The 72,089-nt window shown below is 37.4% G+C and overlaps 1 protein-coding gene across 1 annotated transcript; it reads right to left on the reverse strand.

Moving 5' to 3' along the window:
• Positions 1-7,149: 7,149 nt before the first annotated feature.
• Positions 7,150-38,576, reverse strand: LOC140142885 (RNA cytosine-C(5)-methyltransferase NSUN2-like). Its single transcript, XM_072164906.1, is given in 20 exon segments — positions 7,150-7,513; positions 7,551-7,694; positions 9,227-9,266; positions 13,031-13,169; positions 15,075-15,152; positions 17,369-17,504; positions 17,949-18,041; positions 18,936-19,071; positions 20,155-20,208; positions 20,211-20,263; positions 20,709-20,836; positions 23,654-23,727; positions 24,259-24,389; positions 25,618-25,692; positions 26,264-26,459; positions 27,139-27,401; positions 28,172-28,276; positions 28,972-29,066; positions 35,103-35,168; positions 38,437-38,576. Coding segments are annotated over 20 exon segments (2,499 nt in total). The 5' UTR covers positions 38,566-38,576.
• Between the last annotated feature and the right edge of the window lie 33,513 nt (positions 38,577-72,089).

Here is a 72,089-nt window from a genome sequence, read left to right on the forward strand (position 1 = left end):
TATCAAAATGATGAAATAATTATTTAGTAATAACTGTCAGGAAGGTTTTCTGTCCATTTTTAGCCAAATAAAGTGGTAAAATAAAAGAAACCCCATTGGCTTTTTCAAGTTGGCCGTTTAACATGGAGCTCTATGTGAGATTTAATGTCACAAAAATTATGACATTAATTCAAACTTGCTCCGGTGTCCTACCCCGGTGTCCTACAAACACTACTGGTAACAAAAGTTATGTATTTTATAGGGGCAAGGAATCCAGTTACTACACTGGAATTTCAGTGACTCAAGACAAGCGCTACATTATTTATGATATGAAAAGAGGTACGCTAGAATGTCCCTCATTTTTTATCATATAATTATAATGAACCACTTGTCTTGAATCACTGAAATTCAGTGAAGTAAGTGTATTCCTTGCCCCTATAGTATAATACACATAACTTTTGTTACCAGTGTGTAGTTATTTTTTGAGAAAAATGCAAAATTAGTCACAAAATTTATCAGGGGGTGTAGTTACACTTTAAGGAAGAAAAAAAACTGAACTCCAATTGCCACTGTTAACAAGGAAACTGAATGAAATTTATGAAAATTGTGGAATTCCATTTCCATCAAACCAATTGGGACAATTCAAAGAATTGGGACAATTTTACACAAACTTAATATTTTGTGGAATATATAATGAGAGCTGGTGAAACCTTAATTCTCCCAGTCAGTATGCCACTACCTGTTAGGGGCTGTGCAATAATTATGAGCCCTGGGGAGGGTAAAATTGGGGGGGGAAGCCGAGGGGGGGCAAGCAATTTTGGCACACATTCATGCGGCGCCTTTTTAATAAAACGCTCTAAAAAGGCTTAGGAAAACAGTACGGAAACGCTTAAATATGCAAATTTTCCTGCTCGCTGCGCTCGCAACATACATCTAGACCATTTAAGGTTTGCAAATTGGGATCCAAAAAATTTGGCATGTTCAAAGGGGGGGGCAAAGATTTTTTAAAATTTTTTGGCGGGCCGAGAGGGGGGCAAGCAATTTTGGCAAGCCAATTAGAAATTTTACCCCGGGGCTCATAATTATTGCACAGCCCCTTAGGCACTTTTAGGGCATAAATCTACACTTTCATTCACCATTATACTTAATTCATAGACAGTAGAGAGATGATCATTATTTGACCTAATTACTACAACTTCCCCATAACTGCAATGAATGGTGGCACAAGCCACTGTGGCTTTGAAATTGGATTAAGAACTTCCTCTCTATTGACCCAAAGGCTGACAGTAAAATTATTTACATGATTTGTCTCCTTTACTTTGTTCTTTATCTTCATATACCGTACTTTCTTTTCTCTTCATACATGCCAGCAGTGATGTAGCCAGGGGGAGCCGGGGGATTGCCCCCAGAAATTTTTCAGGGATAAAATAGGGACGGCAAAGAGTAGTTTCATAATATCCCTAGAATTATGGAAACTTTTGGGCCTCATAACTGCTTAATTATTGGTCTAAAGTATATAAACGTATACATATTTTGAATGGCAAAGACTTAATGAATTCATCTGTGAGGTCAAATTTGGGCAACAATTTGTTTGAGAAAATCCCCCCAAATTGGGTTGTTTTTTTGCCCAAATGTTTGACCTATGAGGCCTAAAAGCTTATAATTCCAGGGTTAAGACCACCCTTAAAATAATTAAAAGTGGGACAAAAAATTGACAAATGGGGACGAAAATTTGGCTTTTCCCCAACACTAAAATCCTGGCTATGCCACTGCATGCCATCATGTTTACACTGTATATTTAGTGGCCACTTTTCCGACCTTTCACTCTTCTACCGATTCCAGCCACAATCGCAAAATTAAAAGCACACAAAATATTCAATAACGCATTGCACCTATGGGTAAAATTAAGCAACTGTGAGTAAAATTAACAAATTACTTTAGTTCCTTTTGCTTGAGTTGTAAAAATAAACGTAAAAAATCCAGCAAGCTTTTTAGGCAGACCGCAGCATTTTGATTGAGCCTGGTCTCATGATCTCAACAGGTTCTAGTCTACTTCATAGCTCCTTTTGGAAATTCATACTTCAATATCAACTCATCTCTTAAAAGTTCAGAACATGAACCGCTCCCATCCGAAAACTGCAATGCCCGAGAAAAGGTGACTGGGGATGTGTTGTTTTATGGAAGGGCATAGCTGGGGTGTTTATCAATAAGGGACTGCTTTGCAGTCTAATTAGGACCCAAATTACACATCTTCCCATGGAGACGTGACCATAGACAGGTGTCAGCTTTAAACTTTTCACAGGTGACACTAAATAAAGGAAACTGCACTAATTAGGTCAAATCAGGGTAGTGAGAGTAGGTAATACACTATGGACCACAATGGCCTCATCCCAATGGCATAGTCAAATAACCTCAATTACATAATCATAGTGCAAAATTTGACCTCAAGTTGCAGAGTATGAATTTTTGTACCCACATTTTCAAAGGTCATTCAATGAATGTACAAATGTATTGGGGTTTAAGAACTGTGCTCCTGATAGATGAGCATGTTGTGGATCCTAGTGATATTAATAAAGCAAGATTGAAAAGAAGCAGTGATTAAAGGTTGAAAATAAGGGGTCATTTGGTAATAAATACAGGAAAAAAGGTATTATTTAGGGCATGTGAGTGTCATTTCACCTACTAGCTAGACTTGATGTCAAAAATTCAACCCAATGTACATTTTTAATAACAAAAACAAACATACAGGGTGTATCAATATGGTTGGTACCGACGACTTCTCATTTTTGCTGAATTTTTTTACTATTTCTTTTGCCAGTTTGGTGTTAATTGTTTAAATATTTGGAAATATATTAGTTTTATCTTTTCTAAGAATTTTAGATCATAAAGATATCACATTCTGTTCAGAAGTTACATGATTTTAAAGGAAAGTAGGTGTTTTTACACTTTTCATTGTAACGCTGGATCAGTAGCGCACCATTTTCAAAGCTCTATTTAACTGCAAATACAGAGAAAGATATGCTGAAAATCATGGAATTGTTTAATATTTCCCTTGCCTATTTCTTCATTCATAATATAAATAAATGTTCTAGGCGCGAAACTCCGAGTAATAAATCATGCTGTTATAACATAAATTACACTGTTTTATGTATTTTAAATGTTCTAATCAATATTTATTGGTTGAGAGTAATATCATGGACTTGAATAATTTAGGTGGGGTGAAAGAAGTTTGTATATCAACACCTTCCAGGGCGGTAATTTTAAATTGTAGTATTGAGATTACAAAGTAGATTTTGTGGCAGAATGGCTATAGACTGCAGACAGTGTAAGTTAGTTTATACCTGGTAAAAGTTATTGGAATGGCTCCACAGTATTCCACACTTCAATGTGCATTCATGATCTACATGTATGTTGACACAAAGCTATGGAGAAGTGCAGAGAAAATTTAGTAGACAGTTTCCAAGAGCAAGGCGTATCCCATGCTAACATGCTATAACTTGCAATGTTTCAAAATTTGATATGGGCAGTTACAGAATGGATCTATCCCAGGTGTTAAGTTTATTCAAGATAGGGCTTCACCTCACACTGCAGGTATTTTCATCTCAGGCCAGAGTCGTAAGGCAGGGACTTCAGGAACTATCTTTCTAAAGGCATGTGTAAAGCAATTTTATGTCATGTAGACTGAGGTGAGATATTGAAGAGCATGTATGCAATAAATAGTTCAAGCAGTGAACCTATTCATCTTGTGTTGTGTAAGTAAAACCACAATTACGTTGATCTTAGTAAAAATGACAATAACTCCCAGATGCATCAACCTATCAACTTCAGATTATTAGATCAATAAGTTAACATATGCCCCTTTCTATTTATAGTACAAAAACTATATTAATTAGCAATTTTATATTTTTTATATATTTTTGAAAATGTCACATAGCCTGGTACCAATCATTTTGATACACCCTGTATGCCCCATTTTCTACATGAAACAGGTCAATCCTAATCCTTACTTCAACTTTTAACTGGGAATAAAAGTTTGAAATTCATTTTGCAATCAGTTTTTAGTAAATAAAGGACAAAAAAATAGCCTTATTTTGTATGGTTTTTTTGTTGTTGTTACAATGCACTGAATTCACAGACTTTGCACAAGCAAAGCATTCAAAACCAGGATAAAGTATCACTCTTCATCTAACTTTTTTGTGTTTAACCCCATGAGAACTACCTGCCGATTGGCCACAAAGAAGTTTTCATTATCAATTAGACCAATCAGCAACATTGTTAGAATAATGTCACTATGCAAAAAATGTGGGTGAATTATTTGCAAAGCTCCATTCTGATTGGTGATTAAAGTGAAGATATCATGTAATTGATCAATCAGAAGCAATGTTAGATCGGCAGGTAGAGCTCATCAGGGGGTTAAAGGAGAATATAAATTTAAAGCACCTTCACCAAAGATTGCATCAACTAAAATTAGTAAGTACAGTACAAGTCTTTATAGGGTGACTGTTCTAGGAAACAAACAAAAGAACAAATAATAAAGTCATAAAAATACATTTTGCTTTTACCCCCTTGATGGCACACAGAATGTTCACTTTATTCCCAGTTAGTTACATCTGGTGAAACAAAATAGGGCCTAATATTTTTTTTTTAAATACCCATGTTTTACATTTGAATACCTGAGTGGAAGAAGGGCCCAACTCCAATTTTTTACAAAAATGAGTTAGACCCAGCATTTTATTGCCAGCAGACTGATCTTCCTTGTGTGTGAAAGATGAGCCAAAATCCACTCTCTAAATAGTCTTTCACGTACACTTAATCATGGTTTTCATGGAAGAAATGCCCAACTCCATGGAGTTGGGCCCTTATTCCACAAATATAGGGTTAAAGAGGAATTTTGGTCATCCATGAAATCTGCTTTTCACTACAATAAATTTTCTTGCTAACATATTACATGAGTTCTACTTGTGCACTTAATGGTCATTACGTAATTTCTGTAGCTATTTATAACACAGAACTGGCACTTGCAGTCTATTAGTGGAAGAAGGGCCCAACTCCAACTCGTATTAAGACCTGTACCGCTGCCATGGAAACATCAAATATAATTTCGAATGTATGTACTATTGTATGTTCATGTATTAAAGGCCCCCTGAAGATGAAAATGTTCTGTCTATAAAACTTTTCCAAATATTAAGGTTTTTCTTAATATCTCAAAAACAGTTTTGATGGAGTTGGGCCCTTCTTCCACTCAGGTATTCATTTGTCTGGCATTGGTGAGAGAGAGTAGATGTTTGCACTCAATGCTGAATGATTGTCCGCTATGACAAAAATATTTGTAAAATATTGTACTGAGCAACAACAAACATTGACAGGTATGTTTTAAGGGAACAAACCCAAAGTTTGATGATGTCCTGTAAATGAAAGAACTTGTGTGTGTGTTTGTGGGGAAGGGGGGACAAAAAGTCCAATTATGTTTATAAAAATATAAACTAAATCTTTATGATTGGAATTTTCAACATTTCACACTCAGCAGGTAGGGGTTAACTTGAGTCTCTTAATGAAAGTACTTTTGTTTATAGGACATCAAACTTTTGGTTTGTTCCCTAAATTATGGTAATTAGTCCAATTTTGGGCTATCTTGATCGATTGATTTCTTTTTTAAAATATCAATACTAGTAACTTTCCCCTTAATTTCTGAAAAGTCTGGGATCACAGGCCCCAAGTTTGAAACCTTTTTTTACTATTTGTAGAATTTGTTATATTGATTAATTAAAAAAAGGCCTTTGAAACCAAACAATAGTGTTTTGGTGTTGAAACTTAAAGGAGTATTTCGTGATCCTAGCATCCTCTTTTTATGACATTTGTCAGTACATATCCACGAAAAAAGCATATTCCCAAAATTTCAGTTGATTCCGATATTGCGTTTGCGAGTTATGCATGATTATGTGTATTACACTTAGAGAATAAACGATAGGAATTTTTATTTTGCCTATCCTCTACCGTGTGATAGAGCGACAGGCAGGTCCAATATTTTGAGTAGTGGATGCCAAGCATTCCTATCGCTTATTCTCATTCTTAGTCAGTTAAATATTATTTTAATAACTGTAAACAATTTTTTTAAAGCAAAAACTAAGTTACCGTCATAAAAACTCCCCTCATTATAAAATGAATGAAACTTGTTTACAACTTCACGTATTCTGTTGCGCGACTGCTAGCGTCGCGATTCCGCACTAGTTCACGCATACATCGCGATACATACGCGCACCTCTACAAGCGTGTAAGGCATTATCAAGACGCATGATGACGTGGGGTCATCTACGGCCTGATAAACGGCACCCGAATTCTTGCGATTGTCCAATCAAAAATGTGTATACGAACTAGACCACTCCCACTGATTAAGAATGCTCCATAGACAATACGTTGTAATTTCGTTCTGGTGCACCAGAACGAAATTCAAATTTCACGATATCTTGGCTGAACGAATTAATCTGCAAGAGATATTTTGTACATAAACATTATGTAGCCAGAGGTTTCCAGTGATATAAAAATCTCAACTTTTTTGAGAAAAGTGGGGGATGAGGCTGTGGATCACGAAATGCCCCTTTAACCATAATACTCCTGTGTATTCAGGTTTGGTGATATAAGAAAAAATGCAGTTTTAAAAGCTGCACTTTGGTCAATTCAAATTTCACAAAGCATGTAGAATGTAATCGAGAGTAGGTGAAAAAATCGGACCATCCACCTCTGCAGTACAAAATGCTTTGTGTCAGAGAACATATCTTACCCTTCCCTTCCTTTGCAACATGATACATCGCCTCAGTTCATCAAATAACACTTCTCTTACTTTGTGCAGGTTCCAATTTTTTTCAAGTTGGGAATAGACTGGCTAAACATAGATCGATATAGTCATGAAACAAACATAATTTGCAAGCTCTGGATGGTTTACTTAGGTACAGGCCTTGGTCACTATTGCCCATGTTGTACTGGATAGCAACTCATCAGTACAGAAAATGAACACAGAAATGCATTATGGGAAGTGTAAGGTATCTTATCTGGTAATGAGTTGCCCATGAGGATACCGCTAGTAGAGTATCGCCTATCTTAACAGAGCCTTGTTTGACACTACCTTTGCTCAAACATAATGTTTTGTTTCAATACATGTACCAAAAATATGCATCATTTTGTGTCCATTTCTTTCACAGCTTCACTAGTCTCTGAGCAGGTCACAGTTTGTTTGCTTTCAGTCCTGACTACACCCTCTGCCATTGCCCCATCACCCTGTTGTGTTGAAGAGACTGCCTCTTCTAGCTTCTCATCCTGAACGTCTGCTTTCTGTTCAGGGTTATCAGTTGCCATGGAAACCACAGACTGAGTCTGATTGGTGGTTTCATTCTCAGTACTATCGCATTCTATTTTGTCTCCCGACAATACCCCGTCTCCTGGTATATCAGCACCAGTGCTTGCCTCCGCCTTTGCTTCCCCACTTCCATCTGTTTCCTTTACTTCCTTCTCCCCTGTGCTAGCTTCACTCCCTCCTGCACTAGCAGCAGCATTGTTACCACCATTCCTGGAGCTGCCTGGTTTCTCGGCGAGATGGTCGATCAGCGACACCGCACATGCATAAGATGTGGTGGCGGTCTCCTTTGGAAACGAATGAACGCACAGATGTTTTACCCTTCCATCCGCAGATGATGATAGCGACATCTTCTGAGTTTTGGTCACTGCAAAAGATTAAAAAATAAGGACAATTAATTTTAATAGAGCAAAGCGAGTCATTTGTTGTTAACAGTTTTGAATTATATAGTTTTACAGGCCCATTCAGTAATCCCCGCAAAAGTGTACAAAAATTAAAATTGTGTATAAATTGCTTCAAAGTGAAGGAAAAGTTATTAAAATTTATGGCTATATGCACTTTGTCAACAATTTATACACAATTTCTACAGTATTTTTCTGGAATAGGGAGTAAACATTTTCTGTAAACAGTTTTGTGTTTGACGGGAAGAGGCTGTTCTTTCAGGATACATGTACATTAAAAACATAAACATAATGCTTGAATGAAACAATTAAAATTGTGTATCTCTCGTTTATTGAACACAATTATTTAGAAGTCAGTCTGACCGGTCATTACACTATAATCGGAATCCAGCAATCTATTTCTAATCTATTGAGGATCAAAGTTCACATTTTGTTGACATAAGACCATTTTTATTGACTCGATACTTCATTGCACAATGGACTGTTCCAGTTGAAATCCATACAAACCCTTTGGAAGACATGACCTTAATCTCCTACACAGGGAGTGTAGATTTCAAATGGAAGTAACTCTATTGAAATTCACATTCCCTATGTAGCAGATTAAGGCCATGTCTCCCATAGGGGGTGTATGGATTTCAACTGGAATAGCCAAATTGGTTACAAATCTTTAATGGTAGAGTGAGGGTTATCACACATGTAACTTCAGAGCCCAATTGGGCGAAATTTGAAGATTTTCACCAGAATTTTTGACCATTTCCTGTCTGACAGAAACTACTGGTTTACATAAATATTGAGCGACTCCTTGACACTGGCTACTGGGATTACACTTCTTTCCAGCCCATAGAAAACAATGGTTGAGGTAAATAAATTGGGTGACTTTTTGAAGATTTTACCCTCAATTTGGGCTGACAATAATTAGCAACACTGGCCAGACTCATTTATTGATATTGATGTATGTATGCTGGCATGCAGGATCTGAAAAGTAATTTTGGTGGCCAGTGATGTCAATGTCCCATAGGGAACAACACAATAAATATATTGTACTAAAAAGTGAAAAGGGGTGTTTTTGGCAACTGTGCAAGTATCTCCCATGAGTCCCATCACACTTTTAGGGGTTGAAAAACTCAGATTTTCAAGAAATGTGCCATTCTTTTCTGACAACATTAAAATAAAATAATATTACAAAGTTTGTCACATGACCAATCAGATGCCTGATTAAGTTTGGAGCTACCAGACGCAACTGTCGCATTAAAGTTTCAGGATTCGATTTAACTTTACCTTATAAATATTACAAAGTATTCAGGGCAATTTCAATGTCAACATATTTGTAAACCGAGTCCAAAAATGGCATAATATATCAATTGCGGTGTTAAAATATGTTTTGAGGGAAAATATTTTGAATAGGCTCCATGTTCCTTCATCAAGACATAACTGGACATGCATGCTCATAAAAGCTTAAACAATAATTAAATAGTACTCATAAATTAATAGTGCTCACCTTTGCTTGGGGTCATAGATAAATATGAGGCTTCCCTGGGCTGTCAGAGAGAGAATAGACCATTCAATAGATTATTAGCTATGTCAATAATAGTATCACAGTGCAAATAATGCTCAAGTTTTTCTTATCACTAACCTTTTGCTTACAACAATTGGTTTTACTCTTTACATGTGGATTGAAGGTGTAGTACCACACTGCCATATCTCTAATAGCTCCCCTGGGTAAAGTTGTGTATAAATGCAATCATGCTTATGAATAACATTGCCCAGGGCAGCTATTAAATGGATATGGCAGTTGTGCACTGAGCCCTTGATACATGGTATTCTGATCCACTCAGACCAAAATTTGAAATTTAAACCCATTACTAACTTGCTCATTACCTAAAGCTTATTGATGTAGTCAGTCTCCGGTATATACAGTTGCAAAAGGATAAAATTCTATCCATTAGGCCCAAAAAGAAAAAAAAAAAAGATTGTTTGCTTGTCCTAGTCTCCACAACTTTTTCAGAATTGGGTCGGTCGGTCATTCGGGATTTTATTTTTTTTTAAAGTTCATAGCCAAAACATTACTGCATGCCTTTAATTATCTTAAAAATAACCCAAATAGTTGTGAATTGGGGGTATATACATACCACTTCATTCATGATTTTAAAACAGTTTAGAAGTGTGTAGAAACTGTAAAAAACTTTTTCCAGATTTGTCAGATTAGGGTCGGTCGGTGGAGGACAAGCCAACAATCATTTTTTTTTTGGCCTTACTAACTTGCTCATTACCTAAGCTTATTGATGTAGAAATCTCCAGTCTCCGGTATACACAGTTGCAAAAAGATAAATTCTACCTATTATCTTTTTTTTGTTCCTTATATGAAGAGTTTGAAGATATTCCTAAGAGTAGCAGTAAGTTAACCTTGCCAATGTAATAACATTGGACCACTAGAATAGTTGGAACAATTTTTAGTTATCTTTAAAAAATATTTCCAAATATTGTGCGAAGAAGAAAATAATAAATATAAAAGAAAATTATTTTTGCGAAGAAGAAAATAATAAATATAAAAGAAAATTATTTTTGTTCCAAAAGGAGTTAAATCCAATGGCAGCCATTTTAAAACTTTGCATTGGAGAATTTTTAGGGAACAATATGATGTTGAAAATAGAAAATAAGCTAGAGTTACAAACATAATTATCCATTCCAATCATTAAATGTCACTTAAACTTAACAATGTTAAAATATACCAGAAAAATGTGACACAAGGCAGCTATTGGATTTAGCGCCTTTTGGAAACAGACTTTTCATATATTTCAGTTTCATCATTGTCAACTTTGGTCTGATTGGATCAGATTGTGTCACATTATGAGACTAAAAAACCTATGTTGGTACATCTGAAACAATTTTTTCATACTGCTGTTAGAATAAAATTCACAATGCTTAAGGGATGGGGTATGAACGTTTGGACAGTATTTATTGTGGGACATTAGAGCACATCAGACATATCGAATTGCATTCTGAATACAAAGAATGTCCTTCTGATATCAAATAATTTTGATTTTTTGAAATTCGCAATGTAATACACATTTTATATCATTCAGAATGCAATTCGATATGTCTGATGCACTCTCATGTCCAACAAAAAATACTGTCAAAACGCTCATTCCAGATCCCTTAAATTTTAGCAAATTTTATGGCAAATATCAGCAAACTTATCAAATGCACTATATACATGTTAACTGATGCAAAAAATTAATTTGTCACCATTCAAATGGATTATTCACTCTATGTACAATTCTAGTATTATACTCTGCTCATTGACAACATACACTGGTCCAATACTAGGAATGTTTGTACTCATATGCATGACCATTTCATGCAAATTTCAATAATGAAATGAAGAAAACTTATGGGGAAAAAAGGAATTTGTAGAAGTATCATGTTTTTAACCGATTTTGACCTCAGCATTATAAGGGTTATAAGCCCTCGACATGATACACTGGTTAAAACTGGTCACCTCTGTAACCATTTCAAGCTTAAAACACATGCTTCTAACTTGCTCTTTGGTGGAAATTATTCTCCATTCCAGAAAGAAATAGCACTAACTTTTAAGGCATTAAAAATATTATCAATTTCTGCCAAATGAAACATAGTTTAATCCTAATCAATCATTTTGTATTAACTGGAAATAAAAGAAAAAGGTTCAATATATTACTAATTTCTTCAAACCCGCCCCCCCCAAAAAAAAACCCCATGGATATCGTCCTGTTTTCTGACAATCGAGCCAGAAAAATCAAAGACTTGGAACAAGTATAAGCATTCAGAATCTTGAGTACATGCCAAAATTTTCAGTTTTTTGTGCTATTTTAATTCAATGATTGTTTATAAGAAGGGAACATGTCTTTTCCAAAAAATAGAATGCATGAAGTGAAATTTGACTTCGGACAAATCTTTAGTCGTAATTGTCACAGCATGTAAAAAACACCCTAAAAATATGTTTTGGCCTGTAATTCACAAATTTGACCAAATAATGATTTTAAACTTTAATTCATTGCCAGTTAGTTCTAAATGAATTATTAGGACTGAGCTATGTTTCATTTGGCAGAAGTTGATAATATTTTTTAATCTAAAAAAAATTAGTGCTGTATTGTATTTTTCTGAAACAGGCTAGCCTATCTGCTGATCCTGTAACAATCTAAGTGTAATCTTACTCGCCATTCATGTAGATTACACAAGGCCACTTATCACCTATGCGTGACAACCACTTTTATCTAGGGCGCCCTCAATTTAAGGCTTACTAATTCTCGCTATTCACAATAAGGGCGCCGCCAGCGGTTTGCGATGTAGTCGTGATGTATCATGGGAAAAGGTCGACATCCAAGTCCGCGCAATACGAATATTACCATGCTATTACATAGGAACATGTGACAATATTTTTTAGTTTGTCAAAATAAAGGTGTTACACGCGAATCGATACTCAATAATACTTAATAATGTGATTTGAAATGTGCACAATTAATTTTTTCTCTATCGATTTGCGTGTAATACCGTTATATTGACAAACTAAAAATATAGTCACATGTTCCTATGTAATAGCATGGTAATATTCGTATTGCGCGGACTTGGATGTCGACCTTTTCCCATGATACATCACGATTACATCGCAAACCACTGGCGGCGCCCTTATTGTGAATCGCGAGAATTGTACATAAGCTGTACGTACCGATTTATTCCCTGAGATTTATTGGAACTTATTTTTTACGAATGAGCTTATAGTGCCATGAGTGCGTAGTAAAGATTGTTTGCTTGTCCATGGCAACTTTTTCAGAATTGGTTTGGTCGGTCGAGATTTTTTTTTTAGCATTTGTTTTAAAGCTCATAGCCAAAACACGACTATATGCCTTTAATTAGCTAAATAGGACAAATATTGTGAATTGGGATATTTCTGTACTGTATACCACTTCATTCATGTTTTTAAAACAGTTTAGAAGTGTGTAGAAGCTGTAAAAAAACTTTTTAAGGATGTCAAAAATGTTGAAAGAAAAAAATTCCAAAATTAGGGTCGGTATTATACAGTAAAATAAAAAAAAGTTTTTTCTAGATTTTCCAGATTAGGGTCAGTCGGTGGAGGACAAGCAAATAATCTTTTTTTTTTGCCTTAGTGTAAAACCTACAAATGTAGGGTTACATGTTATTGTACATAGATTGCAGACAGCATTTGTAATATCAGTAAGCATTAAATTGAGGGTACCCTAGTTAAAAGTGGTCATTATAAACTGCTGTGTACATTGTACCATAGCAGAAGCATATTGCAACTTACTTATATCTCTGATCTGCTGTTGTGTTTCATTGGTAAACTTATGATAAAATGGGTTCTCTTGGGTAAGTAAAGTGATCACATCGTCTTTGCTGATGGTAAGTTTACGCTCTGATAGTAGTGGAAAGATACACAGTATACCCTGCCAAATGCAAATAACATGAAAAGATAAGTCCAAATACAGACAATACAAAGTAAATGTACATGCATTATGCATACATATTTTAAAATTGGTAATTTTTGAGGATAAATCATTTTGGCACATAACAAAGACTAATAACGTAACGTGAATAAGGTATCAAATTCATGTAAAATTGGTGTAAAAGGGTATGTTTTTGGAGCTCTTACGTACTTAGGGTAGTTTTGCCAAGTTTGGGATTTTGTGCTTTCTCCTTCATTCTTGAAAAGTGAAAGAAAAATCTGCGCTCTTTTCTCCCTACTTCAATACTACACCCCAAAAGCCAGCCTTCAGCTGTCCGCGATGACAGATCCCTACTGGCCCAGCTAGCATACTAAACACGAGGTCCCGGACAAGGTCACAACCTGGCCAGAACATACAACCAATCAGCATGCGTTATGCCTTTTTCTTAACTGTGGAGTCAATATGAGGAAAACTATAAGAGACTTTCCAATTGGCTGAACCTCTTTAAACTCATCAATATTCATGATAGTCTTGATAAGCTTCCTGCCCAATGCAACCACGAACTTTGTAAACAAGCTGTGTGAACGAACTTTTGACATGTGTTACATTTTACCGGGGTATTTACAAACACGCCGATTGAATAATTTGGAACTATTTGCTGGCTTTCCATTAATATAAATCAATGAGTTTCAGGATTGGTTGGATTTACCAGTAAATCCAGCATGATAATTAATGCTCTAGGATGTTTTTAAATGGAGACGAAATTAGGAAATGGACCAAGCGAGACTGGCCACTGGCGTGTTTGTCTTCCAACTTCATAATATGGTTTACAATCAATCGCCTTTGGTCGTCATTTTGCGTTGGACTTGCAGTTCAAAATCATTCTCTTGGAAATGTGGAGAATTGAGTACATCCCAATCCCAAAAGATAAATTCTAATATTTCAATCCAAAGGGTTGGACCTGTGATCCAAAAAGGGGAAATTATTGGCACAAAAATCTTGAGAATATTGGACATACTGCATGACCTGTGAGGTAAGCTTTAACATGTTTCTTGAACCAGACTCTGGCTATGCAGAGCCGCTTGCACATCGACAAAAAAGCTCTTGAAGGCAGCAACTTCTTATTTAGGGTTAAAAGTACCTGTTTCTGTGTGTTTACTTGTTTAGGGGTAATAATTGCATAAATTACTTGTTTAGGGTTGGGTGAAAGACAACTATTTGTTTATGGTAGCAAATCGTGCTACTTATACTTGTTTAGGGGTGAAAATTTCAGTCTCAGAAATACTTGTTTAGGGTGCTTTTTGAGAGTCCACGGACGCGCCTGATACCCCCCCTTCACCACTACAGTGGCCCCCCGGGGACTCTAACCACTTGGATGAGATTGAGATGCAGAACACATGCTGATTCTGCCAAATTGGAGCCCCATAAGACATAAGTTAGGGCATGTACCCTCCCTTGCCCCCCATGACACTGAATTTATTATAGTCTTCTAGTGCTCTCGATCACACAATCCATGCTAGGAAAACAATAGTAATTATCTACTGTATTAGTGCTGTAACCATATGATTTAGGCTGTCATTTTCCCTAGAACAGGAATGCACTGAAACAAAACAGTGTTAACATAAAACAGGCCAAATCCTGTCACCTTTTCCTCAAAAATGAACTTGTTGTTGCAACTATCATTTTACTATTTCATGTTCATTAAGTGATAAATCAAGTTCTTCTAGATAATTAAGACAACCACTCGAAAAACAATAATGTGTGTGAATATACCCATTCATCCAGTGGCGGCACCAGCATTATTATTATTTTTTTTTTTTGGGGGGCAGCATTGGGGGCAAAGTGAATTTCAGGGAGGCATCCCCCCATAGCACAGCCACTGCCTTCATCATATACTATACTCACATCCTGTGCTAATCTGAAGTCACAATCCACTCCTTTAGCATCGCTACGACACCATGCCTTCACTCCAGAATTGATAACCTGTCAATGAGATACATCAATTAATTGTTATGTTGGTTGATATGTAGACTGCAGAAGAAACTCTTCCTCTGTTAAAGTGTGTAAGGCTCATTGTGTTGCAGGTCGACAATTAAAGTGAAAAGAAGAATATATTACAACAATGAAGTGACAGAAACCAAACTGCAGCAACAGCCACCACCTTATGAACAGAAGCAGACATTCTTCAATGAGATGGCAGAAAAAATGGCTGAAAAGCGCCCTCTACTATGCAGGACATCATCCACTCCTTGCATCTTGTTTCAAGGGGTTGAGAGTTCATCAGTTACATGTAATAGTGCAGATGACGAAACCAAGAGCTTAAATGTCCACAGCAAGTGTTTTTCTCTGAGTGAGTCACATATGTTTAAATTGTGACCCCATACAACTACGAATATGCAGACTCTGATGCATATGTGCTAAAGGATAATATAGGCACTGGGCTACCTGTAGCCGTCATGCAAGCAGGATTATAGTGGTTGGTCCTTTAGGCCTCGTTGCCATAGGGATTATATCAGTACTATGTATGCAAATGATGGTCAGGAACTGTCATTTTCTATGTGAAAAGGCCTGTGTAACTGCATTAGATTATGGTCAGGTTTTTGAAGAAGCACTACGACAGGGTCCCATACTATACTTCAGAAGGAATCCTATAATTGGAAGCATCATGGTGAATTGCTTCCTCATATTTACTCAGCTTGGGTTTTGCTGTGTCTATTACCATTTCATGGCAGATAATATACACAAGATATATTTTCATTTTTATGGCGAGAAAGTTCCCATGTACCCAGATGTTTATCCTGATATACTCTTCCCATTTATGATGCATGCTGTATTGCTGCATTAGAGACCTGGATGATCTGGCACCATTCTCTACTATTGCTGATATACTTACTGTTATTGGTCTTGTTATTACATTTGAATACATGTTTTCACATTTAGATACTACTGTTGACCCCAAATATCTACCACTATTTGGCAGTGGGAAGGGTCTCTTTTCCTCTTCGGTACTTTTATTCATTCATTTAAAGGAATTGGTGTGATTTTACCACTTGAGCACAAGATGAAGAACCAAGGAGATTTTGGTTTGGTGTTGTATGTGGGTATGTTCATAGTATGTACTCTCTATGTTTGCATGGGGATGGTAAGATATCTATGTTTTGGTAACGCTCTGAAGGGCACTACCATGCTAAATCTTCCAAAGCCAGGGTCATATATATGCTTGTGAAAGTGTTGCTTGTACTCACCATATACATCTCATATGGTCTTCAGTTTTACAATGTATGTGCCAGTAGAGACTCTGTGGTCTCACATCAAGAAGAGAATAACGTCTGAGAATCACCACTTTGTAACAGGGCAGAATGTTGATGGGGGATCTATACTTTTTTGTAGGGTATTCTTATTTGGGAAATACAGATAAACTGTTGAGTCATTCCGATTGATTTTTGTTAGGATAAAGAAATTTGTTTATGAATGGGGAGACGGCAATAAAAACCAGATGCGAGAGAAATCTTTCTCTCACTCTCAGTCTCTCTCAATCACGCTATCACCGTGAACACAACATGGGTTCGCTCTATGGTTTTTGATGTTTATGTACATGTATCTGTACCAGTATGAAGAGTAATAAATATAACTTCACCAAATAGACATTGTTTCCAGACCAATTTATTACCAGTTAGCCTACTGTTTCAACCACGTTATAAATGGTGGTACACAGCCTTGTTATAAGTTACTTGAAGAATAAATATTCAGATTGGCTATAGTATTAGTTACAATGTCGTTAGCCATCTTAATTCCTCAGCTTTCCCTCTTCCTCTCATTGATTGGAGCATTCAGTGGCACTGCCTTTAATAGCCATAAGATATCACCTACTTCTATAAAGGACACTCATATTGGACAATATGGTTACGGATGCTAAGAAATTTCACCTTCATCATTGTAGGATTACTTGGATTTGTCGTCGGGACTGTGATTTCTGTACAAGAAATCGTTACTGCTTTTTGTAATTAATGTATTGAAGAATGGAATTTGAAAGAATGATTAATGGTTGGAATCTGTCATACCCCTGTGGAAGATTGAAGAAAAGCCTTCCATTGATGGAGTAAGTTTGTCAAATGGAATTTGTTGGGGTTCAATTATTTTGAAACCCATACTCCCCTGTTAATGGCTTTACGTACCGTATATCTCCAATTGTAACCTACCTTAAGTGACTCTTCATTTGTCTGCAGTATCTGTTTCATAGCATCATTGACAAGGTATACATTCCTCTTTTTGCCCACATAGCATCGAGTTAAAAGCTGGGTCACTGGGAATGTTTCATCAACACCATAGAATTTCCTGTTTGGGGTCAAATTAAATCATTCATCATTATGTTTGACAGCATAATTGACCAGGTATAGATTCCTCTAGCTTTTTGCCCACATAGCAGCAAGTAAATTGGTACTTCATTAATATGTGCAGTAACAAAAAACAAATAATATTTGCCAATAATAACCTGTGATGTTGTTGAGATGCCTCCGATGATATCACACATGTTGATGTCATCATACAAGATATTGGGGCCATACTTGAGCAACAATCAACATCCACTGAAGACACCGGTGGAGCCAGAGTTCTCTGGTGAATGCTAACAATTTGTAGCATAGATGTTTAATATAAATAAAGAACTTTTTATTCAGTAATTTACTGCTATGTAGGAATATACATCAAGTACCGTTCAGGGATACATGGGGTGTTTACTGGTTTGGGGGCAAAGATCATGTACATAACTTATGTACATACCTGATGGGTGGCCAGACTTGCTCATCTTCCAGGAAGAAAACAAATGGATCCTCCTTGAACCCTCTGTTATAACGAGCCTTCTTACTTGGTGGTCTGAAAGGTCAAGATGAATATTGTATGGTAAGATTTTTTACTTACAATATTATTAGAAATAAAAAGAAAATAAAATTAAAAAAAAAATCCATACATTTAGTAAAAATGTACAATTTATTCAATTTGTCAACTGAGTTTTGCAAAGGCAACAGAGATACAATTTTGGTTTTGATTCTTTGGTGGGACAATGTTTTATGCTATTTTTTTAAATCAAATGGTGTTATTGCTACACAAGTAATAATTATGTATATGGTCAAATTTTCCTGGGAAATGTAAAAGGTCATGTTTTTACAACTCAAAAGAATGTCTAGCGCCTTCAGGTTTGTGGGAGATGATCACAAATTACCCAGTGGACACCTTGCCTCACCTCTTCCCCCGATGCTAGTTGGCATATTTTAGATTTCCAGGCAAATTTTTGCCCATTTTTATCAAATGCTCCCCAATTTTAAGTTGCACTGCCCCTTTTCTTCCCTCTGAAATTATCTTAGCTACACAACGTTAACTGCATTCAATCAGGCTAGCGGTACTCTGTACAAATTGCCAATACTGATTCCGAGGACAAGACCTGTGTAACAGTCGCGATCCCCTGCTTTGTACGCGTTGACCAGGTCACGGTCTGTCTACGTGACAAACAGTGCAGGTCAGTCAGGGCCGGACAACAGTTGCAGTATATGCACTGCCCTCTTCATAATAAAGGTCTGACAATGATCTTTTTGTACCACCGATATGCAGCTGTCAATCATCATGCAGGTCTCGAGCTCACACTGTCCTCACTTTTGCGATCAAAGTAGCGCCTCTCTTTATTCACATGCTTCAATAATTATTTTAGCAATAACTAACACACTTGACATGTAATAGTGATTGCCAATCTTCTCCATAACCTTAGATACCTACTCTCCCATGTGTTTGTCTCCAGTGCTACTGGATGGTTCCTCCTCTGCTTCCACTGAGCCCTCTGCTGCATTTTGGTCCTTGGCAGTTTCTTTGCTGTCACCTGACACATCTGCTCCTGCTTCACTAGATTCCACTTCTGCAATAAATACCAGGAGAGTTACTAAATATTTAGATGTTATTAAATGCGTATCACTTGTTGGAAGTGAAATTGTACAAAATAATGCATGCGTACTGAGATGTTGATGATGCGACTAATGCATGAGTCCTGAAGGGGAGAGTGCATTAGACCCATCAACATCTCAGTACAAGTGTATTATATTGTACAATTTCTTGAGCAACAAGTAATACGCATATATTAATCCATTTTATACACAAGAAAGGAAAACTGTGATTTTTACTGTTTTTATAACAAAATTTTTCCTGAAAATGTTGGAAAATAGAAACAAATGTAATGTATCAACCAGCCCGAAAAATGAATCAATCCTACGCAACAGGAACCTGTGCGAAAAAGCAGCGCACGTACACAGATTGCCATTATACACAATCAATGCATTCCACATACTTTTCTAACCACTTTTCTGATTGGCTGCTTTGATATAGGAGTGTATGACAGTTTTATAATCATTATTAGGATAAATGTCCAGCTAAAGATATATTTATCTCAAGTATGGGTCAATTCTTCATTATTTTGTGAATTCCATGCGCTACAATGTCAAAATTGTGGCTACATCATAGATATCTCGGGCATCTCTGAGCATTACCATATGAAAGCAATTCAGGTGTTCCTTCAAAGCTTAGTCGTGTGCTGCCACCTAGCGGTGGTTCCGGGAACGTGGCGTCCAGTGTCCAAGTGTACATATAGCCCTACTAAATCTGGTTGCACAGTTATGGGCTTAATATAATATATTTTAGTTTAAGTTCATTTGGTTTCCTAGAGAGATAGTGACGTCAGTGTATGCTCCAGTGTGCCCTGACTCAAAGAACCGGCATGATTGCATGTATACACACCCAAATTCCAACAAAATACTGACATCACTCTCTTAAGGAAGACAAATGGATAGTGCCCCATCCCCTGGTTTTGTAAAATATATTTGAATTTGCACTTTTCAGCTGTACATCATACAAGTATGACTACCTTTTTGCTGCGTAAAATTCAGGTTGTAAAAGCCCTTATTACATGCACCGATTGCACCCTTTAGATGAATCATCAGCAGCTTACCATTTTGTGTTATTTTCTTAGCTTCTTTGCTCCATGGTAGATGTTGGGTTTTTTCAGGACTGCTACAAAGAATCCACCAGTGTCTTGATGATGAGGCAGTAAACGAACACTGCAATATAAAAGCATATATCTTGTAACCAATAAATTTCAACCATCTTCAGTGATCATTAATACATTAAACTACCAATCAGGACTTGTTATATTTTTTAACAGAGTAGTAACAAAATACAGAGACAGACCAATGGCGTGGCCAGGTTTTTGTAAGGGGGGTACAAACTTGTAAATATATCAGCAAAAAATATATTTAAAAAAAAGCGCAGTTATTTATAGTGCGAGGCACTACGCTTTTCCAGTTGAAATCCGTACACCCCTAAGAAATACATGACCTTAATCTTCTACATAGGGAGAGAGAGTGTGAATTTCAAATGGGGTTACCTGAATGGGGAACTCCATTTGAAATCTACACCCCTGCGTGGGAGATTAAGGTCATGTCTTCCATAGGGGATGTATGGATTTTAACTGGAATAGCCCAGTAATGATTATAACATTCTTACCATCTTGTGAGTTGCATGTCTTTGGCTTCATCCGCTGTAGGCGGAAACATACTCCTTACAATTTTACTTCGCTTGCCTTCTGGTATTGACTCATAGTCTGTGAACACTTCTGCCTTCTCTGTGATCACCTGCTCAAATAAAACATTCAATAATGTCATTATATTGCTTTTTATGATTGACAGGAAAAATGATATTTTCTTGGGATGGGTATATCCTCTCATTCTCATGTATATTAATCTTACATCATAACTATTAGCTCTCATTAAAAAGGATTACTCAGTGTGTAAGGTGCATGGCCTGGAGGAGGGCACTCAGGTATAATATACATGTGCATGACCAAAAAAAAACCAAAAAAAAAAACCATGTGAAAAAGAGTGTTTTATTAGTGTTAGGGTCAGAAAATGTGAAACACTCGAAAGTAAAAACGATGGCCACGAGCAAGCCGATGTGCGCCGCCATCTTGAATTTCATTTGGAAAACAAACGCAAAACGGAACATGAAAAGTCAAAGGAAAGACAAATTAAGAAGTTAAACAGCCTCAAAGACAAAAATGAAGATCTAGCGAAGAAAAGAAATGCCGTACCGGATATTGACTTGTCGGGAACACAGCTGAAAAAATGGGTTGTAAACAACACAGAAAGGAAGCTTACGGACTCGCAGAATTCACTGCTGGCAAAAGGTTTAAATTTCGCGGTGTCGGTGGACAGGATTCCCAACGAGGATTTCATTGTCGCGGCCGAAAAAGTGAGCTGGAAATTACCACCCGGAGAAGCACAAAACCTACGTGCGGAAGTCGCAGGAGTTTTAAAATCAGCGAAAATCCCGAAATCGAACATTAGCAAAGAGGAAAGAGTAGCACTCAAACAGTTGAAAAAGGACAAGTCAATCATAATAATGGGTGCAGACAAGGGTAGAAGCACGGTTGTTACATCTACCGACGGTTATGAAGAAAAGGTAAACAACTTGCTTAGTGATGAAAAAACTTACGAGAAACTTAAAGGAGACCCCACTTCAAAGTACAAGCGGAAGTTGTTGGGTACCTTACAGAGACTAAAGAACGAAAACAAGATTGACAATAACCAATATAAGTTGCTCTACCCCACTGCTGAAAATACACCACGCATATACTGCACAACAAAGATTCACAAAGAGGGATACCCGGTCAGACCAATTGTGGATTACACTGGATCCATCGCGTATCAGACATCTAAAGCGTTAGCGGAGATTCTGTCCCCCATGGTAGGAAAGACAGCCCATCATGTCACTAACTCGCGGGAATTAGCGGAAGAACTAGCTACCGTCAGAATTGACGACGAGGACATTTTTAATTCACATGATGTCGTGTCACTGTTCACGAATACACCTATCAATAAAACGCTGGAGATAGTGAGAGATTATCTGGACAAGGACACCACGCTGAAACAAAGAACATTACTTAACACCGAGGACATTATTGAATTACTTGAATTTGTCTTGACGACGACATATTTTTGCTTCAGGGGAGAAATTTACAAGCAGAAATGTGGAGCGGCCATGGGAAGCCCAGTGAGCGCGATTATCGCGAACATTTTCATGGAATGGCTGGAACAAAAAGCCATAGCCAATGCACCCATCGCTTGTCGTCCGAAATTATGGAAAAGATATGTCGACGATATCCTCGAGATTATACCAAAGGGCACTACGCAAGAACTGACAGATCACCTCAACAAAGCGGATCCAACCAACAACATTAAGTTCACGCATACGAGGAAGAAGAAGCAGAAGGAAAATACCTTTCCTCGATACGCTGATCAATCGGAAAGAAGACGGTTCGGTAAAGACAACAGTGTACAGAAAGAAAACGCACACCGACCAGTATTTAAACTGTGCTTGGAAACATCCCTTACACCAAAAATTGGGTGTAGTCAGAACATTGCTTGATCGGAAAGACGCGATTGTAACGGAAGAGGAGGATAAACAACAGGAGGAGGAACACATCAAACATGCGCTAAATCAATGTGGATATCCTAACTGGACGATTGAAAAAGTAAAACATCAGATCAGAGATAAAACCAAGGCGAAGAAGAAAGTAAAGGACAAGAACACAGAAAGAAGTAAGGGCATGGTAGTGATACCATATGTCCAAGGTGTATCTGAAAGACTGCAACGTGTGTTTAAAAAGCATAACATCCAGACAGCGATGAGACCACACAATACGCTGAAACAAAACCTTGTACACCCCAAAGACAAAATAGAAGCCACCAAAACTTGCGATTGTGTTTACGAAATACCATGCAAAAGTTGCAAGAAGTCGTACATTGGGGAAACCGGCAGACCTTTCGGGTAAGACTGAAAGAACACTTAAAAGAATCGGAAAAGATAACAGAGAGGAAATTCACACGCGCTGTTCGAAAGGAGTCGGTCGATGAAATTAACAAGTCCGCCATCACAGACCATGTTTCGCAACAAAACCATGTCATTGATTGGGATGGAGCCAAAGTAATCGACAAAGACTCGTGTAAGCAAACCAGATGGATTAGAGAAGCAATGTGGATCAGAAAACGGGGCCAACGTTATCAACGCGATGAAGGGACATACTCACTCAATCATGTATATGACCAGCTATTACAAAGAACTACACCCTCTGGAGATGAGAGTAGGAGTGTTGCTGGTTCATCACATTACTGATGAAGTCTTCCGTGGGAAGATGAAATCTAAAAACGTGAGTAATCAAGTGGATTTGTAAAGCATAATTTACCAATTATTGATATCTAACAATCCTGATGAACTTATTCAAAGAGATGTGAAATAACAGTTTTTAAAATTGACTGCAACACATTCAGGGTACTTTTTTTTGTATTGAATACCCAACTTCTTTTTAGCATCTTCAAATTTTTAATGCTGGGAGTTGAACCCGGGACCTCATTTACCCTAACCATTGTGCCACAGTCTCCCTTGCTACTCACCTTCCATGTTGTCATTCCTGGATGTCTCTTCAAACCCGGTAGTTCATTGGAAACATCTACCAACTCTACAGCACCTAAAAAGAAAGTGTGATCACAGTTAGAATTCCAGAGAGATTCTGGGAATAAATTCTAGTAAAAAGATTTGCGTGAATCAAAGCTAATTAATTCTGCAAAAATCTAATGAAGTCTACATAACTTTCATTTTGTCCAACCTCACCAAACATGGTTGAAATTATGATTTTATGATTTTTTTTGACAAAATTGTGCATTTTCAAACTATTTTTGGTGAATAGTCAAAATTCAAAAATAATAAAAAAAGTTTCCTGGACATTTATATAATAGTTTTTGAAAATTAATAGAAAAAAAAATTAGTTTTTGTTTGTTGTCCAAAAAATTGGTTTCATGAATGTATTTTCGATTTTTTCCAAATTTAGCATTTTTGCCAAAATTTGACATCACATATATGGATTGCCATTCTAAATATGTATACTTTTATATATTTTAGACCAACAATTTAGCACTTATGAGGCCCAAAAGTTACGAGCCACAACTGGCTGTTGGTATAATATAAGATTCTCACAATTTTCTTTGATACAATCTCTTACCCTGACACTGCTTCAATACGCTGGCAATAACAGCCTCATTCTCCAATGGGTTGAAGGAACATGTGGAATAGACTAGACGACCTCCGACCTCAAGCAATTCAACGCCACGCTTCAGGATGCGCTGTTGAAGACTGAATGGATGAATGAATTAAAAACAACTTAAAATAGAAAATATTCCCATTGCAAAGTTAAGTCAGAGAATTTATCTTACGCTTCCCATAATGCATTTCTCCCATTTCAATTTTCTGTACTGATTTGCTATCTAGTACATGGGTCGACAGTGATGAAATGTACCTCAATGAACGGATCACATGCAGATCTTCCAAAATATATTTATTTCTTGACTATTGACCCATGTTTAGTGGTTTTAGCCAGTCTATTCTCAAAATGAAAACAAATTAAGGAAACCTGTACAAATGTTATAGAGAGTTCCCGTGTTTTCAAGCGGAACGGACTACAATAGTGTTTATAACGTGATTCGCACCGTCGTATTCCTCATTCCTTTGATTTGGTCAATGACCCTATTGGTGCTACATTCTACAAAATAACATTTGCTAATTATTTCATGAAAGTGTTGGTATTCTGCAAATTGTAACGGAGTTTAGGTTTCCCTCCAAGATGGCGGGTAACCCAAAACACGGGAACTCTCTATTGGAGTGTCATTTGGTGAAAACAGGTGATGTATCATGTTGCAAAGGATTCTGGGAAGGGTAAGATATCTTCTACGAGTACACCTGCTACATTTAACTAATGGCTAACATTGAACATAACAAAAGTTTCCCTTGGTGCACTCTGTGTCTTGTAATTAGTACAAAATGAGTTTGCATAATTAAAACACTTGAAAAAGAAAAATGAGGACAAACAATGACACTGTGTTGATGTTACACCAAAAAAATAAATTTGTCATCATATTTTCATTCCGAATGGCGCAATTAATCTGCAGATCGGTTATTTTCTTCGAAGTACCCAGTACATATATTGCATGCTCCGATGTTAGAGTTTTTGCATATTGATGATTGGCGTTATACTCGCAGTGAGTTAAGTCAAATCGGTGAAATTTAAGTTATTTTTACTAAGTCAGTCTGGTAAAAACAATAATAAAAATATTGAATGGATCTTCAAGTTATTTTCTTGTGATACAAAAATATAACATTGTTGGGCAATAAAAACCTATATACTTGTGGCCCTTGAACATGTTTAAAACAAAACTGCCAAGAGGTTATATACCAGAAGTATTGCTTTAAACATGTTCAGGAGCCAATAACACTATAGAAGGTTTTTCCTGCCCAACGATGCACTTGCTACAAAAATTTATCCTTGTATCACACTCAAAGCCATTCACTATTATATAATTCTTACGTATGCAGGTGTAGTCCACTGTAGACGGTCCATTTCTTCCATATAACAACATTCTTCCTCATTGTCCCATCTCCACTGTGAAAAGTAATAGAACCAATATATTAATTCAAATGATTGTCATATACTAGCCTTGGTTTGAGGCGTTAGGGCGGTGGGATAGTATTGGGTTGTTTTTTGGGGTTTTTTTTTTTTGCTTCTCGATTCATTTTTATTCCGATCTTTGTAAGTCTTGTCTACCTAACTCAGCTGTAAATATATCAAATTACTAGCTGTATTGCAGGCAGCCCTGCTGAATTGATTTTCATAGTTTAGAAAAGCAGGGATATGAGAAATAAGTAACCATTTTTCTAGGCTAATTTTGGTATACATGGATATGCCCTCTTTTTTCAGAAAATAGCTTAATTTTGCCTCACTGTAGCAAACATTTTGGAAATTTTCCCAAAATTTTGGAAATAGTTGTAAGAACTAAGACAATTTACATTCAATTTGGCTGAAAATTTTGATTTTTGGTATATCAATGAGTACAAATTTCTTGAAAAATTGTTATATTGATGATTCTCAGCAGCACACCCCTACCCAAGCTAAACTCTACAATCCATGATCCAATGGGGCCGTTTTTTGCTGGTGTCTTATGACCATAACTTACCTACACGGCACATCACATAACACCCTGTCATATTTGATTGACTGTGGTTTCTTGTCGCTGTCTAAAACTTTGATATTTGGAAAGAATGATGCATCATGGTTGACAATCATACAGCATGGACTATTAAGTCTCTTAGCCTGGTGCACCATGATGTAACAGCGCTTATTGTCTGCATCGTTGGCAATCACAAATCCCTCTGTAAAGGCATAAGTTAAGTAAAAGTAAAAGTAAGTAAAAATGGAAATGTTCATGATTACGCCCTTTCTACCGTGATTAAATTACTTTTTTGTATTGATAAAGAGGGTCATAAAAGGTCTTTGCCAATTGGTAGTGCCCAAATGGGCAGCTCAGATAGTATAGTTTGGCATTTTATATTATATAAAAACAAGTGTTATTTATTTATTCATGTCTTCATCACAAGGCTTTTCCCATTTTTATATAAACATAAAGAAACATACATTAAGTAGAATGATTAGACTTGTCTTCGTATAAGAAAACATTGGCTCTTATTTCCAAAAATTCCAAATATTTCCAAAAAATTGCTGGAATTTTCAAAATTAGTTCAGATGCAACTAAACAATTAGGATTGGGCTATTTTGGCAAAACAGGATAATATTTTTTACATCGCAAAAAATTAGGGCTGTATTTTTCTAGAATTGGGAGTAAATCAGTGTACTGCTGCTGCTCTTATGGTTATGATACAATGGGCTATTCCAGTTGAAATCCATACACCCTATGGAAAACGTAACCTTAATTACGCACACAGGGAGAGGTAACCCCATTTGAAATTCACCCTCCCTGTGAGACAGATTAAAACCATATCTTCAATACAAGGTGTATGGACTTTAACTGGAATAGCCATATCCAGAACTAACCTGGCCAGCCCTGGGTCATATCTGCATGTAGCATCTCAATCAGCTGTGCCGTCTTAGATCCGGGAGCGGCACACATATCTAGGACCTTATGGTGGGATTGTACATCCATCAGTAGCGGTGGTATCATGCTCACCGCCTCCTGGCGACTTATATTACCACTCTCAGTTTCCGTAACCAGGAAGTTGTGCAGCTTCTCCAAGGCGGGTATCTTGCGGATGTTTTGACGGGTGAGGTTGAAGACCCATGCTAGCTCGTCTGGGTACCTGAAATGATGTGGGTTATAAATGTTTCTTGTTAAGGAAATGAAAATTACCACCTATGGGGTTGGCACTCACTGAAAATGGGTGATAAGATGTGTGGCCTTGATTCATTGACCCCCATTTTTTTCAACTCCCTCACACTGTTTTGCCACTGAATGACTCTTTTATTTAACAGATCTGATTGGAATTTTAGTTAAAAGCTCTCATATAAAGACCATCGATTTTGATCTCTAAAATGACAGAATTTGTTAATTTTGGGGTCATAATTTTGCTAAATATATACTCGTTTTTGATATATATTTTTTATTTGTATTTTGGCTCTCATGTTATGAACCCACGATTGTCAAGGTCTCGCTGAATAACCGCCATTTTTATACCCATTATATAAATACTAAACAATCGCAAGGTATTTAACTGCCGTAACTTATCGGAAAAGCGGTTGCCGACATCTGATCAATTAAAGTCATATGGCACCAATTGACTTGATGGCAACCCATTACCTACAACTGAACTGGCAGCGATTAAGCAAATGCTACGAGCATTTAATCACTAGCGATTTTGAATTACACACTGCAAGTGCTAGTATGATAACAGGCACTAGGTTGTGTTGCCACTCATAAACTACCTGCTATGATCTGATTACTAACTGGTTTGGTTCAGTAAATCACTTGGAAACTTACCATGTTAAACTTATAGGCTGTGGTCTTTTAACAGGGATGCCATCAAGTGTTTAGTTCATTTTTCACTGAAGTAATGATCCATGAGAAACTTACCATGTTATAGGCTGTGGTCGTTCTACAGGGACGCCATCAATGGTTTGGTTCAGTAATTCACTAAAGTAATGACCCTTGAGAAACTTCAAAAGGTGTTTGGCATGACTACGGAGCAAGAACAAACAAACATGAAAACAACCAAGTAAATTAAGTAATCAGAAAGATTACAAACAGCAAGATCACTACAACTTTTAAGTCCTGTACAGTCCAACCTCTCTTATCCAGCCATGGTGGGACCGTGCATTGGCCGGACAAGTGAAAATTCGGATAATTGAATTATATGCAAGTTTGCATTGAATGTCTGAAGTCAACATTGAGACAGCAAAACTTACTCAAAATGGGGTAATAACACTGAATGATTGTATTTGAGTGCAGTACATCACACAGTTATGGCCCACTACATTTTTCACTGCATGAAATCATATGTCTGGATCCGCATTAAAGAGGTCCAGATATGGGAGGCACATACATGTATTCAATTTTGTACAAAGAAAAATTATAGTGAGCAGGTGTGTATTCATACAAGCATAATGTTGGATAGTAATAATGTCATTAGATTTAAGGTTAACGAGAGTCTGAATTTTCTCCCAAATTGTTCTCACATTCACAAAGAAATTGGCATTATGGGTTAACCCACATAGACACATTTTTAACAAAAAATCCAAACAAAAGTTTCAGCCCTAAAATTTTTGTCAACAATTATAAGCCGGACAAAGCTATGGCCTGATCCCACGCAGAGTGACAACCTACATTGTAAACAAACAATCAAGAAACCCACAAATAATTGTGAGCAAACATACCTTCTGAAGCCAGTGATTCTAAATGTTGCCGGTAGATTGGTCTTCAGTGTTTCTAGAAATTGATCCCATTGGTCTTCCGGAACAATTCCTTGCTCCTGTAAATAGCATATCAAAAGATTAAAATTCTAGGATATCAGTCTCCTTTAAATCACATGAAAATGTTGGTACAGTGTCTGTCAGACAATTGACAAAGGACCACAGAATCAAGCTCATAATAATCTCTGTTTGTAAGACAAATGGACTATTCCAAAATCCACACTACCCCTGTGGAAGATTTTGGAAATATCTTCAACAGGGGGAGTGTGAATTTTAAATGTAATAGCCCAATTTGACAAAAGACCACAACATAAAACTAAAATCTTTCATTGCAATCTATACACCAATTCGGTGCTCTCCTACACGATGGATAATATGGTCATTTTCACAGTAAAGGGTGTAACTTTTGATTTTTTGGGTCAAAATTTCAAACCACTTAAATATGTTTCTGTTTACTGAAATCATGCATAGAAGAAACTTAAATTCCAGTAAAATAATGTTTCAAGGCTTAAACCTTTTGATTTCTAATAAAAAAATTGACATTTCCATAACATTTTGGTTAAAATCTAAGAAAAATGTATTTTACATAACCTCAGAAAATTATGACATGAAAGCTGGAATACATGTGAAATCCCATTCCAAAGTAAGTCAACAGATATAAGTTAAATTTTATACCATGTTTTGTTATGTTTGTAATTGCAGTTTTGAAAATTTTTAACATCAAGTGTCATTAATATTGGAAATTTCCAAACCTTAAACATACTTTTAAGTTTTAATTGGGTTCCTAAAATAATTTGAATGTCTAACTTCATGTACAAATACTACTTGATGAAAGGAACCTCCCAGCCAAGTTTCACAGAAATTTGAGTTATTTTTAGAATTGGCAATTCAAGCGATTTGTGTTTCGGAGGCTTCAGTTAACAACACAGGTGATCATAAAAGTAAAATATTTGGCTAACCACTACAAGTTGACATAAAAAATAGGTAAAAAATATCACAATTACAATTTTCATGCTTTGCTTCTAAGTATTGAATTTCAGTTGTGACAAAAATTAAATTATCACAGCAAGTCATTTTTTTTGTTTCGGAGGCTTCATGTTAACAATTGTTAAACATTGCAGAAGTAGTTTTTTTGAAAACAACAGTGTTGGGATCATCTAAGCTGTTATTTTCTTGTGTATATTGAATCAATGATTCTATGCGGCAGATATTGTAGATTTATCACATGTTAATTTTTTCACCCATTTGTTAAGTATGGTGTTTTTTGCATGTGAAGCCTCCGAAACAGGCTTTTTGGATATCAGTATATTTTTCAAACATTAACCATAATGTCAATTTTTTTTTGAATTTATGACATTCTGCACATATCAAGTAATAATTACAATGCAGATATCAGTATGAAACACACCAATTTAGATATGCATAGATGATAATTAATCTTATTGTTGTTTCGGAGGCTTCATTTGTTTCGGAGGCTTCAATTGTTAACGGAAAGTTTGTATTGGGTCCCATTTTCAAACGGTGATATATATCTCCACGATTTAAAAACATGTGACTTGAGGATCTACTTTGCTACATTTTGATAAATAGATTTGATGAGCTCTTTTATTTATATTTGCACAAGCTTGCTGAACAGTTTGTTTCGAGGCTTCAAAAAGTTAACGGAAAAACGGCTCTTTGAAGTCAAGATTTTATAAAAATTTTAAAAGCTTGCAAATCGACTAATTTTGTTACCCATTTCAAGTTAAGATAACAACTGTTATGAATCAAGAAGAAGTGAAGAAATAACCAAGAATTATGAACCAAAGCTACACCCACAAAGTTTGTTAACAATTGTTAACGGAAAATGAAGCCTCCGAAACGACAAATATCGAAGTCCGGTTCTCAAAAATACAGGGCTGTTCACAATTAAATCTAATGCGGCAGTGTTTACTGAACATATGACTGTACTTTCAGGATAAGAAAAATTATCCATGAACTAACTGAAGAAAAAACAGGGTTTTACAAAAATGTTACTGTTTTTTATAGTTTTTCAAAATGGCAATATTAAGTACATTTAAGCCTGCTAAAACTGAACGCAGTAACTCCCAAAGCTGATTATGCTACCCAAGGTAGCTGCTAACTAGATGACTTATGTGGCCAAAAATCATGGAATTCTGTGGCTTTATTAGAACACTACGGATTAAAATGTTAAAAATCCAAAGTTACACCCTTTACAAATGTACCGTGAAAATGACCATATCCGATTTGAATCACTTGATCCTGAAGACACATGTATATTCTGTGGAGGCCTTTTCAGTGGTTGATGCCATCCAACATGTACATTAAAAACATTAAAAGTGGTGTGCTCAGGGAGCCAGTGCAACTGTTTTAAGTACAGGCTGGCATGATCATAATTATTTGAGGGCTTTACATGTACACATCCAATTTCTCACTGGATGTACTCTGGAGCTACTCCGGATTACCCCCAGGGCTACTCTGTAGCGGTGTACCGTAACGCGAGTCAAAAATCCGTGGACTACTCCTATCCGGTTTTCCACGGTGTACCTCCCGTAGAGACAGACTATAGCGGAGTACCTCTAGAGGTACTCCTGTAAAAAAATGCGTGATGATCTGTTGCCAGATTTAATGCTATTTTCTCAATTTAGCTTTATTGTATGCTTTTATTAGGATATATTAGGGATTTTTGTTCTTTCTTTCTTTCTTTTATTATTATTTTTCAAATATATGTTAATAGTATAATAAATTAATAATAGAAAATAGTAAACAAGTAAATAGGCCTACAAAATACATAAACAAGTTCAGAAATAAGCGAGTAAAATTAATAAAGTAAATAACTGACTAAATAAATAAATTTATAAATGAATAAACAAGTAAATAAAATAATAGGTAGGCCTAATTAAATTAACAAGTAAAAACTACACAAATAAGAAAGTAAATAAGTAAACATGTGTATTAGGCCTAAATAAAACAAAATGAATAGTACTTGTAGGCCTAGGCCTATGTAAAATCATCAATAATATAATGCTAATAATTATCATTAACTTGGTTGTTATTTAGCTTTTTAATTTGATTACCTGTTTGCTTACATGTTTTTTCATTTGTTTGAGTAGGCCTGCATTTGTATGTTTTTAACATTTTTCTTTGCATATTATACTTGAATGATTGGTCATTTTATAGCTAATATTTATTTTAGGAACCCACTTTTATTCATTTATTTGTTACGCTTTTATTAAATTTATTATTAGTTTTATATTTATTATTTATTTACGTGTATTATATTTTACTTATTTACTTTTTAATTGTTTAGTAACTTATTTAAATATATATTTTTTAATAAATAAGTGACCAATCATTCAAGTATAATAAGCAAAGAAAAAATGTTTAAAAACAAACAAAATACTGCCTACTCAAACAAACGAAAAAACACATATCAAACAGGTAAGTCAAATTAAAAGATGAATAACAACCAAGTAAAAAAATATGAAAACTGTGAATAACATCAATGACAGATGAAAGACTAGTAGGCCTAAGGCCTAGCCAAACGAATCAAAACCAAACTGTATTGCAAGAAGGTGTATTATAGGCCTAGGCCCACGCCTTGCAACAGTAAAGTAATGCGGTGCAAAATGTTAGGAAAACAGCGTAAGAACAAGAAATTGAAGAAGTATAAATTATGAGTAAATTTTAACTGTAATAATAAACCCGGGTACGGTAAATAAACAAACAACATGAGAAAGTGGAACCGCGAACCGCAGTATGCACACAGGAAAACAACGTCACACAAGCATCTCAAGTTAGCAAAACTAAAAACATAACAAGAAACACAAAATTAAATAATGATTGAAAATGATTTTAAAAACAAATTGAGAAGAAGTCGTACTAGTACTGTCGTTAAACAAAAGAACAAGTTTAAACAACCACTAAAGAGAAACAAAATGTCTCTGTGACATCGGCAAGTAATTCTCGCTCCGTCATGACGCCCTATGCAAACGTGCAAACATGGTCAATCAATTAATCAAAACAACAAACGTTCGCTTTGCTAAAAATAGCTAGGTACGCAGCACTAGTACGCTGCCGATTACGCTGTTCGGCGAAGTTGTTTACCGCTGCCGGTCAATGACCCGCTTGTGGCTGCGGTTGTACACGGAGCTGACTTCAGTGTTACTCCAGGGTTGGCTCATGGCTGACAGCTATCAGATGTACTTCAGAGTAGCTTCTTAAGAGTACCTTTGGAGTAGCTCCGATATGGCGTATCCAGAAGTTGGCACTAGTGTAGCATCGGAGTTGGCTTCTAGACAGACAATGGATGGAGTAACAGCGAAGTAGCTCTGATATGGTGTATCCACTATGGGTTTGCTAAGGTGTAGCTACTTCGAAGTAGCTTCAGAGTAGCTCTATTAAGGTGTAGCTTCAGGGCTACACCAGGTGTAGCCTCGAAGGTAATCTGCCGCGGTGGTAAACCGTGAATGAGAAACTGGATGTGTACATATCAGCTTCACAACTCAATTCTGGATGTGTTGTAGTCTTTGAATGCCTGCTTTACAACACCCAAGATTAAACAGCCCGTTGCAAGGGTATGAATCCAATCCCATTTTTGAACAAAGCCTCACTTCTAGAATCCAGGATGGTGTATACACTCGTAAACAGCTTGTTGCAAAGGGCCATTAGTCCCCAAAAACCAATAAAGGTCATTAATTTATAAACCTCATTCTTACTTAACCCCAACCTATAATCTAAGCCATAACCCTGAAGTATCCTAAACTTTTTAATTACTCTAACCATAATCCTAACACCCCAAACTTAAAGCAATAATGTGTGATTTTCCTTAAGAATAGATTCTTATTTGTTTTTCACAAAATGTAAGTTTTCACTGACTGATCATAATTTTTAATTTTGAGCCAACAATTGAGGTAAAATGAAGAAAATTGCTATTTCATTCCAGGGCCTACATTATATTTTATTGTCAATGCATGTATATCTCACTGAGCATTATTAATCTGAACGATACTTCATGCAGTTGGAACATATATGCATGAGAATGTTGGTTTTTTTAACTGCCTGGAAAAGCGTGTGAATTCTGCCTTAAAAGGCTCAAAACTACTGGAAAAAATAATAGTAAAATGCATGTAAATTTGGACAACAAAACTGCCTAAATTCAGGCAAAAGCCTGATTCTCATGCCTGGAATAGTGATGTATACACAGAGTTTATACATCAATGATACAATGATGCACTCATCAGGTGAGCACTGTGAATTAAAACCGGAGACCTCTGGGTTTATTATCAAACTTAAATTTTATTGAAATTAAAGCACTTCAGCACTTAGACTTATAAGACAAGGTGGGCACCTTTTCCATAACATGTCAAAAATGGGCAAAAAAGTTATTTTTTGATATGTTGTAGATATTGATAACTTCTAACGATTGACACTTTTTTGATCTTCAAACATTTTTGGAAATAATCTGTAATTACCTCCTAATTAATATACAGGCTTCTATGTAAATCTCAATTTTCAAACACGTTTTTCTCAAAATGTACCTTTCTGACAAAACTGACTGTAATTTTTTTAATTTATGCAAGAAATCAGCCAAATTTGGAGGAAGTGGTCTCAACATTTTTTTAATCACTCCATTTATATCCTCATAAACCGCATCCACATGCACCGCATCCGCCTGCACCGCCACCCCTGGCATTTTCCATTCTTAGTGATGCCATCTTTTTACAGAATACTGTGTGAGTTAATGCTTCTCTACACTGAATCTATGTTAAATTAGGCTTAAAATGAGGTATCAACCACTGCTGTGGGACAAGAGGTTGTAAAGTGGCAATCAAATTAATAGCACAGTTTTCGAAAAAGTGTTATTCCGCCACCCTTTTGGGGTGCCAAACTCACGACATGCCACCACATGTATTTTAAGACACCATTGGGCATTGCAATCATAGAAATTCCAACCAAAATTGAGGGTGTCAAATCACACAATGGCTTTAATCCTAACATTCTAAATGCCCTAAACCCTAACTTCAGCCCGTTTTTTTTTTATATAAATGACCCTTTGAACTGAATGGGTTCCTCCATTCATTCATAACACAAACCTTGTAGTACTCTTCAAAGGCCTTGTTTTTCCTTTCAATTTCTCCATAATCGGCTCCACGTCCCGTCTGCAAAGGTAGAAAATACAAACAATACATGTAAGAGCTGTTCATGAATATCATAAACTGATAATTGTACCAATTCATTTCTTACGTCAGGATCTGACCTTCGCAGTGACTACATGTATGCTATGCTACTATGTGTAACTTAATATTTCCCCCTAACTACAGGCCTTGTATTTTAAATTTTTATAGGCAAGCTGTCTCCCCTTGAGGGTACGTCAATCAATAATGGCCCGCAAATTTAAGCTTTATGAAAAGCCTATTTTAGTTGCAAATGAGAACACAGAGTGGCTTATCTTTAAAACCCACATTCTCAATCTCTCATGCCAGAGGTTAAAATAAAACGATCCCTAACTAATTATCAAAAGATCGTAAATTTAATTTCTTGAAACGTGCCGGCGAAACGATTTGTTTACAAGTAACAATCCTTGTTCCAACACCGATACCGTTCATTCGGCTTCATTCGGCAAACCATCACTCAGGTGAACTAGGATTGGACGATTGATTGCGTTAAATTTTATCCAGGTTACCGGGCCATGCCTAATGGCGATACTCGCGTCTTGGGAAATATTTTTCAACCACGTTGCAAAATGATCGGAAATACACCATCAAGGCGACTCGATCGGTAAGCATCATTGAAACTAAGCAATATTTAGTATTTCTTCTGTTGATTTTTTGGATAAAATTGTAGTTTACAGTTTTGATTAGTTTGATGAGAGTGGATTTTAAAACCAGTCCACTAGTAGACGTTGTAATTGACAGTTTGACAGTTCCGCCCAGACATAGACCTAGGTACATATTTCGAGGAGCATAACAAACACCAAATTGGTGTCGTATGACCTTTGACATGCATGCATTCTTTTGTCGAGAGTGACATCGTGTTTCAATTCGTGCCGAGTGTCCTTGGCAGACTTGACTATGCTTCAGTGGTCATGAAAGGATTCAATAGATTTAACCTCTGCCCCAATAATCCCAAGCTATTGTCTGAAACTGCACCTCGAAAGATGTATCGTAAGAACTCAGTCCTCAAATGATAGTCATATAAGGACCAAAAGATAAAATGACTGACTATCATTGAGGACTGAGTTCCGCAGTCTAAGTTCTGCCGGAGGATAATGTGAATCCATATGTGGCGATCACTTTCACGATTAAAATCTTTCCTTTTGGGGCGATTTCCATTTCTTGCTATCATTTAAAGCCTGAAAGCATCAATACTAAAGATAGGCTATCAGTCGCTTGTGCAGATACGGTATATGTTAACAATGGATTCCATTTCTTGTTTATTGTTCAATGTATACATGGAAAAGCCTGTTCGGTTGTATCTTGTATCATGGCTTCATGCAATGCATGTGTATTGGTAGTGCCGTACTATTACGCTGACTTTCGTATTCGGCGAGGAGGACGATTTCGACCTCCTGGTTTGTTTACAAACAGAGAGGTAGACAAAAGACCATTCCGCTTGTCCAAACACTCAAGTATCAGAAGGATGGTCTACAATAGCGTGATTCACGTAACATGAATAAGCCCTTTCGCAAATTCAGATCATTGCAACTGCGCATGCTCAGACATCGTCACACAATCTTCCACGAGAGATAAACACGAGGAGGCTGCAGTGCATTTTCAATGGTGGCGAACTTTGCACTTCCTTCAAAAACATATTTCTGTAACACATTTTTTATTCATTCCTCCATATGTTAATATTTCCTGTGAAATACAAATACTGTGAAGGAATGAAGACCGAACTGTCAGCTTAAATTCCAGTACAAAACATTTTTATGCAAACGTCAAAGTTCACCCCATTGAAAATGTACAGTAGCCTCATCATGTTTATCTCCAATTTTATCGGCAAATATTACCCATGATGCACCATGATCTGAATTTGCGAAAGGGCTTATAGGGATTAAAAAGCTGTCACGTAGTAGAACCACGTGCTTCTATTGTCCAATTTGCCATCAAGATTTCATATGGAAACAGTTCAGACTAGCTCGAGATACTCTAGCTAAAATACAGGTTTACATTTACTATCTTACATTATCTTGCTGTATTTCAGCTAGAGCTCCAAACGACAAGCTTCCGGGTTTTTTTGGAGAACAATACTGTTACGTATGATGAAGAAGAAACCCGCCTCGGAGCCCGCCCTACTCATTATTTCATTGTACTTATTGTAATTTGTCTCCACACATTACGTAATCAACACAACGCTTTTGTGAGGATTAGTGAGGGGATAAGAAATTGACAGTGCAGGATACGAAGGACACGCCGATTGTTAGTTGTCAATCATGAATTGCCGCAACGTATTAATATTTTACTGCATGGCATTCCGCAAACACCAAGACAAATTATGCCTTTTTTTCCAAAGATCATCTCATATGAAGTAAGCTGAATGCGATCTGTACTTTTGTAACATTCCGATCGCTTTTGATCACCTATTATCGGTAATTTGCTTGAAAACACGTGAGTTCATGTTGTGTAAACATAATTAGCATAGTCATAGACACAAATGAAATTACGATGCAATACAATGCCCTCGTGGGAAATACAACCAATACACTAGTCCGGTTCAGATCCTGAACAGGATCATGTCAGAAATTAATATTTTGTTCTGGGTCTGATTATTCTAGTCACGATTATCGCACTTTCAGTTTCCCACGCGTTTGAACGGGAATTGGATTGCGTACTTTTTCGATGTCTAGTGAGCAAATTTTTTCCATATTTTGAGAAAATGATGTCAAATTTTCTATTCTGTATTGTTTGGTAATAATGTCTTTTGCCAATGGTATGTTTAAAGTTGTAATTTTGTGTTTTTGATCGCAAAGATCGGATATTTTCGTTCCCGATTCGAATTCTGAACCCTTCGCAAGGGTGCCGATTTCGCAGAACTTTGACGATAATTTTGCCTTTTGGACACTAAAATGCTTTCGATCCTTAATTTTGTTTCAACCGAGTCTTAAATTAGCAAGCACAATACGGTTGGTACCACTTTTATATACATTGATGAAATTTTAAAGATTTTTTTTTCAAGTTTCTAACCGGCGCAAATCGTTAAGTGTGTATTTCCCATTGACATCCAAAATGGCGTAAGCCAGTCCTAAATATACATAGGTACGGCGTATATAGGACTGGCAAGCGAGTCTAGATTATTCGGACTAGTGTATTGGTTGTATTTCCCACGTATACAAAATGTAAAAGAAATATGATAATGATTACGGTATTCAAAGTTCCACTGCTGTAGAGTGACACTTCCCAATCTTATTTATTCCCTGTTTATCCTTACCTGTTTTTTGAATCTCCTTCGACCCATAATTGAAGTCTGTCTTAAACTGAATAAAGTCAATTTATATGAATTGCTGTTTACACGTATTGCAAAACGGGCAAGAAAAAACATGTGCAAGTCGCCATTCATTTATGCTCATATCTGAAGTCAAAGTTCCATCACAGTATTGGAACCTGAATTGAGGGGAACCTTGCCTTTAAAACTGCGATATCATACAGGCTGTCAATAACCACTTCATCCGTCGGCTGCTAGTGAATTGTTTTTTGTTTGTTTGTTCACCCTCACATCTGATGTTGGTCAAAATCAAAATTCAGTTTTCAATTTATATCATTATATGTGCCATTCTCAGAGCTTTATTTTGCTGAAAAAAACCCCATCATAATTAGACGTAGGCCCCTACCGCACGGTACCGGTATGGTTCGAGATAGGCCTATATGGCCATTTTATAAGACCGAATTAAAAATACTAGTTTGCGTCCGACATCAGGTAGCCTGGGGGGATAAATGGCAAGGTCAGAATTTTGAGACACCCACTTGGGAAATGATTAAGACCATCAATACAAGCAATTTGGGACCATCAGTAGGCCCTAATGTTGTGGCTTAAAAAAAAACCTTGCCCCCTTGAAAATCAAAATTTTCCCCAAAACACCCAAAAACTGTAGGGCCTATAGGCCTACCCTATAGATTAATACAGGAGTCAATAGGATAACACGTTAATGAAAACGACTAAGGTAATTATGTATACTACTTGACCTCACATGAACAGATTTGTATTTTAAACAGATTTGGGGGTCTTCAGACCTCACTACTATACCCGAAGACCTCCAAATTTCAGAATATGTGTCCATTTTACGGGGGTCATTGGGTCAACACCACTTTCATGTGCCCATAGGTCTGGAAATACAGAAAGTGTATAGTTTGTAATATTACATGGGGACTTCAAATATACTGATAAGTAGGTGTAGGCCCTACTTCAGATAAATTGATAAGTAGGGTCACCTTGTTAAATTATGTTCACTTCTTGACATAAACAATTGCTCTAACAGGCCAGCTTATCGAGAGTCTGCTGAAAGTTCTCATAGGCCTAATATAATAGTGTCCTGGCACTTCTCCTCCCCAGGTAGGTCACCCCCAAACTCCTGCGCAAATTCCAATTTCCGCTTTCCACTCGACAGTGTTACCATTATTCAGAAAATGGGGTCTACCTTAGGATGGAGAGTGGTACCTTCTCTGGCAAACTGTAGCCTATCTCAAGCTTCATTATAGGCTATGTTGCTTTGTACCACCATCCACACTTGGGTCTGCTAGAAAGGTCTCAACGTCCACACTGTCCATGAAGGGACCACCGCGCGACTTGTCCAGCATGTCCAGCCTATTCCTTTCCTTTGGTCCATTTCTTGTCTCTGTTCTGCACCTACTTCAAATTTGTCCTTCACATATTTACTCTAGTTGAGTTCAAGCTCCCGCTTAGCTTCTGCTGCAGCCTTGAAGCCGCGGAAGGAAGGAATTTGCCCTGCTCTCAGTTCCTGGCTCTTCTGAAGCATGACTGACCTGCTGACTGCATTCAATGTGTGTAGCTTTCTCTGCCTGTAATCTATTGTCCCACATTGTCTCTCCATGCCAATATTGTGAACCGGTGTTGCATCAATGTCACTTTCTTGGTCACTCACAGGATATTCCATTGGGAATGCTTCCACATCATTCATCAATCCTGTAGTCCTTATTCTGCCTTGCTAGGACAGTCTATATGTAGGTGGGGTATCATTAAGTGGGCCAGCTTCTTCACTTCTTTAATGTGTTCCTCAGCAAGCTCAGAGACAACGTACTATGAGCGGACTTCCTCATTATAGGTCTTCTTCACACCGGAGAATAGATCATCAGATACCCCGAGGTATTCAGGCTTGATGAATCTTGTAAAGTCTTCACTGATAGGCTGTCCCAAACCTGTATACAGTCCTTTGTAGAAATCTTGGAGTTGAGTATGTGTAGCATTTTTTCTATTGTTCTAGCATAGAATGTCTCCACCAAGCGCACACCCAGGCAGGCAAACACCACAAGAGCTAAGCTCCATAACTTCTCTGACAAGGCAGGTTAAGCGGAAGAGGATTCCGACTAAGGAACTCTGTCAAGTGGTCATAGTTATAGATTAGGACTGCTGCTGCCATGTATAGGCATCCAAATCTGCTATCCTTAATTGTAGGCAAACAGTACACTGGATACATGCCTTTGATCCAGGAAGAGAAGGAATTCCTTGTAGCGGTTCCAACTTCGGTTTGTGAGAGTATTCTGGAGCTACCAGCTTGAGGCACATGTCCAGTGCTTGCCCTGCTAGACTGACATTCTTACTGTCTGACTCTAGATCTACCATGCAACCCTTCAACACCTGTTCCATCTTCATATCTGCCTCTATTAACCTCATGACCTTATTCATTGCACTGCTGAAGCTGTCTTCCAGGGTCTATGGTGCCACAAAAGAGCTCATCTGCTGGTATTTCCAGGGAGTACATCTATAATACAGTGGAATTAAACCCTTATCTTTAGTGGGATGCTACATAAGGGGGGGGGGGCAGGTATTTATTACATAATATACATTATAATGATGATTCCAACCTGGTTCAGGACACTAACAAATCACTCACATCAAATATTTTAGAACACAAATGTTGCTAGCACTTTGCAACCAGATTAAATAGCAGTACATTGTGTAATAGATTCGTGCAATGGGGATTTTGTGTGTAATTCATAGGGTAAATTGCACATTTCGTTTTTTGGCAGGGGGCAAGGGTTTTTTCATGCAATATGCCCAAATTTGGTATGTAGGTTTCTCAAATGACCCAATGCACCACCCCTGAAGTGGGTGAAATTCCAAAAAATGTGTTTTTACCCCTATTATCCCCCTACCCTAATCAGGGCATGCAACAGCGCGGTGTGATTGGTTACTGACCTGCGCAGTACGAGCTAGTACGACATTTTTGATCTGCTTGACAAGTCCCTCGCCAGTCTCCATGGAAGTGTTAAATCTCCGAACGTGTGGCTAGGCGGTGATTTCAACTTGGGGGATATTGATTGGAGTACGACCACTGTCATGAAGTATGCCAATAAGAGTGCACTCTGCCACCAGTTATTGGAAATCACTACCACTAAACTTGACTCAGATGGTTACGCAGCCTACGCACCGTACTAGTACTGAAGATGCTGAAAGCCTTATTGACTTATTTTTGACTACAAATCCAACAACAGTACAAGATATCTTTCATATGCCAGGCCTCGGTGCATGCAAACATGACACAATCCTGATAGCAGTTGACATAGTGTTGAAGACAACTGGATTCAGTTTAGAGACTGCGTAATGAAGATGGCTAAGGATCACATTCCCATGAAGACCATCAGAGCTAGTAGTGATCTTCCGTGGATGACAAGAGAATTGAAGCACATAATACGACAGAAAAACCGGTGGCACAAGAAAAGCAAAGAATCTAACAGCAGCCGCTTGTGGGAGAAGTACATCCATCTCCAGAAGTTGGTCAAAACTAAAATGAGGAGCTGTTACAACCAATACATTAGCAACATCCTTAGACCAAAAATGGAAGAGAATCCGAAGATTTTCTGGCGTCACGTCAAACGAGGCATAAGGAGAGATAACAGCAGTGGAATCTCAACTCTTCGCCACAACGGACAGTTGACTTCAGATGCAACAGGGAAATGTGAAATTTTGAACTCATATTTCAAATCGGTTTTTACAACAGAGGATACCACCTGCATACCCGAGAAAGGTCCTAGTCCTTTTCCTCCTATGCCAAACTTCAAGATCACGGTACCAGGAGTGGAGAAGTTGCTCTCCGAGCTCGATCCTTCGAAAGCCGCTGGGCCAGATGGAATTCCGAGTCGTATTTTGAAGACGCTTGGTCCTCAACTTGCACCAGTGTTGACATTCATATACAACCAATCTCTTCAATCAGGAGTTTTACCGCAAGATTGGAAATCAGCCAACATTACACCAATCTTCAAGAAGGGAGATAGAGCGGACGCTAAAAACTACAGACCTGTGTCGTTGACGAGTATTTCCTGTAAAACCATGGAACATGCCATCCACAGCCAAATCATGAATCATCTTGACCACCATCGTATCTTATCTGACCAGCAATATGGATTTCGGAAACGGCGTTCATGTGATACACAGCTGCTAATCACACATCATGATCTCAGCAGTGCCTTGGACCAGAGAAAGAGCGTGGATGTCATCATACTCGACTTCACAAAGGCATTTGACACCGTGCCTCATCTCCGCCTCCTCTCCAAACTCAAGTACTACGGCATAAACAATCAGTTGCTGTCCTGGATATCTTCCTTTCTTCAAGACCGATCCCAGAGAGTAGTGCTAGAAGGTAGAACTTCATCTGCAGTTTCCGTCGACTCTGGAGTTCAGGGGCTATTTTAACGTGCCTCACTGTCACGTACGTGACGAGATAAAATATTTGTGCAGTGACAATTAACCATCCGTGTAGATATGCTTTAATAGTAGACAATGGTAGAGCCTTTCTTACGGTCACATTCAGGTAAAAATGTCAATTTTTTATTTTTGAAACGCACTCTACTTCATCAACACTTTTATCTCATTGCACGAACGTGACGGTGAGGCACGTTAAAATAGCCCCTGCTGGAGTTCCACAGGGAACGGTCCTTGGACCGCTCCTTTTTCTTCTCTACATCAACGACTTACCAGAGGTGTTAACATCAACAGCACGTCTATTTGCAGATGATGCCCTTGTATACCGAACCATTTCTTCACCAACCGATGCTGAAGCTCTCCAAGCTGACCTAGACCATCTTACCAAGTGGCAACACGACTGGCAGATGCAATTTAATCCAAGCAAGTGTTATGTGATGCATGTATCCAACGCTAGAAGTCAAGTACACCATGACTACAAGCTGAGCAACCAGACACTCGCCGTCGTGAAGTCACATCCATACTTGGGAATCCATCTTCAGGATGATCTAGGATGGAATACTCAGATTGGCTCTGCAACATCCAAAGCAAGCAGAATGCTCGGTGTGGTTCGTCGAAACCTTGGAAATTGTCCAGAGAAGTTGAAGGAGACAGCCTACCTCAGCCTTGTTAGACCCCACGTTGAGTACGGCTCCGTGATCTGGGATCCTCACCAAAAGAACAACAAGGCGAAAGTGGAGAAGATCCAGAGAAGTGCTGCTCGCTTTGTCAAGTCAAACTATGAACGCACCAAGGGGACGGTAACAACTCTCTTGAAAGACCTTGGGTGGCAGTCGCTGGAGGACCGCAGAAGATCTGCACGTCTGACCCTGTTGTATAAGATCATCAACGATGAGGTGGACATCCCCAGTGACCGTTACCTAACGCCAGTTACCCGACCTTCTCGCCGCTGCAACTCCAGAAGTTTTATCCAGCATCAGACCAGACTCCAAAGTCACAAGTATTCATTCTTCCCACGACAATACCCCAGTGGAATAACCTCAAAGAAAACATAATCCAAGCTCCAAGTAACCAAGCATTCAAAGCACACCTACAGGCTCAGTAACCACGCTTAATCCCCGCACAAGCTTGGCTGTCATACCCAGACGTTCTGGGTCCTGCCAATATCAGAGTTGAAGTTGAAGTTGAAGTCATACGCAAACTAGTCTTTTTTAATTCGGTCTTCAATTATAGTGTTGCTCAAGGCCTACAAAAGCCAAAGGAAGTTGAATGAAGTACCGGTACGGTACTACCGGTATAATCAGGCCCGTATGCAACGGGGGGGGGGGGGGGTGGGGGAGGTAAAGTATACCAAAAGTCCCAAAATATCAGAATTTGCGAGCGTAGCGTGCAAAAAAAACAGGTTTTGCGCTTTTTGGACAAAAAAGGTCCAAATTTGTGAAGAAAGTCCACATTCCACAAAATCGCCCCCCCCCTTGGAAAACTAAGTCCACTTTTTCAAAATCAAAATCAGCACCCCCAAATGAAATCCTGCGTACGAGCCTGACTAGGCCTCAATAGATTATTATTGATTAGGCCTATATCTCAAAATCAATAATTATTCCCGACATCTGACTCATTTTGCTTGATTGCATCACAAATATTACGGTACCGTAAAATGGGTAGTAACTTTGGGCACTTTTCAGAGTTTTTAAACCACTGCTTCCAAACAAAACCAATTTTATTTCTAATTAACTCTTTTTGTGACATCAGGGTTCCTTCTACACCTTGAAGTTGAAAAAGATTTTTAATAATTTTGTAAGGGTGCCCTAGGGGTTAAAAATGACCTGACCAAAGTTATCCCGTCTTTGGGGCAACTTTGGTCACAGTATTAGGCCTACATTCCATGAAGGAAAAAAAATCAAAAAAATTGATCTTCGCTGAATATGGGCAAGTTGTTGTTATTTGTGACATTTGACACCTTGCAAAATTAATCAAACACACATCCTTGCTCACAAATATCGATTTTTATTTTTCCGAAAAAAATGCTGATTTTTGGTCAAAAATCCCGCTTTTTTCGTAAATTTCAAGGAAATTACACATGAGCGACTATTATTTCTTCCAAACATATTTCTTTACAAATTGACGCCAAATATGACTAAAAACAATATTGCTGTACGAAAATATGACCATTTAAAAATATATATTTGACCGACCAAAGTTACCCCGCTGACCGAAGTTACCCCATTTTACGGTATGTAGGCCTAGGCCTATTGCTGTAAAATATGTTCTTTCAATGTAATAATATCATAAACAGGCCTAGGGAGACAGGGGCAAAGTGGACCGACATTTTTTGTCCAGCCCAAACAGGAATAGGCCTACAAAGCAAGCTCAAGCATGGCAAAACTTAAGGTTTCTTCTAAATTAATCTTAACTTAGGACTCCAACTAACAAATGACATTAATAGCCTAAAGTTGATCAAAAACGCAGTTTTATTAAATGGTGTGAACATGAAAAAGTCTGTTCGTCCGCTTTGCCCAAGAAACGTGGAGGGATCGTTACAGAAATGCATTCCCTTCAGGTGTGTCTTTATTGTCATGACCGCTTAGGGCCTACCTCCTGGTACATCAGTATTAAATAATACTATGACCGGATACAAGTGTATACATAGTTCTGAGTGGGGTCGATCTGTTTCTGGCGTTCCACTTTGCCCCATCCACATTGGACATGTTCCACTTTGCCGGTCCACTTTTGCCCCGACCAAATGAGATTTCTTCCAACATCACTATTAGGGCTGTGCAATAATTATGTGTAGGGCCTACCCCGGGATGGTGAATTCTCAAAGTGGTCTGCAAAAAATCGCGCCCCCCCCCTTTGACGTGCCAAAAAACCTTTGCCCCCCCTTTTGACGTGCCAACAAAAATCTTTGCCCCCCCTTTACACATTAAGATTTTTGGGAACCCGAATTTAAAACCTTAAATTGTCTTAAATCATATAATGCGAGCGCAGCGAGCAGGAAATTTTGCATATTTGAACGTGTTCCTAATGTTTTCCTATACACCTTTTTAGGGCGTAATATAGAAATGGTGGCCAAAATATCTGTGCCAAAAATCGCTTGCCCCCCTCCTTTCGACCTGCCAAAAAACGCTTGACCCCCCCTTTCGACCTGCCAAAAATGCTTGCCCCCCTTTTGGCCTGCCAAAAATCTTTGCCCCCCCCTATAATTCACCACCGGGGTACACATAATTACCGGTTTTGCACCACCCCTTATGTACGCTTATATGCTACCCCTGTTACCATGCATAGAGTAGAAAAGCCCATCTATAATTAAATATGACTATCGATGTAATTCAGCAAAAGCACAGTACTTTGGCAGATAATAATATTTCTATAAATTATCGGGTTAAAAATATGAAAAACCGACATATGTTGGGGTAAGTGACACAGTTGAGTCATTAAATAATTGGCCCGTCATTCTGTAGGCTACTGAATTGGAGTAGGCCTATACCCCCGCCTATACCGTATCGCCCCCAAAACTAACTCAGGATTATACTTGAATTATAAAAACATAATTCCAATCTTTATTCACTTATGCCTACATGAGTTTTATATATCCTTAAGTGTCCCACTTACCCATCTTACCCTAATTAATGCATATTTTCTTTTCTTTACTATACGGGCCAACAAAGGTCTCTTTTCTCAGGCGGCATAGGAAGCGCGACCGTGACGTACGAGGCTGGCGAATATACAGGGCTGACAGCCCCATTCAAAATACACGGTTAGCAATTACAAATTGAAAATTAACATACTTGCAGTGGGATACTTTGCAGAACCCCGACGGTTTTAGAGTAAGATAATTTTGCTTTGACACCACATAACTAATTTAGAATTGTTTGTGAAGATTTCATGATTATGTGTTAATCCAATGGCGACCTCAAAATTGGCGATATCGCTTCCTATGCCGCCTGTCTTTTCTTGTCCATTAGGTCTAAGCCCCCTATCTCTTCTTTGCTTTTTACGGGCCCTCCGGGTATCTTTTTTTTTCTTATCTTTTCTTCGCTTCTTTGCTTCAAAAGCTTTTTTACATACTCACCAAGGTCTCTTTTCTTTGCCTTTAGTGTCCATTATAAGGTCTATTTTCTTTGCTCTTTTACGGCCCAGTTTGTTCGTTCGTTTTTTCTTGTTTAATGTGTGATAGGGGAGACCGGGGTAAAGTGGACCACGGGGAAAAACGAAACAACCCCATCAACTTCTTTCCTGCCCTCAATCTCCAAGCTCATGTATTTAGAACACGGCATGGATCACGGTTTGTGATAGGGGGCAATCGAGTGAGTCAGGTACAGGTAGGCCTATGTGTGATTTTTACAGAAAATGTCTGTTTTTCAAATGTTAAGGCCTAACCCGATAATTTATAGAAATATTATTATCTGCCAAAGCACTGTGCTTTTGCTGAATTACTTCGATAGCCATATTAATGACAGATGGGCTTAAGCCTATCAGGGATAGCATACAATAGCGTACAAGATAGGCCTATATTTAGTGATGCATATCGGGAGAAATCTCACGGGTCTTTTAGGGCTCTATTTTGGTCAAATATAGGGTCTTTCGGAGCTGCAAAATCCAAAAAGAAGGAACATACCCGTATGGTCATTTGTGTTAAGTGCCCCCCCCCCGGGGGTGCTATCAACCCGGGTCAACAAAGGGGCTTTACCTCCACATGGCTTGCCAAAAATTGCCCCACCCACCTCAGCCTGCCAAAAAATAGCCCTCCCACAATTTAGGCTATGATAATTTATACCTCAGTAGGCCTACGGGTAGTAGTTAAAGGAAAAGGACCCATCAACATAAGAGGTAGGCCTAAACATAAAAAAAGCAGTAACCAACCATGGTAACAGAAATGGAGATACAAGGACCAGCGAGTGGCTGAATGGCACCTACTGACGATGACCACCACAATTTGAGGAAATTAAAAGGAAACAAATGGAGAAGACCAAATCAATTAAAATACTTGGGCTTGATATGCATATTTTGATGAACTCGATGAAAAAAATGAGAAAGTTAAAACTAAGGGCATGCTGCATGCAGGGGAGAATCCGATATAGATGCTAAGCAAATAATTCAATATTCGTATCTTTCAAAGGATACTGTTAAAGAACAATCAGAAGAAGAAGGAACAAATGCCAAACAAATTTAAAAAGGTGTTAGAGGAATTTCTTGACAAGGAAAAGTTATCAGAACAGCTAGTTGCATGATACCCTGACAAAAATACGAAAGGGAAAAGTGATCCCTCTGACAAAAAATGAAAGAGAAAATCAAAGCAAAGGATCAAAAGAAAACGGGACAGGATCCTGTGTCCCACCAAATTTCACCCAAACTAGTGTAAAATACCAAATCCCAATAAAGCCCTTGTTTGGTAGCTCGAAGACTAAGACTTTTACATGCAGAGTCTCTCTAATAATACATGTTATGTAATGTTATGTCTGGTATGATTGAGGAAATCTAGAGCCTAAAAACTTTGCTCCTGAGGAAGAAATCACAATTTGCACCCCTGCGCAGGGTCGCATTTGGCGGGAAATTAAATTTATTTTTACTGTAACTTATATACTTCATTATTTGCTTATAATGAGCAGTGCTCTCCAATATGTCCAAAATGCTTCTTCAAAAGTCGGAAAACTTTCAAGGCAACTGAGGACAATTCTCATTTATAACTACGTCTTTCGTCATAGCACAAGAAATCTGCGAGAATCGTTGAATAGATGACAATTTACAAAACGGTGCTGCTTTCTGCTTTTCACGCACTTTCTTTAAGAAACAGGTCTTGTTCCACACTACTTCACTTACTCTTTGGGAATTAAGGATCTTGTACGCATTCTCACATATTTCTTATGATGGGTGCCAGTTAATGGCCTGTGAATGGGGCCAGGAAGATGTTCCATATCAGTGCATTTTGCTGTTGTATCAGTTGGATAACTGCTTGATTACTGACATGTGTTTACAGTAATGTTGAAGTAATCCTGTGTGTAATTTTGGTTCATTTTGATGGGCAGGATTTTAAGATATGAATATAAGTTTCTTTTTTGGCTCAGTTATTTTGTCAAAATATTGTATCAACACTTAACAACATTGTTTTATAGAATGTTTTGAATCAAGTTTTCAAAAATGTTTCCTGAATGTTATTAAAACGTGTTAATACTCCTAATATAACCCGACATTTAAACGTTTTCTGTAAAATGTAAAACGTTTTTGTGTTTACTGGGACTATGCGTGAATCAGCGACGAACTGTTACAATTTAGGAACAACATTTGGGCTTCATTGTTTTTGGTGACTCTGCTGGATTGACCGTTCCGCTCTGTGTGTCTGTCCACTCGCTGATAGGAACGTCGTCTAACTGCCTTGCGATGATTTTAAATGCTTCTTCAATACCAGTACCTAAATGAAAAAAAAATGGAATACAAAATTTGATTAAAGGCCTAATTAAGTTTATCTCTACGTAGTCTACGTAGAATTACACGTATTTTTATGACAAGATATATCTAGGTATTATACTATATCTTGTAAAGACTGCTTACAGGTTTGCGAACATAATTAATAGCCATTAAAGCCATAACATAGGCATGCAATCTTTATTTTTCAAACCTAACACAGGGCGGAAAGGACACCCCCCGGGACACCCCTTATATCAAGGTTTGTGATCTCCTTTATCATGACTACTCCTCTTGTATGTCAGCTTTATTTGTCTTAATATTTAAGTTCAAACACCGCTGGGTCATGCTTTTCACCGGACGCTTCATAGGCCTAAGTCAGACGGTATTGTGCGAATAAATAATTAATGCTTCTTATTGCCCATTTCCCTTATCCGCTTCGGACACGAAGGAAGATGGCTCGATCAAAAAATATTTTTTATGCTTATTATAATATTGGATAGTAATTTGTGAAAAACTGAAAAAAAAAAAAACCTCATCAATTATGCAAATTAGGGCATGTGTACAATTGTACACATTGTGACTAAGTGACGACGTTTACAGTGATTTTTGGATACAATTGTACACATTATGACTAAGTAATGGCAGTAAAACTTGGTAACATATGTGAAGCAACAAACTTGAACCCTTTGTTTCTTTTTTCTGTTGCCTTCATACGTCCATATCTGTAGGCTCTTAACTCTCATTAATTTGGTATAAAATGCTAATAAACAGTTCTTGTCTTTGGAGAGACCGAAAAATACATAATAAACTTGATTTCTGAGACTAATTTTGTTACTCCACTCTACACGATCCATTTTCGGGCCCATCAACGACCAGTTACTCCTAACTATCTCTGTAATAATAGGCCTACATAGTGGTTTTTCCAAAAAATCCATCCAGAGCAAATTATAAACTGAATGGAAGTATTGACAAAAGAGTTAAAAAATAACTTATAATGATGTACAAAGTATACTAAATAACTCCTATGTAGTAGATAAAGGGTGAGAAACAGACCATTATCAGAAAAATGCGGTGTAAGTATAAGATAATTAAGGAAAACAGGGGAATATTGTACAGTAACAAATAAGCAATAAAATTATAGCAGCATCTGTTGAACAAAATGGCATATATTTGAACATTAATAAATTCAGGTTTTCTACTTTAGCATCATGTCTTTCGTTATGTAGATTTTTTCTTGTTACTTTTCTTTACTTAGTTTTAAAAGAAGGTGCTAGAACTGTTATTGAGAGTCTACTACTTTAGCATCATAATGTCTTTCATTATGTAGTTTTTTCTTGTTACTTTTCTTTACTTAGTTTAAAAACAAGGTGCTAGAACTGTTATTGAGAGTCTTTGAAGACTTTGAATTCATTTAAACGCCCATGCAAATGTCAGGATTTATTAAAAGAGCATTAAATCATGTTTCATTCACCCGCACACTCAGTTAGGAAAGTCTCCATTTTGGACTCCTTTGGATGAAGCATATCTTTTGTTCTAGACCTCCGATACAAGTCGAATATATAGTTTACACCAAAGCTTGGTTATTCCTCTTTACGGCATACCTTTAAAATACCCATGGGTTTCACCAATTTTCTACCATTATTCCCAATCTTGTGGGACAACCTGTAGGCTGGTCTATACTCACCATCCTTGGCTGACGTAAGGAAAGGTTTCTTAATATTACTGTTGATTTTTACGCAGAAATTAACGCCATCTGATTCAGGTACTTCGTGTTTATTCTCTGGAAGATCGATCTTGTTGCCAACGACGAATCGTAATACTGAAAGCAATGTATATTGTTATGACTATGGCAGAATGCCGAATAGAGACTCGTCTCTTTGTTAAAATCATGGTTATATAAATATATAAATCCTCTTTAATTCCAGGATAGGGATCACACAACACGGCACTTACCCATCAACTATATTATAGGGCCACGTATGTACCATATAGCTCCATTTATATCATGTGGGGACAAGCAACTCGAAGCAGAGAAGATGACTCATCTCTTTTGAAAAGTTTAGGTTGAAAAAACAGTGGTGATGGGATGAGGGTGTAACACTTCAATCCGAAGAGCAAGGGACAATCAGGTTGCCGCGCTCAATGCCAGCCCTGGCCTCCTTGATTACCAGCAGCTTCTTTGATTTACTCCCGTGTTTTTACCTTTAGAGCATTCCGATACGTCCTCAATAATAGCAGCTCTAATACATGTATAGCATGATTTAATTTTCTTGTAGTGAGGTAACTGATCGACGGTTGTTTGATTTATTTGATTTTTTAAATTTACTAACAAAACATGTAATATGTTCAATTAGACCTGGACAATACCAACAGCAACCATAAACATAGATTTTCGTTTCTTTATCAAATTATTCATCCTTTTCTATTTTTTGTGGTAACTGTATATTTGTGTGAAAATTGAGGGCGCTATTTACATATATTTTAATTCAATGTTAGCCAAATAATATTATTTCATTACAAGATAAAAAGTCTTTTGAAAATGTCCTCGTTCTTTGTTACTCTTTTTGTGATGTTTTTATATCATTATACAAGTACATCCCTTGTAAAGATGCAAACAAGATTTAAGATAAATAGCGCCATCAGTGTTCACCTTTACTTAAAAATGACTATAGTTTTATATACCATCAACAATGCGGATCGATCCAAAATAGTCCTAGTATTTTGCTTCACTATTTGTGGAAGGCAAAGGTATGTCTACCTACCTTTCATTCCAACAAGTTTACTCTCCTGTACCTCTTTGTCCAAACTTTCTAATGCGATTAAAGAATCCATATTTTGTACACTGTATACATAGATGACTGCCCTGGCACCTCTGTAGTATGCATCAGTCAGGGAGTGGAAGCGTTCTACGCCCATAGTATCCCATAACTGTATCTAAAATAACAACAGAAAACAATAATAATAATAATAATGATCATGAAATAGATGCATTTGTAGGATTGTAGAAATTAGATCGGCGTCATAAGGACATTGCTCGACAGAATGCATTCCATCGTGACGGAAGACAAGGATAAGGAGGAAGAAGAGAGTAGAATCAGAAAGGCAGTCACCAATTGCGGTTATCCAAAGTGGGCGTTTGATAAGGCGAAACAACAAGTTGAAGGTAAAGCGGAAGTGAAGAAGAACAAAGAGCAAAAGAACACCACTCAGGAGACAGAAACTAAGGGCATGGTGGTAATTCCATACGTGGAAGGGTTGTCGGAAAAACTACAGAGAATGTTTCGCAAACACAAAATATCCGTCGCAATGAAATCGCATAATACACTCAAAAGACTATTAGTCCACCCAAAGGACAAGGTCGACACCACCAAGACCAGTGGGGTCGTCTACGAGATTGGTTGCAAAGGGTGCGACCCGGGGGTGCGACAAGTCATAATTAGCGAGACGGGCCGTCCTTTTGGAGTAAGGCTAAAGGAATACCAGAAAGATGCGGAAAAAGTTGCAAACAGGAAATACACCAGAAAAAACAGAACAATGTCAACCTCAGAACAGAACAAATCCGCGATAACTGATCGCAATCGAGAACCATGTTATCAATTGGGATGAGCCTAAGTTACTAGAGAAAGACGGAAACCAACAAACTCGACTGATCAGATCGAGAAGCTATTTGGATTAGAAGGCGGGGGACAAAACAGTCAACAGGGACATCGGGAGTTACTCTCTAGACCATGTATACACCAATCCGAGAGGCGTTTACTGTATTTGGCCCTCTATTGACGGCAACACAGATGTACCAGAGCGGGAGATTTAATTCGTAATTCAATACTCATGATTGTGTATTGAATATCACTGCTGTGTATAATTCCCGGGTACAATTCTGTATAGCACACAATAAATAATGGATGGAACCCCCGACCTCGGGACACCGCAGTTATACATCTGGGACACCGCAGTAATGGCGAAGTCGGATAGGTGTATACGATCCACTAATAAGAACTAAGCCACCGAAGGATGAGAAAATCGCCGGAAGCCGCGGGAAAAGTGGGTCCCAATGGTCATTCTGAAGAAGCCATCAGCCAAGATGGCGAAAGTCTAAAACTAGTGAGTATTTTTTGATTTGTCAATCAAAAAATCTAATCAAGAATAATAATAATAATAATAATAATAATAATAATAATAATAATAATAATAATAATAATAATAATAATAATAATAACACTAATAATAATAATAATAATAATAATAATAATAATAATAATTTCAGCGGTGTCAATCCTCTTTGAAAAATGTGTGCATGAGGGCATTGGCCTAACTTGCCAAAAGGTGTCTTAAATGACAAAGAATGCTAATTTTGCCAAATTGGGTGCGGATGTGGGTGGTTGGAGTGGGTGTGTTGGGGAATGTGGCACCAGTCGCTCCATGATGTCGTCATCATCCTCATCATTATCATCAACATCCGTAATATCACCATCATTAATCATTGTCGCATTCATCATTGTCATCGTCACTGAGTGTCAAATGAGCCTTTTCGAAGTATGGCGTATAACACAAAAGAATGTTAGTACTCAATCTTAATCTTAATCTGGACATAAAGAAGCTAGTAGATACCATAGATGAACTCCTGGATGGGGCAGCATTAATTAGCATGAGGCCGAATTGATATGTAAATAGCGTATTGTTATTTAAATTTGCGCCCAGACGTATTGAGGGCGACAGTCATGTTATCCAGACGGAGAATGGCTGCATATGCCGGGCATGTCAATTTGCTGAGTGGAGGCTGATAATCACCTTTCTGTATAGGTAATAAGCTAGTATATTTCGTGTACCAGTTGGTTATAACAAAAAATTAGTATCATATATAAATATATTAAATGTATAAACTTTGAAATTTACATGAATTTGAACAGCAGAGCTTCGAAATCTAGCTAAGTCAGGTGATGTGAAATTCTGCTGCATGACCTCCTCTGCGTGGTAGAATTATATTCATAAAACATTGAATTTAACAGATATCATGGGCAGCCAACCACGATTTATCAGCATTTAAAATATATGTTAATTAACAAAGATAAATAATAAAGCGTACAAATGGCAATTAACTAGTAAACAAGCCTGAAATCTTAAAATGTTGCCACGTGATTTCCCGAACACATGATATGTCATATGTGACCACTATTCAGATTTACCGTAAATATTTGGAGTATTGATGCACGGCTTGCACATACACTGTGCATTTCTTTACCTCCGTATAAAATCAATAATTCATGCTGGGAGCCAAGTAACATTCTGTCTGCTTAGTGCAGAGTGGTATTTTATTTTATTTGAGAGCATAATAGAAATACATAAGACGAATAAGCCGCCATGATAGAAGGTCAGGTCGGGTATCAAAGGTTATTATAACTTAAATACTACTTGTATTTCACACCTTGCCTTTGTCACATATTTCCTTCATATTATTGACAGCAAGTCCTAATTTTGACTTTGCTATTGCAACATGTCATTTCATATCAAATTAGTAGACTTTCTTTGAAAAAACATATCACTGGTGCCTGATGGGAATACCCGTCCGCCATTTCATTAAACTGGATCGTTTTCGCCTGGTTTGTGCCCAGATGTATTGGGGCGCGCTATACTCTCATTGAACAGGCAAAGTTCGCAAAACTAACAACGTTGTTATTTGCCAATATCAATTAACATGATCCAAGGGGTCGAACATGAATTATTCATAACGGATCGATAACTGGCCTCACTTTCTAGCTAGTAAACCAGCAGAATGTTTCATAGGTTTTGCGTTGCTAATAGAACAACCGTGAATTTAGTGTCACCCCCTTGTAGATACTCTAGCTTCATAGCTCTTCACGATCTGGGTATGGTGAAACCCGGCAAACTTTTAGCTACTTCGTGTGTGGGCCATCCTATTGCCTCACGCCATTACCTAACAGGCTAATGTAGTTATTGATCTACACCAGGCACAAAAAGAAACTCGTCAGTTATATTCATCCTTGCTGTTCAATAACTTGATAATTATGGATTATGCTGAAATATACATTTTGTTAATTGGACTTTTCTGTCTCATTTGACACCCTGTTCGTGAACATTGAGCAAGAATTGACCAAGATATGCGCCTCAAACTCTCAAACCCCAAAATGAAAAGTTGCAATTTTAACGATTCAATTGTGCCTGTTACACTGTGTGCTTTATTAATTGGCCCGTAGTGTTTGTGTGCAATACAGCGATGCGTTCCCATTGAAAATCGTTGAAAATGCAACTTTTGATTTTGGGGTTTGAGGCTTTGGAGGCGCATATCTTGGTCAATTTTTGTTCGTTTTTCACGAACAGGGTGTCAAATGAGAAAGCAAATTCCAATTAACAAAATGTATATTTCAGAATAATCCAAAATTATCAAGTTATTGAACAGCAAGGATGAATATAACTGACGAGTTTCTTGTTGTGCCTGGTGTATGCCATAATTAGGAGTGATACAGTTAAATTATTATCTAGTATTTCTCAACGGAATCTTACCTCAACTTCCTTGTCATTGACATTAAACTTCTTATACAATATATCAGTAGTACTCTTCTTTTGTCCTAAAAAGGAATTGGTCTTCAGGCGATACAATAATGAAGTTTTCCCTACATCGGCTACCCCAAGTAATATTACCTTGTGCTTATGTGTATTGGCCATTTTTAATATGTGAGTATTTTGTGTCATATTAATCATTAATGTGGATATCAACACACACATTCTGCAATCCATATTGAATCAGACCATGAGATCCAGATCCGGGTCAGTTATTAGTTTCCCAAAGAGGTAAAATAGTTCATATGACCCTAATTTAATATGGACCGCATTGACCAGTACAAGAAATAAGTCGGTCCTTACGCCAATAGAATAGGGGGGGGGGGGCACTTCAATATGAAATGGATATAGGTGTAGGGCTGGCACTTTCGCACTAAGGGCCATTCGGTGAGAGCAAAATGTCAAAAATATGGGTGAGAACTTGACCTTTTTTTAAAATGGAATCTTTGGGTGAGAGCCGAAACAGCGCCACAGAAACCTCGAAAATCGAATTTCTAGTTCTAAATGGCTTCAATTTTCTTTGTTTTTTTCAAAATAAGTAACAAAATAAGTAATAAATGAAAGTTGATGTTCAAATTGAACTTGTAAAGGTCTTAAGGTGACAAATCAAATGGAAAAATAGGGGGTCTTCGGGTGACAGAGCATGAGTTCGTAAAAAATGGGGTCTTTGGGTGACAGCGATGCTGAAAAATGGGGTCTTAACAGCCATACATACGCGTCACCTCTAAAGTGGGAGTGGCCCCCCCCCCCCCCGGAAGTTGACCTCATTGTTTATCAACAAAGGAGGCAAGGGACTGGTATGTCGATATGCTTAAGTGAACTGCATACAGCCACTGCACTGTTCAATAGCCTTATTGTGATGTGGCGGGAATTTTAAAATCACAGCCCCTGAACAAAATATGATTCGCACGCATACTGCCAGGCAAAAAAACAACGGGCCCGTGAAAATCGGTGACGGTCCGTAGATTTTAAACCCAAGACTTAAATTGGCTTATTGCGTATATTGCCACATCAAAAACAAACACATTCCGTCCTGCCGTGTGACAGTCCAGATTGATTTAGATCCAGGCGGATTGTGTACCCCGTTTTTTGGAACATGTTGATTATATTTTTAACTCCTGAGTGCAAAGTTCGATTGTAACCAGAGATTAAACTATTATTGTAATGTTGAACAAAGTTTACATTGGACTCTATAGTTCGGTCTAGGAGAGGACTAACATGGGAATAGGCTAAGGGCTAGGAGAGGGCTAAATATGGGCTAGGAGAGGGCTAACTATCGAACATGATGTAGTATTAACAAGGATTCTGGAGTAATAAGGCCAAGTAGAATAAGTAACGTGTATCGTCCCTGCCCTCACCGATGTTTGGAAATTTTCAAATATTTTTGTTATTCATACTGCAGTTACTGTCCGTTTTCCTATACACAATACACCATTGACGCGTGACCTCTATAAATAGTGTATGTTAGAAGTATAGGATATTGCCTAGTTAACGTCACTGTGTGAAAAATAACCGGCCAATATTTAAAGTATTCTCTGAAATTCTAGAAAATATTGTTTTGTAACATGTCCTAAATTTTTAGCTAATTTAGGTGTTTGGAAATATTCGCACTTTGGTGTTTTAGTGTATGTTATAGGTAATAGGACATTGCCTAGATAACGTCACTGTGTGAAAAAATAACCAGCCAATATTGAAAGTATTCTCTGAAATTCTAGAAAATATAGTTTTGTAACACTAATTTAGGTTTTTGGAAATATTCGCACTTTTGTGTTTTAGGAAGGATATGTAAACGACAGATAACACCAAAAATATGAAGAAATTATTTCCAAACCGTGTTAAGGAAGTACTACACCCCTCGATAAATTTGTGTCTATTTTGCATTTTCTCAAAACTAATAACACAGTGGTAACAAAAGTTATGTATATTATAGGGGCAAGGAATCCAATTATTACACTGGAATTTCAGTGACCCAAGACAAGCGGTTTGTTATTTATAGTTAGAAATAAGGTACCGTTAGGATGTACCTCATTTCCTATCATATTATACTGAACCGTTTGTCTTGAGTCACTGACATTTCAGTGTAATAATTGAATTCCTTGCCCCAATAATATACATAACTTTTGTTACCAGTGTGTTTTTATTTTTTGAGAAAAATGCAAAAATAGTCACAAATTTACCACAGGGGTGTAGTACCCCCTTAAGTCAACAACCATTATGTTTCTCATTTTCAAGAATGCTAGTTAACAATAAGCAGACTATTGTCTCATTTCGTGAACAAAGGCCCACATAGTATTGTTACCTTGCGTTTGCTTTATAAATCGGTTACCCAACTGAAACTATATAATACCAGCTCATTGCGATAACGCACAGGTAAAACAGAAACATGTGTAGTGTGGATTTAACCAGAGAAGATCTGATTTAATCAGTTGAGCTGTTTTCAATGAGTGTTATCTTGGTTTAATAGCTTTTAATGGGGTTTAATTAAGTCCTGCAAAGGTCGTGGTGAATTCTACTGTAGACATGACTGCATCATGTTTTCATATTTGCTTCCTTTGTTGCGATGAAACTACATGTTAAGAAGTTCTTGGTTATCATTTATAAACACATTGCAAACCCCTTCTTCAAGCTAGGGGTAAGCATTTGAGGACATAATATTAGGTGCCTCTCCGTTTTTATGATGTGTTTTTGAGAAAGTCCGGACGAAATATACGGTATAGGCCTACATGTTATTTATTTTACTCGGCCTAATATACTTATAAAATAAGCATCTTATGGGCAGCCGTTTGGACCAAAATGATCTCAAAAACACGTTAAGGTCTCAAACCGTATGTTGCTTAGTACTAAGCAACATGCTCTCATAGTGAATATCGATACAATTTATACCTAACGTCTATCTGATTACTGGAAATGCAATGTATATGGGTTAAAGATTAATAATTGTTCCTGTATAACCACGGGCAAGGATAATGGAATCAGGATATGACAATCATTGATTAGCATGTGTCCAGTTTTCATGTAAATAGCGTATTGTTATTAAAATGACGTCGTGACCTTGCTAGAGGGCGCAATCAATATCCGCAGACAGAGCTTGTATCACATTCTATATTGGCTTAAATGCGCAATTAAAACCAATTAAAATAGGTGTTAAATGATTGGCTTAACATAGTATACCATTTTGCTATAAAATAAATGTTTCACTGTTTAATTTATTTTGTGTAAACGTTGAGTTTGTACGCGAATCTTTACCATATAAACTTGCCGAGCTCGGTTGAATTGTAGCTAAATCTAAAATTTGTTCGGCTTATATAAGGTGGAAATCATTCATATTCGGTATTTGTTACTGCGAGCGTCTATAAAATCCCAACTATTCTCATCGCACAAAGAAAATTCTTTCAATGCGATGAGAATTGGACAAAACTATGAGAATTGAAAATTTTCTTATTTTTATGAAACTTTCTCATCCAAATGATTGAAAATACTAATTAACCTGTCAACAACCTGTCACAAGTGTTAAATTTTCTCATTTAAAACAATGTGACAGGTGGTTGACACGTTAAAAGGATATTTCGTGATCCACAGACCCATCCGGTGACATCCCGCTATCTCTAAGGTCCGCTATCTCTAAGGTTCGCTATCTCTAAGGTTCGCTATCACTAACGTGTAAAGTCTATGGAGATCAGAATCCCGCTATCTCTAATAGAGAAAAGGGTTCGTTATACCTAAAAAAAGGTCCGCTACTTCTAAGGTTCGATATCACTAATTTAGAATAAGGTTCGCTAGTTCTAAGGTTCGATATCACTAATTATAAATAAGGTTCGCTATCACTAATTTAAAATAAGGTTCGCTATCACTAATTTTGATTTTTATACAACTGAATTGCAACGAAATTACAATTCTTTATAGAGTAATTGCCCATAATCATGCATAACTCGCAAACGCAAAATCGGGATCAACTGAAATTTGGGTATTAAGCGTTTTTCGTGGATATCTACTGACAAATGCCATATTAAGAGGATGCTAGGATCACGAAATATTCCTGTATATAGTATTTCTCATTTATTTGGATGGGAAAGTTTCATAGAAGTAAGAAAATGTTCAATTCTCATACTTTTGTCCAGTTCTCATCGCTTTAAAAGAATTCTTATTTTAAATTTCTATAGTGATTGTTACGTACCTGATGCTTGAATTACCAGGGTCACTGACTCACTGTATCACATCAGATTCCATTGCTTTGAGGGAGGGAATACTGACTAATTGTTAAATTAGATTACAATCCGGTTGTCCATCCTTGAATATTGTTTACATGCTCTTACCATTCCAATTAGTTCTGTATATAATGTTTTAATAGTGTTATTTTTGTCATTGGTTTTTGACCTCTCTGTTCTATTGTTCCTTTTGTCTTACAATTTAATTATAATTTACAGATGAAAGTTGGAATATGTTGGAAAATGTAAAGATGTTCACCCGCTATGTCATCAGGGTTGGAAGGTTCGGCGTTGTCGAAAATAAGTTTCTTTTCGGAATATGCTGTATTAAAATCACGTGATATATCAGTGTTACATACCTGATGCATGAATACCACTGTCACTGCATTGTAGTCACATCAGATTCGATTGCCAAGAGGCAATATCCACTGGTTAACTTGTTAAATTTGATTACAATCAGGCTTGTCCATCCTATATTGGATATTGTTTATTGCTCATCCTATTGAATAATTGTCACATGCTTTTACCAAAGTATTCAATTAGTTCAGTACATACTGTTTCAATAGTTTTATTGTTATCATTGGTTTTTGACCCCACTGTTCTATTGTTCTTTTTAAATTATAATTATTATAATTTACAAATGAACGTTAATGAAATATATTGCAGACACAATTGACGCCGCGGCGCCGCCCAGGTAAGATGACGTTGGTTCCAGCTTTCTTCAGCATGGTCAAGGCAACAGATGGGCAACTTGCAATATGCAACAAAATCATATGCCTATTAACCCTGACACTACTACTAGTGGTTTACTCGAAGGTGGCTAATTGTGTCAGTTGTGTGTGTCCCGCGTCTGTGTCGCTGAAGAGGAGGCGCCCAGCCAGTGGTAATGTATGGTATTTACTGGGTTTAGGGGTGATCTATTTACTGGGGTTAGGGGTGATCTATTCTTGTTTCGCCTTTTCTTTTTCTTTTCAAAAACGAAAGAAACAAACCTGACCTTTGACCTTAATGTGTCCCGGGTCTCGAGGTTTGTTGTCACCGAAATTAAGCCCCCATACCCCTTACAGACAATGAAATTACGGTATAAGATTTGACCCCAGATAACCTTTGACCTGACCCCTGCAAAATGTTCCAACATATTCCCCCTGGTCATTAAGTTTGTTGTCACCAAGTTTGACCCGTGTACCCCTTACAGTTGTTCAGAAATTATGCATTTCTAAAATTTGACCTTTGACCTGACCCCTGCAAAATGTTCCCCTGGTCATGAGATTTGTTGTCACTGAGTTTGAGCCCCATACCCCTTACAGATGTCCAGAAAAGGAAATTATAAGATTTGACCACACATAACCTTTGACCTGACCCCTGCAAAGTGTTCCAAAATATTCCCCTGGTCATTAAGTTTGTTGTCACAGAGTTTGAGTCCCGTACCCATTACAGATGTACAGAAAATGCATTTCTTAAATTTGACCTCTGCATGACCTGTGACCTGACCCTGTAAAATGTTCCCTGGTCATGAGATTTGTTGTCACTGAGTTTGAGCCCCATACCCCTTACGGATGTTGAGATAATGCAATTGTAAGATTTTACCCCCTTAATGACCTTTGACCCCAATTCTTTGTACAACTTTTAGACACTGGCTAAAGGCGATACAGGTACATGCAAGTGGCGACATTGTGTTATGTAATTTGTGGAAGAAGAAGCATTTTTAGTGAAAATCACATTTTGGTCATAATGACCTTTGGATGACCTTCGACCCCGAGTTGGTCATGTAACATTTGTGCCTAATGGTCCTTGTGACCAAATATGGTCACATTGGCTTAAAGCATATGGCTACGATGGCTCGTTAAAAGTTTGACAGAAGAAAGAAAGAAGAAGAACTGACCAAAAACAGAACACTCGCAAATTGGAAATTTGCGATTGTAATTACCATTTAAGAGTGTTCACTAGCTATTCGCCGTAGAAGTGGTGATTTAACAGGACTAACTACCAAAGAATATATCGCGCTGCACTAGTACGTTCACGTGGTACGGATAAAGACCTGGATAGAAATTCTATAGAATAATAATTTCATGCTAATCACTCGCACCTGGAAGATCAGTATTTTTTAAAAGATCGGTATTGTATTTAAACTATGATTGCAGACGTACTGAGGTGATGAGTGCAACCTGCTTGTAGTGTAGGGCGATATATACAAAATATTGTTTAAACCTATTGCTATTGTAGTTAATCCTATTACATCATTACTTCTACGGTGAATGTCGACGCGACGGATTGCTATGTCTAAGGTTCGTCATGTCAAAAATAAGGTTCGTCATGTCGAATATGAAATACTGTTTGCTATGTCGAAAATTAAACATGGTTTGCTATGGGTAATGGTTAAGGTCAAGGTTGGGCTAGGTAGGAATAGATTCGACAATAAGTTTTGCAATGAAACGTCTCTTGGGGAGGAAAATCAGGTAATTTTCCTGCAATTGACAATTGTTTGCCCCCTAAAGGCTACTATGCACTGAGGGAAGAGGGGAAATACCAAATCCAACGCCTTCCCTGTCACCCCCACATGGTGAGGATATGGAAAGTGCAAAGGAAACTTAAGCGTTAAATATGACGACGGCAGATCAATTTACTATAAATATCAATGCATGGCCAGCGTCGTAGTAAAACAATCTCCATATCAAGGGATGAACAAGAATGGTCAGTCTACAATAGCTGCCAAATATCGTATTTTAAGATGTGTACAATATAAATGCAGACATTTCGTTAAATGACTTTAGGGCAGCTATTGCAGATGGGACATTCTTTCCCTATAATTCCCTCGATTATTATTAACATCTTAATAAATTTAACCTTCCATTGAAATCTAACAGAGTCACATTTGTCAAACGATGTTGTTTCCTATTGTTTTTTAACGCAACATTGATCAGGTTGGCTAGCCGTTTCCAAGAAAACATCAGAGCTAACAACATCGGCTGATGACGAGGAAGTTCCTCGAAAGCGCTCCCGGTAAGCGAAATAAACAAGTAGTGTTGAAGTTTAAATTAATAATTTTCAACACTAATCAAATTTAATTGAAAAAAAGTAGGAATTTTATTCTTACACTGAAAAGAAATTATTTTGTAACGGGCGTACCCGGTCATTTGCAATACCTTAATTGAAATCCAGAATTCTTCATTTAATGTAATAATTAATGTATAATTGCAAGCACCCAAGCCAGGAATAACACATAGACAATAGATTGCTCATAAAAAGGAAAAAAGTTTAAGGTGGAATACAACTAATGTTGAAAAAACAAGAAACCTTTTAAATAATTCTTCTGTTGCAATTACATGAATTTGTGCATGGTTGACATCCATTCAAACGTATTTAAACAGTAAATGGAGCGACAACTTTTCGAAATGGACAAAATGTCATTGAATCATTAAATTCTCGATTCGTTTTACTCTAGTGAGGTATCATACTGCATTTAACAAAATACTACAAACGTTCATATCGATTTTATTGTGTTTAATTAATTGTGCTCAAAGTTATGGCCATTCAAATTAGTGGGCATTACAGATTACTGCATACTAATCACGGACAGCCGAAGTCTCAACATCACCCGATAATGGGACCGATCATTCCATGAATTGCGACAGGCGAAACTGAGTACGCATACCATAAACGTGAATATGCGAGAATTCATAGCATACAAAGCAAGGGAACTTTGACTGTCGATGGATGTAGTAGTCTGTGGTGGAGACCTTCTGGTGAGGAATATCTGTATGAATAACATCACGTCTTGAGATGAAATAAGATAACTTAAGTATACGTTATAAACCCTGCAGTGTGCATAAGCTATCCTATTTAGCCCTCGTCCCTTAAGTTTTTCATTCGGCATACTATTTTGATAGTATGCCGGATGAAAAAATCTAACCCTACTCTCTGCGGTATTTCTTGTTAACACGCTTACCAAAGGGGATACAGAGTCCCCTCTAGAGTCTACACCAATCCACCTATGCTGTTCATTTTGGTACCAACGGATTACCATGGGTCTCCTTTATCCATTGATACTAAAACAAGTACCAACATTCTCCATATGACGTCATATATAAGTATCAGTGAGCTTCACCCCCATTATCTTCGAATTGTTATTGTCCACCTTTGAAAGCAAATGCATTATGGGTAATGCATTAAACAAAGTGATTGTATGTTTAACGTAAGCAGTATTTCGGCACCTTTGCCAAGAATATAAGCTTCACTCCGTATGCGCACACCATACCACGCCTGGCTTTAGCCTTGGAAGTGTTGTATATACTAGTACCTAGAGATAAAGATAAGAACAAGACAAGGACAACGCAGAGTTTCAAAACCCATAGGTACATTGGTCCCATACATATATAATTCACATAAATTGTGCATAAACTAAAAATACATATCATTTGATGCTTGTTTTAGTATCTAATTGCAAACCTTTTAGTGAACAAAAGAACAAACAAGATAACTAAAGTGCACGTTATTAACCCTGCATCGTACACAAATTTAACCATCGTCCTAAGTTTTTTTACACCTAAATGGCTTACGCTAGTCGCAGTCTAGATTCATCGTTTGTGTTACTTTAGTGTTTCTAAAGTAAAATCAACAATTATTAATTTTGCTCTTGTGAAATAATTCACATTATGTTGACTCCATTGTATATTTCATTGGCACCTGTAAAACTCGTGTCTTTGATAAGAGCGGTATCATTTAATCAAAACTCATCGGCAAATACTTTCAACATGAGTTTTATAATAATACGAGTATATCAATTTTTTTATAACACATATCAAGCAAATGAAATGTTCTACGGTTAAATGTTATTTTTCTGCGCATACTGACACATACATGTACATGTAACAGTTGATGTAACAGTTCTGAATTTCGATTTGTACATCATTAATTAAACAATGACGTACAGTAGTTTGGAAAAATAATAAACAGACGATACAAAGTATTACTCACGGTTGTTTGTTGTGATCATTTATTAACTTTTTAACAAAACATTATTATAATGTTCAATTCTAAACCTGATAATACCAACAGCTATCACACTAATAAACTGTATCTACAACATATATTTTGTAACAATTTGTAACATAAACTTTCGATTCTATAGAGATTTTGGCAACGCAATACTATCTAAAGCAACCCATTTTTTATTTCTCAATTTAGGAGGTCCAAATGACGCGTTGCTTTGGAAAACAACGTGCTGTTTTGGAGAACAAATCGTTGCTTTCATTTCGAAAGCAACTCGGTGTAGCAATACATAATGACCTCAGGGGCTTGCCATACGCGTTATACGATATTTCCATAATTTTCTGTCTTCATACGTTCTATTATTGAACACACTTAGAGAATTTTTCGGCTAAAAGGGTTTCCATTAAACTCTGTCAAAATATTAGCGTTTCCCTTGACTGATATAGCATACAGGACCTACTTTCCCACTGAAATTTAATTTAACGGCCCAGTGTTAAATTGTGTCCGTACTTTCATTGCACCGTAAAGGGAAAGAACTATCATGGAACTGAAATTTAAAATATTTATCTTACAGTTTTGTTAAGTAACATGAACACATATTATTACAAAAACCATTAAAAATCGCCGTCCCTCGTCAGAGGATTTAAAAGCATAATATTGAGCAACAACGTTTTCACGTATGTGCGATATTACTAGAGACATTGCGATTTCCAAACGTAGACATCGCAAGTACGTTAATCTATTCAAAATCACCATTAGAGAATGAATTTGGAGAAAACCTTCTGATAATTGCAAACACTCGCTGAGCAGCAAGACCTTCCCTCTAAGCTTTTAATCCGATAAGCTGATTATCTAGCTGTTTTCATGAATTGGAAGACATTCTTTGATGTATTAATGAGCTCAATCATCTGAAATTACTGGAGCATGAGCCACCCAGGCTGGTGGCTCAGCATTGTATTTTATTAACAGAAGGTTTTCTCCAAATTCGTTTCCTAATGCTCTCCTGTATCGAAGCGAGGTCACGTATTTAGCTATTTTTGAAGCTATTCCACGTGCAAAATCGACGTAGATACATCGTTGAAAATGCACAAAATTTGTCCATTTCACAATATGTTAAAGACAGTCAAAGATTATGATCCTTTTTGTTTGTAACAAATCATTATAATAAAGGTACAGCGATGTGTTAAAAATGGACTAAATTTAAATGCAATATTCATACGCAGAGATTGCCCATTGAAATGTGTGTGATACTTTGCGTACAAAAATGACATTGCGATTTCCCATTTTGGATTCCAACATAGAATAAAACGGAGATGCTACGTTGAAATATGCTGATTTTACCTCATGTCTAAGTCCATGCAATGCGCCCAATTTTCAGGACGAAAAAGTCTCATTTTGAAAGTAAAGTCATGATGTATGGATGTAGTGATCTTTAATCTACCAAAACTATGGTCAACTATAATAATTGTAGAGCACAAAAAAACAAGTAAGTTTAATCAGCATGTAGGACAAAATTTTAGTCAAAATCAAAAGCCTGTTTGAATTAGGCAGTGACTCAGATTACTGTAATTTTTTTCAATCACTACACCCTCTATCGACCTAGATTAGATTAGATCAAATATTATAGTCTTTATTCTATTTGACTTGTTCTCCTTCTGACGAATGAGCATAATCCAGTTTGGAACCGAGACTAGCAATATTTAACACTGTATTAACGTACGTAAAAACGTACGTTCCACGTGCTGCGTTTGGAAATCGCAATGTCTCTACTATCTCCAGTCCTTGCCGAAAATGGCAACTGCCTTAATGTGTGGTGCAACGATAAATACACGCGTACGTGACAGACCCGGTTCTATTACGAGCAGACTGTCAACAGACTTGGATCTGTCATGGTCATACCAGTGAAACGAAGCGGGTTTGTCACGGGCCGCAAATTTATCGTAGCGGGCCTGAAAAATAACCAAATAATAATAAACAGGTCCGAATACGAAGTATATGCACTTAATAAGAGTGATGAATCCGGATCTGTAACACGCAAATTTCTAGAAACCAGGTCAACGTATATATTAAAAAATAAATTAGAAACCCTGACGCAATAAACAACTTAATATTTGCCAAGGTTATGGAGCACTTTGTTGTTACTCTACGTAATATTGTAATCAACGCAATGTTTTTTCTGAAGAGAAAACATTAATTGAATGGTGTCAGCTTCATTTCGCTTGCATATAATTATGTTTACTAACACTAACAGGGTGTCCCGAACGAGGGACAGGTTGTAATTGTGTCATTTTAATGGTTTCGATGTTTTTAATAATTATTGTAATTGACAAATAATTCAGCCAACAGTTGCCAGTTCTTGAATTTAATAAATATACAAGAACACAATATATTATAGACATTTAGCCATTCTTAGTTATTCTGAGCACTGTAATGAAATTTTTCCGGTGTCATACAATTTTGTTGTTTTAGACCATAACTCGCTGTAGAAGTAGTGATGTAACAGGAATAATTACCATATCAATGGGTTTACACTACTTTTTAATATATTGCCCTGCAAGAACAGGGATAAAGAACGGGATCGTAATTCTATAGCGATTTCACATTATGCTGATGAGTTCATTGTATATTTCATTGGCACCTGTAAGACTAGTGTTTTTGAAAAGAGCGTTATTATATTTAATCAACGATTGTACATATACACAGGTGATGAGTACGGCCTGATTATAGTGCAGGGTAATACATTAATGGTAATTAATTCTATTACATCATTACTTCTACAGCGAATAGGTATGTCAAAATCGCTAACATCTGTTTGACCTCACAATAAAACCTCATGTGAACCCATCTTGATGTCAGTCGGTGTTGAGGATTCCCTGAAAGCACAGAGGATTGGCAAATCAACAATCTACCTCCCAGTCCGCGCCAAATGACTTCGGGTTTAAAAATGTTCAGTTCAGCCAATGAAAGAATGCTTCATTGATAAACCATCCAATACCTATTGATAGATGTTGCTCTATCAATTCAGAAAGAAAAATACATCCAAACAATATCCAAAACTAGGATCTAATGTTAAATAGTCATATATAATTTGGTCTGGAAGGCGCGGTAAACGAACGATATTATGTTATAAACTGAACTAGCACCATTTGGCGGCTTAACCGCTGTGTTAACAATATTGTACCTTATTTTATAGCTTTGGGGGCTAATAATTATCGTGTAGCCCCTTACACAGTTTGTAGAATGTGTATATGTGTGGTGGGGTGTCTGTGTCTGTGTCGGTATCTGCAGAAAACAAAAAAGTGATGACTTCAGGAGGCACCCTATACGCTGAACTATTCCTCACGTTGTAGTAAATTAACTAATCGATGCAAGGGCACACCATCATCATCATTGCTATTAAGCTTCATTACTCTAATTTTACTAAAAACATTTTGATCAACCAACTGGTTTAATATACAATTAAAATATTGCCAAAGGCGCAAAACACAAGCAGTATTATTTCCGTTCCGAGGCAAACATTATCTTTTCATTGCCGAAGGCGTTATGGTTTTCAAAAAATGATGCGAACTTTTAACTTATAAATACGTAAATTGTGTTTCCATTGCGAGTCACAAGGTTAAAATCATTAGGTTTTAAAACAGCTTTTGAAGTATGTTAATTAAATGGTAAATGTCTTCTACCCCTCTTGGTGGAGATAGTGTAAAGTACACAGGGAAATAAAGAAAACTGACGATGTGGAATAAAAGAAAGGATATAGGAGATAGGTAGAGAGTGTCGTTAAAGGCCCATTCAGATTTTGGTACCGTTGTCATTGTCATAGATGTACTAACATAGTCTGCTAGTGGTTCAGCCGAAAGCCGTATATTTAAGACAAACTAACGCATTTTAGATGAATCTGTAATTTATATATTATACTGACAGTAGAAAAATTAGCTACATGTATTTGAATGGGGCTTCAACTTCGTTAATACTATTGGTTTTTCGGGTTTTTTTGGCAAAATTTTCATTTCAAAAATAGCAAATGACAATTTGAATGACTTATCCTTCACTTTTAAGCAATTTATAAACAATTTGATTTTTTTACACTTTCGCTGGGATCACTGAATGTGACTTTAATAAGATAACTAAAACAAGATGAAAACAAAGAAAGAGGGAAAGGGTACAAGTGGTGTGTTTTATGTGGAGTATGGTACTGGGGTAGTAGGGTCATGGGAGTGTGGTGATGATGGGTGGTGAGGGTGTCTGTACCTGCTGAAAACAAAGCCGCTAGCAAAAATGGAATGGATCCAGAGTGGTGAGGGCTATGTTAATTAGCTCATCCGCACTCTTTTAATTTAAAACCTTGAAACCTTGGATTAGCATTTTGCATTTCTTACTTCGCTATTATTTCAAAAAAAGATGTGATATTATTTTGAATGAATTGATAGTTGGGCAGTTTGATTCATCATGTTCATCGTGTTCAAATTATTGAAAATTCATAAAAAAAAACCCTATATGGACTTATCGACATTGTTGAATCATAGGAATAAACCTGAAACGTTGTGAAAATAAGGGTGAAAATGAAAAATTAACTAATTAATAAATTCTGGTAATGTCATTGAACTCTAATCCAAGGCATCAGACGATTGTTTTAACATATCATTGCCGGAATATGCATTATGTTTGCAGAGTACTGAAACTATACACTGTTGTATTATGCACGTCAAATATAACAATAAACTAGATGCCACAGTAATGTGTTTTACAAAACACGAATATCTATGCCCGTGACCACACCTAACCCCTTCCCCTATTCACAAACGAAATCTTGGTGAGCACCATGTGAAAGCACTTGTTTTAAGCTTTCATTTGATATACATGTAATGCTCATAACACTGGACTGGCCCACACTCTTTCTAATACCCTACCAATCCTTCACTCTTTTTTATACCCTCATCATACTATCACTTTCTCTAAAACACCACCAGACTTTACCACACTCTCTCTTATACCCCACCGGACCCTCACTCTCTCTAATACCCCACCAGACCCTCACTCTCTCTTATACTACTCCATCAGACACTCACTCGCTCTAAAACATCACCAGACTGACCCATACTCTCTCTAATACCCCACCAAGCCTTCAGTCTCTCTTATACTCCATCAGACACTCACTCGCTCTAAAGCATCACTAGACTGACCCATACTCTCTCTAATACCCCACCAAGCCTTCACTCTCTCTTATATTATTCTCCACTATACACACACTCTCTCTAAAACACCACCAGACTGGACCACACTCTCTCTAATACCCCACCAGACCCTCACTCTCTCTTATACTCCACCAGACATTCACTCGCTCTAAAACACCACCAGACTGGACCACACTCTCTCTAATATCCCACCCCTTAACTAACCACACTCATTATCCCATCATGACAACTTTTTGAGGTGGTCCAAAATCAAAAATCAAAATGCCTACACATTCCCTTTTAAGGGAGTTTTTGTCAAGTGATTAGTTTCCTTGAGGTACGATTCAGACCAACACAGGGAACAAAACACTAGCTATTGCGCTACACTGTGTTAATAGATCGTACCTATTTTGCTTTTTAAAGCCTTTAGACTTTGACATCTGGGGATGCTGCTAATATAGAATGCATCAAGGGTCATGGGTCATCATTGTACCAATTATGAACCTTGAGTGCGCTGTAGTTATTGAGCTAGAGCAGTTTGAAATTTTACACATATTGCTCACTGTAGCCCATGACCGTTGACCTCTGGGGTCGATGTTACTGCAGGAAATATCTAAGGGTCATGGGTCATCATTGTACCAAGCAAGAACCCTGAGGGCGCTATAGTTCTTGAGCTAAAGTGATTTTAAAAAATTACACATATTGCCCCCTGTAGCCTGTGACCTTTGACCTCTGGGGTCGTGGCTACCGTAAGTTACTTCTAAGGATCATGGGCCATCATTATAGTAAGTATGAACCCTGAGGGCGCTATAGTTCTTGGGCTAGAGATGATTCAAAATTTACACATATTTTCACCCTGTAGCCCATGACCTTTGACCTCTGGGGTCGGGGGTACCCTACGAAATTTCCTGGGGTCATGGGCCATCATTGTACTAAGTATGGGCCCCGAGGCTAATTTAGTTCTTGAGCTACATGAGTGCAAAGAAGTGGTCTTAAGAAGATGAAGGAGAAGAAGCCGAAGACTGGATGCCACAGTAATGTGTTTTACCAAACACGAATATCTATGCCCGTGACCACACCTATCCCCCTTCCCCTATTCACAAACGAAAACTTGGTGAGCACCATGTGAAAGCACTTGTTTTAAGCTTTCATTTGATATACATGTAGGCCTAATGCTCATAACACTGGACTGACCCACACTCTCTCTAATACCCTACCAAGCCTTCACTCTCTCTTATACCCCCATCAGACCATCACTCTCTCTCTAAAACACCACCAGACTGGACCACACTCTCTCTTATACCCCATCAGACCCTCACTCTCTCTTATACTCCACCAGACCATCACTCTCTGAAACACCACAAGACTGGACCACACTCTCTCTAATACCCCACCAGACCCTCACTCTCTCTAATACCCCACCAGACCCTCACTCTCTCTTATACTCCATTAGACACTCACTCGCTCTAAAACATCGCCAGACTGACCCATACTCTCTCTAATACCCCATCAAGCCTTTACTCTCTCTTATACTCACTATACACTCACTCTCTCTGGAACACCACTGGCCCACACTCTCTCTAATACCATGAATACCCTACCAAGCATTCACTCTCTCCTATACCCCATCAGACCCTCACTCTCTCTCTTTAAAATACCACCAGACTGGACCACACTCTCTTTCTAATACCCCACCCCTTAATCAACCACACCCCTTGTCCCATCATGATAACCTTTTGAGGTGGCCCAAGGAACCAAAATCAAATTGCCTACACATTCCCTTTTAAGGGAGTTTTTGTCAAGTGATCAGTTTCTTTGACGTACGATTTAGACCTTTATCATTGCAAACAAAATACTACCT

The sequence above is a fragment of the Amphiura filiformis genome, chromosome 2 (assembly GCF_039555335.1).
Source record: "Amphiura filiformis chromosome 2, Afil_fr2py, whole genome shotgun sequence".
Lineage (NCBI taxonomy): Eukaryota > Metazoa > Echinodermata > Ophiuroidea > Amphilepidida > Amphiuridae > Amphiura > Amphiura filiformis.